Source organism: Rosa chinensis, chromosome 7 (assembly GCF_002994745.2).
Source record: "Rosa chinensis cultivar Old Blush chromosome 7, RchiOBHm-V2, whole genome shotgun sequence".
Lineage (NCBI taxonomy): Eukaryota > Viridiplantae > Streptophyta > Magnoliopsida > Rosales > Rosaceae > Rosa > Rosa chinensis.
Window position 1 is genome coordinate 42,558,744 of NC_037094.1, and position 72,089 is coordinate 42,630,832.

A 72,089-nucleotide genomic window follows, 5' to 3' on the forward strand; every position below is an offset into this window, starting at 1 on the left:
TCCCTTCCTCCACTACCCGCAAAACACCGTCCATAGAATGGTAACCCAACAGAGACCCAAACTTGGAAAAAGCCACAGTCATATCACCCACATTAGTATCATTTTCCACTCGCCGCGCTTCCCATTTAGAACTATCACCACCAACATTAGCTCCATTCACCCTTCGCGCCTTTACTCCATACCCATCACTAACATTAGCCCCATTTTCCCTTTGCCCATTCAACTCTTTCCCAACACCCAAATCAGCCCCTTTTGTCAATGGCACCTCCACCCCAGTCCAAATCAGACCCATGACCAACCTTAGTATCACTCTCTATTTGCACCTCCGGTTTAGACCCATCACCCTCATTATCCCCATTGACCTCCAATTTGGAACCATCATCCAAATCAGCCCCATTTGCTACCTGTACCTCCAGTTCATTCCCATTCACCATCACCTACATTACCATCACCCTCACCTAAACTTTCCTCAACCATATGAAATCTAACGGCCCAATTAAGAAAAGGAGGACCAATCACAGCCCAAGCATACTTCCCAACCAATCTCAGCGCATCATTTCTAGTATTCATCCTCGCTAGCTTTTTCGACACATTCCTATCCCAAATCGCAGCCTCCACCTCATATTTTCTCTCTTTCAACTCCGCCAAAACCAGCTCGCTCCCCTCACTCTCCTCCAAAACCCTAACCCTAACCCTACCTCTCCAAATCCGATCCACAGCCTCAAAGTACTTCCGTCCGAAGCAAACCAAGAACTTGACCGTGCACTCCGTCGCGACGGCGCAGTACGCCGCCCTCATGGCCTCCGTGGTCTGAAACCCTTGGCCGCGGTCCAAAGCCTCGATGGACTCCAGGGCTTCGAGGATCGCTTCGGTGACTGAAGCGTCGTCGTAGATTGCGGACTCGATTGTTCGGAGGAGGACGGTCTTCTTCAACCGCCAGTCGTGGCGGTTCTGGAGCGGCGCGACGGCAAGGAGTCGCTTGGCGATGGTCTCGTTGTGGCGGTCACGGAGGAGAAACTCCTGGACCCACCACGAAATGTCGACGTCTAAGTCCATTACGGCACCGGAATCGGAGAATTGGGGTTTCAGTGAGGGTATTTGCGAGACGTTAAGAGGGTTTTGAATTTTGGGGACGACAATGATGTGGTTTCCAATGGAAAGTTCTCCGCTTTGAATTTGGAGGCAATGAGCTTGAGAGTTTTGGCCCACGCACGTGAGTTGCACGAGTCCTTTTCTCACCTGTAATTGGGTGGGCGATTTTATGCCCACACCGCACCCAACCGCATAAAAGCGGTTCGGTTGCTGTTCCAAGTCATAAACCGCCCGATTTAAACCGACCCACACCAAATTTATTTTATTTCTCTATTGATGGAACTGTTTGTTTTTAATATATAAGAAACCCATTTTTGTTTAGATTTGCAGTTTGCAAGTTGCTATGTTTGCTTGATAATTGATATATATATATATATATATATATATATATATATATATATATATATATATACAGATCCTATCCAGAGCGAGGCATCGCTTTGAAATTTCAGAGCGAGGTTAGGGTTTAGGGTCACTTTTCGGTCGCATATCCACATCTCAACCGTTCAGTTTCTAGGTACTAATGTATAGATCATCTCTGCAAAATTTCAGCCAAATTGATGGTCGTTAAGGCATTGATAACTGCCTTAAACCTAGTACGGTTCAGGTTGGACAGATTCAGTTCGTCCATTGGTTTAAGAGAGTTAGATACCTTAAAGACCATCAATTTCGTTGAAATTTTGCAGAGATGATCTATACATTAGTACCTAAAAACTGAACGGTTGAGATGTGGATATGCGACCGAAAAGTGACCCTAAACTCTAACCTCGCTCTGAAATTTCAAAGCGATGCCTCGCTCTGGATAGGATCTGTATATATATATATATATATATATATATATATATATATATATAGTGTGTGTGTGTGTGTGTGTGTGTGTGATGCAGAACGGATGGCAGCCCAATTCGAAGAACAGTTGGATCGTGCTAAAGGAGGAAAACAAAAAGTGACTAGTAGACACGAAACAGCTCGGTGTCCGATTGGGACGTACCTTCCCTTTCCGGAAAGGGAATCGCGCTAGAAAGAAGACTCATAGCTTAGCTATGAGCTATGGCCTTTTTCGGGCTTTCGGGGTCGTTTAGGACCTCAAAACTGCATTTTTCTATTTTCAAAGTTTTGGTTTTTTCTAGTTATTTTTGGGTTGTTTTCGTTTTTACCCATGGGCTTTAGGGTTTCATTGTTAGTCGCCCTAGGGTTACTTTCCTCTTATTTAAACAGCCGCTTGCGGCTGCAGAACCTATCTTTCATCTTATTATCAATCAAAATTGAGAGTTTTCTCTTTTATCTCTGGTGGACTCCAGAATCTTTATTTTAGGTTTATTGCTTGTAAACCTAGTTTATCTTTCCGACTGCGTCAGGTGGTATCAAAGGCAGGTCTTCCCTGTCTCTTTTATTTGCCTTAGTAGCAATGGGCGAAGTTACGAAATCAGATATTGAAGCTCTTACAACAGCGTTTACCGCTGCCATCAATTCCATGAATAGTCAGATTGGAGAAATTCGTGGATTGTTGGGTGAGAGGAACAACAACAACAAATCGGAAGAGAGGCGGGGAAGGAGGCCAGCGAGTTAGGGCTCCATGTGGTGAAGTTGTTGTTAATACTTCAGAGTTTAAGTCTGAAGAAGAAATTGTGCAACATGAACACCAAGGACAAGCTGACCAGGATTACAAAGTCAAGGCCGAGATTCCTTTCTTTTCAGGCAACTTGGGTGTAGAAGATTATCTGGATTGGCAGTTTCAGGTGGACAGATTCTTTGAGATTATGGAAGTGCCTGAACATAGGCAGGTTAAGCATGTTGCCTGAAGATTGAAGAGTACTGCTGCAGTTTGGTGGGATAAATTGTAGAACACTCGAAAGAAGCAAAGGATGGTGTTAGAACATGGCGAAGAATGAAGCAGTTGATGATGGAGAGATTCTTGCCAGATGATTATGAGCAGATTCTGTACAGGTTGTATATTGAATGCGTCCAGGGAACTAGGACAGTGGCTGAGTACACCGCTGAGTTCCTATGCTACTCAGAGCGTAATGAGTTAGGAGAAACTGAAGGCCAGAAGGTGCCAGTGGGCTGAAGCCTTTCATTCAGGAGAAAATTGGGTTAGTCACTATGTGGACTGTGGCAGAAGATTCAAACCTAGCATTGAAGGCGGAGTTGTTAGAGAAGCCTTCACGAGCTTCTTCTTTTCAGAGATATAACTACCAAAGGAGCACAGATTTGGTTAACTCCTCAATTGACAAGGGTAAAACCACACTGGAAAAAACAGAAAAATGCAGTTTTGAGGCCCTAAACGACCCCGAAAACCAGAAAAATACCACAGCTCATAGCTATGCTATGAGTCTTGTTTCTAGCGCGATTCCCTTTCCGGAAAGGTAAAGCACGTCCCAATGGAACACCGAGCTGTTTCGTGTCTACTAGTCACTTTTCGTTTTCCTCCTTTAGCACGATCCAACTGTTCTTCGAATTGGGTTGCCATCCGTTCTGCATCAGTGTGTGTGGGTTTGTTAAGTGTTCAAATATGGTTTTTCTGCTAGTTGCTTGATATTTGGGTGACATTTGCAGATTTATTGTGTGGTCAAATACGGTCTTTCTACAGGCTGTAATGGACTAAAATTAAGCACCCACACAATCTAAAATGGAACCACTGCATAAATCTACATTTGGGAGCTCGTGCTCTCTGTCCTTTCCTTGTTAGTGTTCTTTACAAGAAAACAGAATAAGAAACTAGGCCAAAACCGTTCTCAATGAAAAATAAGAACAAATCAATGCATTAAATAAAAGAGAGCAAGTTGATACTCTGAAAGTACTAGGATGGATATCGTTTAAGCCTAGAGGAGGGTGAATAGGCTTAGATGAAAATTAAGCTCAATTTTAACTTGAATAAAATTACCAAACTGCAGTAAGGGGATTGCAGATGCCTATCAATCCTTGTGACCCAGGTTTTGTGTTTTCAAAATTAATCGTGAAGAGAGCAACACACAATTAAGAAGGCACAGCAGAAATAAATAACTTAAAAAAAAAAATTTTAATAGAGGATTAGGCGATATTAGTTCCTCTGCGACAGCTGATTTGGGGTGACTGGCACCCACCCGCAATCTCGAAAGAAAGGGGGCCATCGCAACTGATACGCTCAAAGCAAGCGCATAATTTAACCCTAAAAATATCATTAGTAGTATAAGCAAGTAGGGATCGTTCTATTCCGGGGATTGAGGGTACACCTGTCATTGTGGGACAAATAAAGAATTAAAATAAGAACAGAGTAAATTATTTACAAGAATAAAATAAAGTATATACATAATTACGAAATTAAGGAGGGATTTAGGTTTTGGTTTTCGGAAATAAACTAAGTAAAGAAAACAAAGAAAACTAAAAACATAATTACGCGAATGGAATGAGAGAACAAAGATCAAAACCGAAATTATAATCAAATTCGATTCAACCCTAATATTGTTCATCTAAGTCATGAGAAAGGAGTTGATCATGTGAAATATTCGAAAGCAAATAATTTCCCATTTTTTACTTTTCAATGCTAATTAACCTAAGTGAAAGCACAAAGATTAATCCTATCAAACATGTAATCAAGCCCTAGAAAGCTAGTCAATCATGACACGTTTAACGCATGAAACACATAGAAAGGCTATCAACTCAAGTGTGCAACTTAGTATGAAAAAGTCCACCTAATTGCAATCCTCTTTAATTAAATTCGGTTTTTGTCCAAAACCTTTACTACTTCGATTCAAGTTACACAAAACAAAAAGTTGATTTCATGTTCTTAAATCTAGCACCATTCATATCAAAACCCTAAGTGTTTCAAACCACATAAGATTAAAATACAAAAGATATCTATAAAGCAAATTTAATTAAACAAACTCACATAAGCAACTCTCGAATTACAATAACAGAATCTGAAAATTTCATTCAATCATATAAAATTTCAGAATTGAAAATTTTGTTCAAACATAAACGTCAACTAGTACATAACCAACGAATTCGAAACAAGGTTTACAAAGGAGAGGTCGAATTACACCGTGGATGGAAGATGAAGATGGATGATTAACGTTATGGTCTCTTGAAACTCGAAAGCAAGCTTCAAGGATGGGGATGGATGGTGGTGCTCACGGCTTCTTCTTCTTCCTTTGGCCTTGCTTGATCCCGTGGAGATGACTAGAGGATGGAGAGAGGAAGAGAAAAGCTCACGGCTATGCTAGGTATTTTCTGAATTTTTCTAAAGTGTAAAACGTAAAGGAGAGGACCCCCTCAACGTCAAAGAGGGGAGTATATATAGGAGCACGGCTAGGGTTCACAAAGCAATCAGAAATTTCCACATAGCTTCCACCAATGAGAATTCGCCAAGTAAGCTTTGTGATGTGGTCCAACCAATCATATAATGCCAAGTAAGCCTTGTGATGTGTTCCAACCAATCAAAATTCTTTAAAATACCTCCCTAATATTTAATTGTCGAATTTCCTTGAAATTATTCTGATTTTCTTCATGAATTTCGGCCAACATTCCTTTAGGGAATTTAGGGATGAATCTAGATGCCTTTTTAGCTTTTCCTTGGTGCACACATATTTTCCTTCCATAAATACCTCCCTTGAATCTCTCTTGGCGGCATCTCCTTGATTATTTCTGATTTTCACGTTGGCAATCACACCAAATTATTCCTCCAACAATATTTCTTTCCATAAAAGTCTCCCAAGAAAATCTCTCCTTGAAATCCTCAATCAATCATCTTTAATTCCCACGTTGTCACCTTGTTTTTCCTTAAGTATTACACAGCAAATTTAATCCCCAAGGAAAATATATTTTCCTTTTTAAAAACTCTTCCTTGATTTCCTCTTGCTTTGGACGGCAAAACTCTTAAGTCTCCACATTTTTCTCTTGACGTCACAAAAACCCTAGCTCACATGGGCCTTCCTCCATTTTTGCCGAAAATCCAAGCCTCTTGATAATTCTTGGGCTTCTTGCGTCACCTTCTTGCCATGTCATCTTCTAGAGTCTTCAAGAAGCTTCTCTCATGCCATGTCACTTAATTAATTCGATTTCCATTCTTGGTTGGCTCAAGAGTCTTGTTTTGGCAGGCTTTCCTTTTCTGGACAGGGTTTCCTGGTTGAAACAGGAAAGCTTCTTTTCTTCATTTCAGCTCATTTATGCAGCCCTTAGTGGCTTGTCTTTACTCCCTCCAACGTTGGCTAGCTTCTCTTTCCATTTATGAGCTCATTTCAGCTCATTTATTCCAAAGTCCTGAAAATAGAAACTGTTACCAAAAATAGAAACTTTCCTAAAATGAAAAACGGAAACTTTCCTAAACTAAAATGGGAAACTTTCTAAAAAATGAGAAATAGAAACTACAAAACGGAAACTTTCTACAATTAGGAACTTTCCCAATCAAAGAATGGAAACTTTCCTAAACAGGGTTTTAATAAGGAAATAACGCAAGAAATGTAGGGAAAAGCAAGTAAAACGTCGCATTAAAATGCTCCTATCTGCAACCGGAAACCCACCGCAATCTTGAAATAAATAACTCAAACACAAAAGATTTGCTGATGCAGTAAAACCCTCAAATCGAGGTAACAACTGCGGGCCTTAATTCCTGAAGGCCAACTGTAAAGCCACTCACCAAGTGAATATGAACAAGCAAATATGAACTTACAACCAACGCGAATAGCTTTGACCTCGGCTATTTATGACTAGACTCCTCTAGATGGTTGAACGAACACCACCTTATTTTTCTCCACCTTCAGAACTGCTTCCACTAGTCTCTTTAACCTTGACACATGAACTATGCACGACATGCACTTCCTCCCAACTGATCTTGTGGGGTTCTCAGATATGCAGATGATTTGAATGATATGAAGGTGTTTTATTGACTTATCAACTCACTTCAACATGGAACAAGTGAATTCATAGTTCTTAATAAAGCTCATGAGTTTTTTTATGAATGAAAAAAACTCTCTCAACTAATAATGGACGCACAATATAATCTTCACAAGCGTCAGAGAAAGAAAATACTTTTCTCCTATATGTATGCGCGCAGCAAACATCCCAAGACATCTAGACCTAATTGACTTCTATTAGGAAAGAAATATTCCTAAAAAATATCTAAGTAATAAAAACTTATTTTTATCCCTAAATGAAATGTTATGCATAACTAATCAAATCAATCAAATAAAGGATTGAATCAAACATATGATTGATTTCAATTGAAACTCGTCCATAATTGCAAACTAATTAATCACGCACATTTACCTTTCAGACTACTTTGAGATTGAAACATAGTCTTCAATCTCTTCATGCAATCACGTAAGAAACAAACACGCTATATGAGATGCAATGAATGAATTACCTTTTCAAAGAATCATTTAGGATCAGTTGGGGTCTTGATCTTCATCTTGTGATTCAATCACTTTAGTCTTTACTTCAGTACTCACACAGTTCTAACCTAGGCCTATGACTCATTATTTTGTATAGGGAATGCCAATACACAGAATTCTTATACTAACATACTTTAATGTTGGAGCGTGACATAGGTACATGTTAAAGAGAATCAATAAGAAACTCTTGATGAAAAATCATGATCAAGATTTAAATAAGAATTTGCCTCTCTAACGATAACGCCATATTTAGCTCACGTGCATAACATTTTTTTTTTGAGAATGTGGGACTTAAACACATTCTTTTGATTTATAGCATAGAGGGAATTTTCCAATTAACTCTTGCACACGTTTTGAGTTTGAAAGTAACTAAGAGCATCTTTAGCAATTTTAGCCATTTTTTAGTTAAATTTTAGCCAAAATAGCTTAAAAGTCATTTTAGTTAGAGCATCTTTAGCAGACTCTCTATTTTGGCTCCTTAGTTATTTTGGAGAGCATGTTTAGCTTTTTATCTATTTTAGCAGCTACACTAGACTCCTAAGTGGCTCTCCTTTATAACTTTTAGCCATCTCGCTCCTAAATATAGAGAGCGAGATGAGGCTCTCTATAATTTAAAACATTCCTTTTAAATTATTTTATGTAATTTATAGATACATTTAAACTATTTAGTCTTTATTTAAAAAATAATATAAATTCAAAACTAGCTAAAATAGAGAGTACTGATGTAGACATATTTCTAAAGTTGCTAGCTAAAATGACTTTTTAGCTACTTTGGCTAAAATTTGACTCAAAAATGGCTAGCATTGCTAAAGATGCTAGCCACTTTAGAAATAGGTTTGCATCAGTTCTCTCTCTTTTAGCTAGATTTAATTTTATATTATTTATTGAATGATGAAAAAAATAGTTGAAATATATTTATAAATTACGTACAATAATGACTTAAAAGGAATGTTTTAAATTAACGAAAATAATAAAGAGCCTTATCTCACTCTCTATATTTAGGAGCGAGATAGCTAAAAGTTAAAATGGAGAGCCACTTAGAGCATCTTTAGCAATGCTAGCCATTTTTGAGTCAAATTTTAACCAAAGTAGCTAAAAAGTCATTTTAGCTAACCACTTTAGAAATACGTGTGCATCAATGCTCTCTATTTTAGCTAGTTTTGAATTTATATTATTTTATAAATGAAGATTAAATTGTTTAAATGTACTTACAAATTACATAAAATGACTTAAAAAGAAGGATTAAATACTGCTTACTCCCTATACTTATAGGGTTTCATCATTTTAGTCCCTGACCTTCGAATTTCACCTAAAAAGTCCCTGAACTCTCAATTTCCTCCAAATTCGTCCATGCCGTCAATCCTCCGTCCAAGACTCCGTTATCTCGCTGACGTGGCGGTCATTTCCATGCTAAAAGTCTATTATACCCTCACTTACTCTTTTTTTTTTAATTAATTTTTTTCTCTCTCTCTTTTCTGTTTGTTTTTTTTTTTTTACCTCTTCTTCTTCCACATCTCTCCTCTCCTCTGTTTATCTCAGTCTATTATCTGGAAGCTCTCATCCTCCGGCATCTTTCTCGCTGGACTGAGAATGTGCATACCCATGACCAGAATCATCTGAAAATTACCATAACAACAAACAAACCACTTATCAACTCCAATCAACACCATTGGGATCAGAGATAATATCATAAATCCAACCTAATCACATATTCACTACTCAGTTCAATTATTGATTAAACCCAAACAAATCATAATCTCAACGAATCAAGAATCAGTTAAACTTGATAATTCAACAATTCATATACAATTCCACATTCACGCACAGCAAAATTCACAACCAGGACCCTTTTTTTGGCAAATCCAGTTACAACAAAAAACCGAGATCTAACCCAATCAGACGGGGAACTGAGCAACACCAAGCCTCAATTACTATCGGACCCGTCTTCTTCAAAGAAGATTTAAACATCGATTGCATTTATTTCATACAAAACACATCAACCCCTCTCAAGCAGATTTGAACTTCTAAAACATGAACATAGAATAGAGAAATCCAAGTAAAAGAGATACCATCATAGGTAGTGCCACACTGCAAGCAAACTTTGCCCCTCTCCTTGACATCATCATCGAAACAAGCCCTGCAGAAATTTAAAGGGACCCAAGTGAGCGATCTCTCTGAATTTAGAGACCCAGAAACACCAAAATGGCCAAGTGAGCAAAATCCGTAGCAAATGGAGCTCAAAGCATCAATCTTTTACCCAATGTCTCCAAACCAGTGGTTAATCCGTACTCAGAACTGTACCAGACTATTCATCGAGCTGCAGACCCGATGCTCAAAGACCACCACGACGTCTTCTCCTGTCGTCGTTCCTCTATGCAGACCACCGGCGCTCTGACCATCGATGTTCGACCCAAATTCCCACGATACCAGATCGGACCCGGCTTTTCCTGCGCCTGTGCTGACCCACCAGATCGAATCTTTTGACGTCGACAACTGCTAACATCGTTTCACACCGGAAAACCAAGAGCCGGCAAAAGTTGAAGAAGTAGAAGATGGAGAAGAAGACAGCAAAGGATTCATTTTAAAGTTGCCGATTGAATCCCATCGACGGCCTTGTTGTCGTCTTCGAGAAGCTGAAGCTAAGACTCCAAAGCCTTCTTGTTGAACTCGATGCCGCCGATTTGCAGCCGAGTGAAGAGGTCCCGGATAAAGAGGCTGAGATTCTCTTTATCCGACCCAAACCCAGAGGCGACAAAACGATGGAGGGACGCGGCGGATCTGAGCAGCCGTTGACCTTGGAGGGATTGGTGTTGTCTTTGACCTTGAAGAGGACGATGTGCTCGACGACGGGGAATGACGACATGGTAATGGTGGCGATTTTGGAGAAAGAGAGGTGGTGGTGTTTGGGAGGTGAGAGAGAGCGAGAGAATGGAAGAGGGAGTGGCCTTGAGACACAGAGTCGCCCGTCATGTCTAGAGAGAGAAATGAAATCGGGGGTTTTGAGTAGGTGAGGAAGAAGAGAAATGAAATCTGGGTGATGGAGGGCAGCTCCGATACTAGATTGGAGCTTTGTCAGAAGAGGATGTAAAGAGGAAAAAGAAAAAATAAATAAAAAAAGAGAGAATTTTTTTTTAAGTTAAAAAAAAAAAATTAAGTGAGGGTAAAATAGACATTTTGGCATAAAATGGGCTTCACGTCAGCAAATTAACGGATAATTTGGACAGAGCTTGACGACAGGGACGAATTGGGAGGAAATTGAGAGTTCAGGGACTTTTTAGGTGAAATTCGAAGGTCAGGGACTGAAACGATGAAACCCTATAAGTATAGGGAGTAAACAGTAATTAACTCTAAAAAAAATGTTTTAAATTATAAAGAGTCTCATCTCGCTCTCTATATTTAGAAGCGACATAGCTAAAAGTTATAATAGAGAGCCACTTAAGAGTCTAGTGCAGCTGCTAAAATTGATAAAAGGTTAAACATGCTCTCCAAAATAGCTAAGAAGCTAAGATAGAGAGTTTACTAAAGATACTTTAACCACAAGCATCGAATCCATTTCGAGCCATAGATGGCACCAACCCTACAAAAGGTTATTTTGATGGGTTCAATTGCTGCCAACAGGTCCACATCAATAGCGTAATTGACACGTACCTTGTAAGAGTAAGAGCATTTCCACCAACGACCTAGCTACCCTGTTGCCAGCTGGGTTTAGTTCTGGGGCTAAAAATAAATAAATAAAAATTTGAAAACCCAAGTCCAGTGGTAAATCTGTTCTATGTCTCATCTAGAGCATGGCCAAATTGCCATGTTGGCCCAAGACGAAGGCCACTAATCTCAGCTGAAGCAAGGGGTTGGTTGACGTACTAAACTATACACCTGATGGTGTGATGAGCTGTAACGGCTTGATGACATGGCCGGTGACCATTGGTGGCCTGAAACCATTGGTAACCATTGGTGGCTTGATGACATGACCGTCGGCAATCTCGGCCATTAGGTCTGTTTTATTTTCAAAATAGACGGCCTGCATTTTTCAAAACCCCAATGGTAAGAAATTAATTAAAAAATTCTTTAAAATGATCAGAAAAAAATTTCTATAATTGGTGGCATTCAAAGGGCCAGAGATAGACATGAAAATCCTTTTTTGATTAATCTGGAAGCTGATCTTATTCAGGAATATGAGACCATCAGAGATCAAGAGAACATTTTCTGGAGACAAAAATCCAGAGACAAATGGCTGCAAGGTGGAGATAGAAATACTAGGTTCTTCCATCTAACCACTCTTGTTAGAAGAAGGAAAAATAAAATTGAGGGCTTATTTGATAAGAATGGTAACTGGTTCACTGATTCTGCCACTATGAAAAAAAATCTCTGTTGATTTTTTTGTTGATCTATTCTCTCTTAAAGATATTGATGATATCAGATTTATCACTCCTTGGTTGTTCCCTACTATCGATCAGGTCACCTTCGATAACATCTGTAAGCCTATTACTTTGTTGGAGGTCAAAGAGTCTTTGTTTGCTATTGGTGGCCTCAAAGCTCCTGGCCATGATGGTTTTCCTGCCATCTTTTATCAGAATCATTGGCAAACCTATTCTAGTGAAATTTTTCAAGTTGTTCATGATGCTTTTAGTTCCTGTAAAATCCCCCTGGCCTGAATCATACTATCATTTCTCTCATTCCTAAAATTGATGGCCCTCAGCATATGGCTAACTTTAGACCCATCAGCTTGTGCACTACCATCTATAAAGTCATCTCCAAGATCATTGTTGCTCGTATAAGGCCCTTGATGCAGCACTTAATCAGCCCTAATCAAGTAAGTTATGTTCCTGGCAAGCACATTTCTGATAATGTTATGATTGCTCAAGAAATGCTTTTTAAATTCAGAAGATCTTCTGGAAATTTGGGCTTTTTTGCTTGGAAGGTTGATTTATCTAAAGCTTATGATAGATTGAGATGGGACTTCATTGAGATGGTTTTATATGAAGCTCAATTTCCTCAGTCTCTTGTTAAACTCATTATGCACTACATTACATCAACTAGTTTTCAGATTTGTTTTAATGGAGAGTTGACTTGCTCTTTTGAAGCTCAAAGAGGCATTAGGCAAGGTGACCCTCTCTCACCTTATATTTTTATTCTTTGTATGGAAAAGCTCTCACATCTTATTCAATCTTGTGTGGACATTGGAAATTGGAAACTTGTTAGAGCTTCTAAATTTGGACCTAAGATTTCGCATCTTTTCTTTACTGATGATTTAATGCTATTTGCTGAGGCTTCTTCTTATCAGGCTAGTATTCTTAAAAATTGTCTTGATCTGTTTTGTTCCCTCTTTGGACAAGCTGTCAGCTTTGAAAAATCCTTGATATATTGCTCCCCAAATACTTGTAAGGAGACTGCTGTTGAAGTAAGTAAAATTTGTGGGTCTTCTTTGACAAATGATCTTGGCAAATATTTAGGTATGCCCCTCATCCATTCCAGAGTCCATAAACACACCTATGCTGGTATTTTTGACAAGATCCAATGTAGACTTTCTAGTTGGAAAAGCAAGGTTTTGAGTATGGCTGGCAGGTTGGTTTTGGTGCAATCTGTCACCTCTGCTATCCCTAACTATGCCATGCAAACTGCTATGCTGCTCATAAGTCTATGTGACAAAATTGACAAGATTAATAGAGACTTTATCTGGGGTGACACTATTGAGAAGAAGAAGGTCCACTTAGTAAATTGGGACACTATCTGCCAGCCAAAACAGTTGGGGGGGTCTTGGAATAAAAAAGACAGCTGAGATGAATCAAGCCATGCTTGCTAAGGCTAGCTGGAGGATCTTTCAAAAGGATACTGGACTTTGGGCCTCTATGTATGCTGCAAAGTATTTGCAAGGCTCCAATATTACTGATGAAAGCTATAAACCTCCTCCTGATTGTTCCAGTACTTGGAGAAGCATCTCTCATGGTGCTATGTTGTTGAGAAAATGTTTAAAATGGCGTATTGGGGAGGGCAATTCTATTAGGTTTTGGCTGGATCTTTGGCTTCTCCCTACACTTCTTATAAATTTGGCTCTTCCTTCAGCTGATATAAATATCAATGCAACCATCAATGACTTTTGGACTGAGTCAGGCTGGAACTTGGATCTTCTCTCCTCCATGGTCCCATGTGATATTGTCCATCATATTATTAATGTCCCTACTGGGTTTGGAAATTGTGGTAATGATTCTTTAATTTGGGGAGCCACTTCCAATGGTTGCTTCACTGTCAAGTCTGCATATAATTCGAATTTTGATTTTCTCAATCTCCAAAATCCTCAATGGATTGCTTCTTGGAAATGTGATATTCCTCCTAAGTTGAAAACTTTTCTCTGGACTATTCTCCATAGGAAGCTTTTAACTAATGTTCAAAGAACCAGAAGAGGCTTTACCTTGACATCCACATGTCCTATTTGCAATGTTGCTGATGAAACTCTTCTTCACTTGCTCAGAGACTGTCCTAGATCTCTTGCTATCTGGAAAGCTTTTCTTAAGCCTGGTACTATCCTCAACTCTTTCTCTCTTGACTGGAATGGTTGGATTGCTGCTCAATTGCATTGCCAAACTTTGATTTAAAAATAATTAAATGGTGCAATCTCTTTGTCTTTATCTGGAAATGGAGGAATAAGTCTGTCTTTGATCCCAGTTTTACCATGTCTTTCTGTCCGGATAAAGTGATTTGGAATGCTGAGGAGTGGATTGGGACTAATCTCAAAATGAATGCTGATACAATTTATAGATACACTTTTTTGGCTTGGAAAAGACCTATGGAAAATTTTTGCAAGTTAAACATTGATGGGACTAGAACCTCTTCTACTGGGAAAATCAGTGCTGGGGGTGTTATAAGAGATCATCTTGGCAATTGGATTACTGGTTTCCAAATCAACTTAGGATCTGGGGAAATTTTAGATGCTGAGGCCTGGGGCTTATTCTATGGGCTCAGACTTGCTCTAAGCTGTCACATCTCTACGCTTGAAGTGGAATCTGACTCTGCTATCCTTGTGCAGCTGATGCAGAAAGCTGATTTCTCTCTTCACCCCCTTGGTTCCCTTCTCAAGGGCTGCTCTAATATGATGATGACTATGCAGAATGCACACCTAACCCATATCTTCAGGGAATGCAATATGACGGCTGATTCTTTAGCGAAAGATAGCATTAATCACGAGCTTGGCCTTATCACTTTTGAGAATCCACCTATCCATGTTGCTCAGGCATATCTTGATGATATTTCTGCTGTTTCTAGAGCCAGGAGAAGCTCTTGCTTTAGCTCCTAGTTTGTTTGTTGTTTTCGTTTGGGTCTCTTAGGCCCCCCGATTGTAACCCAAAAAAAAAAAAGGTTTCTATAAATATCTACCATCTATTTGACCTTCCACACTAAAAAAGTTTCATTGCGAGTTTTCTTATGACAACCAAAATTTATATAGGTTTGATTCAAGTTCGTATATGGAAAACGCAATTGTACAAAGTCAACCCAAACTCAAACAATGTTTTACTTAGTATTTCATCTACTTTCGTCACTTTTCGTTACGTCTTACATCTGACAACTTTCTAGTCTACAAAATCGATATTTCTCTATAAGAAATGATATTATGACAACCACTGAGTTTAAATATTTTTACATGGTTGAAAAGAACTAGCCGAGAGGAGGGTGTGACTGCGAGTGACAAGCAAACTAGAGTAATGGCGATGAGGTTATGGGCGTTTTAATGTTAGGGGGTAGTTCAGTAACTATGATTCACCGAGCAGATCGAGGTCGAAACATGCTCATTTTTTTTGGCATAGACAACTTACCTCACGATAATGATATCTAATGGTCGGACTGCCCAAATTCATTTTCTATCACAATGCTTGTTTCATAGATACTTGTTTTCATTGTAATCAATGAACAAATTAGACATAAGTAGTAGACACATGGAAATTTGGAGAGGATTGTATATTAAAGTCAAAATTTCACACAATCTTGAAAGCCAAAATTTTTAAATTTTCGATTCAAGTTTGTATATTAAAGTAATATGTATAGTGGTTAAAAAAAATTAGACAATTTTATTGTCGTTTCGGCGTTGGTCAATGTGGTCAACCTGGTCAATGCGGTCAACCCAAACTCAAACAATGTTTTACTTGGTGAGGTGGTGTTTCGTCAAATTTCATCACGTATGATGCTCCTGCCACTTAATTATATTAAACTCCTAAATCTTGATCATAGTATATTAGACATTGTGTAGATTGATGAGTATTGTTTCAGAAGTACAGGCAGTCTTTGGTGCATTTCAACCTTTCAACCAGATGGTGTCATTTGATCTCTACAGATTTCTCCTTTCCTCTTTTATGTATTTTCAAGTAATTTTTACTGATGGGAAGGAGCAATTTGAATTAGGAACCTCTTATGTAGAGGAGAGGTATGACTACCAAGTACCAACTGAACCATACTTCTGCCATCTTTCTTTAACTTAGTTTGATTTTATCAAAGTGGCATGCTGGTAATGTGATCTTGGAAGATTTAAGATAGATTGTCATATGTGCCTCGTGATGTTTTACTATATTTCTTAGTAAGAATGTATTGGACATCTATCATTCTCATAGATCGGTCAGCACATTATTTATGTCTGTTGCATCAATGCTGCTCACTTTTACTTTAATTGGGGGACTGTAACCCGGAATGACTAGGTTTCTTTCAAATACCTGATACTATACCAGGAATGAAGCTAGGTTGAACTGTTTATCATATATGCTCTCGTTTGAAGTTGCAGACGATGCAGTTAGTTTTAGAAGTCGTATTCTTACCTGAGAAATCACTTCTATCACCAGTTTTAACAACCGTGTGTCTATCTCACACATCCCGTCACGTAGCACTTGATGAAAGAGATTGTACATAATAATTTCTCTGAGTTACTAGAGTTCATGGTCTTGGCTGCTGACAATAAAGTTCAAAAAGGCTGCATCGAGTAAACATTAACTGGAAACTTATGCTCATGCATGTCCTCAACTGTTAAACGGTAATATTAATATGCAAACGAGTCTTTTGGTAAATATGCCTCCCTTTCTATATTCAACCCCTCCAGAAATGTTGCCTAAAATGGCAAAGATGTGCATTTTAATTTGTGGTGTGAATCATCACATCAAATGCCCGCCGTAAATGTTGTTTTAAAATATAAAAAACTATATATATTATATAAAAAATCCAAAATTTACATCGATATATATAATCAAAACCAACATTTTATAGCAATACAACTGTACTCGTGCACGCCTTAGGCAAAGGTTTAGGAAGCAAAGAACGCTGAGAACAAGAGACTTTAATAGAACTTCGAACAAATTTGAAGCCATCTAATAACTACATGAGAGGGATTTAAAGTAGTTTAGTTTTTTTCTTGAACCATACCTGCCTCTGCTTTGGAGAAACCATGCTTTAAGCTCTTCTCTGCTAGTTGTATCCTCAACTCTAGGACTGTGTTTTATAACACTACAGTTCCAGACGATATCACTGCTAGTAGATTGATTACGAGTAAGATTCTATACCTATAGGCTTTGGCACTAGTGCTGGTTGATTCCTCTCCCAATGTTTTGGTCCAAATATGCATAGGGGTTTGGGTTGTGTTTCAGACTTCTCTAATTGCGTCGCATAAACATCTGTAGGTGAGTTATACGCTTTACTATTTTGGTCTTGGTCAAAGTAACGTACAGATCAAGTCGTGCCACAGTGCTAAGCATTAGTGCAATTTGAAGCTGGTAAAAGAGGGTTTCCCTTGGGTTGATTAATGCAAATCAGCTATTAAAGCAAACTCCATAGTATAGCTCAGTGAGAGCTAGCCGTATACTGATTTGATCAAAAGAAATGCATGGAAATAGTCTAAATTACCGCATTGATGCAATAACGTCCATCTAAAAATGAGACCCTCTTATTTAGTCTCAAAAATATTTAAGTTTACAAAATTTGCTGTACTCTTGATAGAAATGACCATATGAGATCAATTTACTCCAAAGTTCTGTTCTAGGTTCATCTTCGGCCTAATAAGCATGAACTAGTCTAGTAGCTAAAGAGCAATACAATGAAGTGCCCAGAAAGGATATAACTTAATTTGAAAACCACATTTCGACCTGGACGGTAGTCTCATGCTCTTGCTGCCAACAAAGATGAGCCAAAATCTCGTTTAGAATACAGGATCAGTGTATAAAGGCAGTCACCTTGAGCCCTTGAGGTCAAATCATGTTAAAGTGTACCCTGCTACCCTAGGTCTTTTCAATAATTGCTCTATTTTAATTGACGCACACTGTAGGCTATTAAATATTCACAACTCTGCCTTAGATTCCAGGTCTGGTGGGCTGTCCATCACTGATCCTGATTGATTAGGATCTGGTGGAGGTTCTTGGATTGCGACCTCATCACCTAAGATTTTCGCAGTGAACTGCCTAGCCTCCAAATCAAGATCTGGCCACTCAGAAACTATTCTTCTGGCACCCTGCATCAAAACAAGACACAACATTCGACATTAAAAAATGGAAAAAGAAAAGGACAATGAAAATAAGGCAGGTCAGTTTACTCAGTATGACGGTTGCTCTTTTTTTATTTTTATGTCAAAGCAGAAATAACCGCCTTAAGTATGACGGATGCATTTACTCAGTGACACAAAAATAAAAGTACAAATAATAATGAAACACAAACCAAAGGAAGCCAGATCTACCTGGAGCTTGGGTTCCTTTGTCATTGGGTTGTTGCAAAGATCTATGGTTTTTGCTTTGGCTTTTGTGGCATTACCACACCATGACTCACACCACAGCCATTCTTGTGGTAATGAAAATATGGGCACTGTATGTTGAGCATAGTTTGGAAGATCCTGAAACACAAATCATGGCATTTAGCATAATGCATGATGAAATAGAAGTGTGCATGTAAAAAGAATACGCCTTGGACACCAGTCATTGGATCAGCACAAAACCTGGAAAATAATGACTCGTAGCATGAATTCCCCAAAGGAAAATAGGTTTCTCATTGCCTTCTCAAGGGGGGATAAAAAAATTATTAAAAAAAAAAAAAATATATATATATATATATATATATATATATATCCTATTTTTTTTCTGTTTGAAAAGTTTCTCCAGAACCCACACTTCTCCATGCAGCACCCAACTTCTGGTTGCCTCTAATTCTGATTGCCTAACAGCCCACCCCACATGAATGCTATCATAGGATAACATACTCACCTTGCGAAATTGATCTATTGCTTTACAATGCAAAGAAAATAGAATTCATTGACTAGACAAAGACCTACAGAAGTAAACTGACTCTAGTTTCACATAATTATTGCCTCATAAATGCAAAGAAAAATAGAACGCATGACGCATCCCTCATACAAACATACTGATTCTAGTTTCATGTGCATCATAAGAGTAATTAAATGCATCACATTGCAATCATAGTAATTGGGCATCATGAGCTTAACTACTTGCCTGATCCAAATTTGATAGACTATTTGGGTCCTTGCTAAGAGTCTCATAGAAAACTCTCAGATTATCTCCTGCTGCAGTCTCTCGAAATTTCTTCAAATCAACGACATACAAAGCACTGCAAAAGATCAACCAATCAACTTCACAGGTTTAGCCCCCACTTAGGATATATAGAATAATGTTTCAGTTACGGAACTATATGCTTTTGTGCAGATTGATGAAAGTAGTACAATTTATCATGGTAGATTAGGTTAGAAGTTTATAATTGCAAACTCCCAATACAATCAGATTTCCAAATGTTGAGCCTTCTGGTGTTAAGATTGCGGAAGGAATGAATAGCAAAACAAAAAAGTGCAGATTTAATTGATTAAAAAATGATACAATATAAGAACTGACCAAGTGGTCGAGAATAAAGGAAAGCACCAGAAAAATCAACTTGAATCAGCAACTAGGGCTCATACTTCACAATACCCACCATAAGAAAACAATACCACCAATATGTCTTATTTTGAATAGTCTCAATGAAAGCACAACTGACCTTATATGATAAGATCTCCCCCGTAAATGTTCTTTCCAGAAACCCTGTTCCAACAAAAAAATTGACATAAAAAACAAGCAAGAACAATGAATCATAAGCAAGGAAAACTAATTATGTACAAACAATGGATATGTTGTGGGACAATGCATAAAAGTTGATGAAATGAAGAAAGGAAGAAAAAGCCTTTATCGGTAAGTACTTGTCTCCAAAACCGATATCCATCCATATCCTTGTTGTTGTCACAGAAAGGAGTATATGCCAGAGGTCTTCCTTTTATATCCATGTCATAGAGTTCTCCCATGTCTGCCCTGACGATCTGATCTGCATCAACAAAGATGACCTGCATGTATTTGCACATGTCAATTATCAATCATATCACATATAGATGAAAAAGCAACAAAGCTGACAAACTATAAAATTCTAATACCTTTTCTAACGAAAGGGGGAATATAACATCAAGGAACAAAATTTTATAGGCCCAAATAATTCGTTGCTTTTCTTTTTGCTTGTGCAACCATGTAGGCCACTTGTAGGTGATCAGCTGATACTCAAAGCCATATTCATAAGCCATATGTGGAATCACATCCTGTACCATTTTAATGACCAAACTTCCATGTTAAGCAATCTCATTTCTTCTCGATAAATAATAGAAAATCATGATAAATGTACAACTTAAAAACTTCCTACCTTGAACTGAGGAGAGAGATAGTTCTTTATGAACCAGAATTTAACTGGACGACGGGTGTTCTTCAAGACACTTAAAATCATGATTTTCAAAAACCGTTCGTATCTGGCAAAATATAGCATAATAAAGATATGATAAGGTTCCGTACATCATGATAAGATTTGCATACATGTTTTTTTTTATAAAAAAAAGGTTTTGAAATGAGGCAGAAGAAACTATCAGACCATAAGGATGGAGATGAAGATTATGATCGTGAATATTCAATATTAAATTATTGTTAGACCAAAATAATTAATAAATATTTTACATACAATAATATTACTTAATTGTTTGGTCCAGGTAGTTTGGGTCATTTTCACTTTAGGTCCTGTAGTTTCAGTTATGACAATTTCAATGCTGTAGTTTGCTAAATCACACCATCAAACAACATCATTTAATGAAATTTAAAAGTTAGTGAGTTGAAGATATAGGATGAGATGATAATCTCTAGTCTCTTTCATCATGAAAGATGAGCATTGCGATATGATGATTCACATGCGCAACCAATTCTACACAATGATGATTCACAGGACATTTTCAGTATTGCTTAACTGGTAATGCAGATACCTGAACAAGAACATTCAGTGACTTAATTAATCCAGTAATATTCTCCACAACTATGACATTTAGACCATCTGTAGACTACTTTCAATTCTTTTTTTTTTTTTTTCTTAGTACAACTTATAACTGTACATAGCCATCTGTAAATTACTTAGTCCATAACTTAATATTAAATTTTGGGCACACTCCCCATTTTATAATCCACTCTCTTGTTCCATTTTTGGTTGTACTTCTTATAAAGGTACAAAATTTAAGTTACTAAATACAAATCTTCAAATTACGAAAAATGGAAAGAGGGAGTGTGGATTGTAAACTATGGAGTGTAAATTTCACTTCCCTAAATTTTCCATATCCACATATAACACAACTGTTTATAATCAAAACAATTATGTGAAAGTTACCATGGACTTTATTATGTACCACATCAAGTCTATAAAAGGAATGACTTTATTATGTACCACATCAAGTCAATAAAAGGAATGACAAGGAAGATAAGCAGATAAAAAGATAAATAACAAAGACTTACAGGTGTCCAGAAGCAATAGAAAAAATATTTATTGTTTTTCCATGGCGCCCACCTTTTCCTTTCTCCTAAGTAGGGAAAAATGCAAGGTTGTCATTATCCAAAATCAGATTCGATGAGCAGTCATAAAAAAAATAATAAATATATATATATATATATAAAATAAATAAATAAAACCCAGACTAATTCGAAGTATTCAACTAAAAGACAGTAGCTCACACAATAAATTAAACAATCACTAGACAATAGAGTGATGTAAAGTTATACAAACAATAGCACAAGAGTAAGATGAGAATTTGAGGAAACCATAACAAAATACACTTTGCTACATGACAGGATGAAAAGAATATTGACAATTAAAATATGATAATGCATTTTTTATTTCAAGAAGACAAATTCACAGTCCACTAAATCATATCTATATTTTTTAATTAAAGGCATGATCACGCACAAGTCAAATTGTGAATTTTTATAGTTCACTATAATCAATAGATCAGACAGAGGTGGAGAATATTTTGGGAGAGAAGAAAGGTATATTTTGGTAGATGTGCTGATCAATTTTTGGGTCGAGAAAAGCTAGGAGTGCTTTTGGTGATGTTAAGGGAGAACACGAGGATCATATTAGGGAAGGATGGAAAAGTATTGAGGGTATCTTCAGGATTTGGGACAGATCTTTCACTGCTATACTTTTAGATTGGAGCTTCAATGTCTTAAAGCTAGCTAGCTACAGGAAGCAAAACATAACAAAGGAGATTACAACAAATTAGGCTAAGAAAAGAGGTGAACCCTAGGCCAAAAGATAAACCTCAATTAAGAATTTTTCAATCCAAGCAATTAAACCAACTAAGAAATTATTTTGATTGGAAGACTTGAAAATCCATTTGAATTTGACCAACTGTCAATAACAGAACACTGTAATGGATTACAATTTATCCTAAAAGTCCCTTCTCAGCGTGTAAGCTTTATTAAACTGTAAGAGGAACCTTAAATCTAACACATGGTGAATTTCAGTTTGTCCACAAAATAGAAATTTTAACCATTTAAGCCTTGAAGGATGGACAAGTATACTATATACTATTACTACTCACCGATGAAGTACTATCACTGTTTTGAGTGCTCACTAACATAACAAAGGAGACTACAACAATTAGGCTAAGAAAAGAGGTGAACCCTAGGCCAAAAGATAAACCTCAACTAAGACTTTGTCCATCCAAGCATTTAAACCAACTAAAAATTTGTTTTGATTGGAAGACTTGAAAATCCATTTGAATTTGACCAACTGTCAATAACAGAATACTGTAATGGATTACAATTTATCCTAAAAGTCCCTTCTCAGCGTGTATGCTTTATTAAACTGTAAGAGGAAGCTTAAATCTAACACATGGTGAATTTCAGTTTGTCCACAAAATATAAATTTTAACCCTTATGTTAATTTAAGCCTTGAAGGATGGACAAGTATGCTATATACTATTACTACTCACCGATAAAGTACTTTCACTCTGTTTTGAGTGCTCACTGCCACCAATTAAACCAGAAGCCCATTTTATAAAGTTGGAGTTCCAGCTACTTCCCTACACAAGTATAGAGACACGCACTCACAGATAAATTTATCACTATGAAAGTAGGAACTAGAACAATAATTCTAATTTGATAATAAGCACTCACCTCGGTAGCATCCTGTGTCTTGTCATTAACATCAGAAAGCAGCAATTTTTCATGCTCCTTTCCCTTTTTCTTTACTACTTCCAGGTGAACTACTCTACCCCGCAGATCATTAATGGTGATGCGTTTTGATAATGTTTTGCTCTCACTTCCATCACCATCCTCTTTTAAAACATAAAGCTCAGAACTTCTTCCTGGAGCAAGTTGTAGGTACCAAACACCAGGAGAGACTTTCATTTGCCAATAACCCAGATTGGCCATCACAAGAGTATCAACCAAATGGGGTGCACTCTTGGTACCAATAATTAACTGAAGGCCTCTGGGCGGATCATGATCTTTCTCAGAACAATGACCTGGTTAAGATTTCGAGTCAGTACATATGACAACATAATAAGTAATTCCCCATCACTAATTGGAGGAAAAATTCACGGTAGTGGCAAGCTACAACTTCCTCCCAAGAAAGCAAAATCATACCCGTCAAAACAAGAGCTTCAAGTTCAAAAACAGCTTGTAATGTTCTTGTCTCACCAAGATTCTCAAGCAAAATATTATCCAAGTCATGCCTGTGTATTAGAAAAGAATTCAGAAAAGCGCAAGTGAAAAAAATGAAGTCCAAAACATGATTTGGATCAAGGATAAAAAAATTACACTGCAATAACAGGCTCAACAAGCCATGGATCAGGAACATCAAGATTCATAGTGAGGGTTTTGGACAGTGGCATGTTTGCAAAAAAGGCTTTTGGCCCATTTACTGTGTAGTCAGTGCTGCTGAAGTCATCCTGCAAATATGACACAACTGAGAGTCTGAGATGAGGAGCAGATTAATGGAGACAATATTTTTGCTTGTAAGAATTAGTCATCTGGCATACCACTGTCGGTACTACATATCTGTAGTAATTCTTCAGAGGAAGATCAACAAGAGAACTCTGCAGAATACAAATGTTAGGTCACTGAGGATATTTACAGTACTGTATTAGGAAGAGCAACATATTATTAAACCAAATCTGAACAACAACAACAACAACAAAAACAGTATCAGTTGTAAAAATTAAATGATGCCAGAAGCCAAGTTTAAATTACATTTAATGAGTTCATCCAATTACTAAGCACAACATAATTAAGATGTAGCATCAAACTCACATTTGGATAATTATTAATGGCATCGTCAATCTATTATGATTCATTAATATCTGTTTGGTACATCAACTCGAATATCGGTTTCTAGTCATATTTCGCAGATGACGTGGATGTTGACCCTACTAGTTAGGAAGCCTAAACCATCTATAACACTGATTCAGATTAAAGTGGTGATTGTTGGTGGTGAGACTGGTAACATAAATTTGAATCCCTAAATCTTTACCCATACCAGACATATACAGCATATCAGACATGCAGGCATCTATGTTTGGACGCAAAAAGTTGAAAAATAGAAAGAATAATCTAACAAGGCAAAAAAATCTGCCGTAAGGAAATTTGTGTTGTCCTTGTAGAAAACTTGATTTGTGACTAGATAGCAATAAAGAATTTGAAAAGAACAATAGCAGAGATTGTAGAAATAAAACAAATACATAATTTAGAGACATATATAAATGGAAAAGACTACGGAGCATTCTGCCTCACCAACGGATTTAATACAATTCTCATGCTAGGCTGAACATATTTCCATAGAACCCGAAGAATTGATGATAGCTTCTGGCCAGATGGACTTAAAGGATCAATAACTGCATCTATATGGATACTAGAATTTTCATTGTTCAGAACGATGGCACTGAAAAAGAAAATGAAAACAAGGAGTGCAAGTTAAAACAGATTATAACACTATGATTCATGTATTGAAAATGCATTACATTTGTACCCTACACAAAGTATAATACTAGAAATGAAATAAACAGGTATGGAGCAGTAACAATTGGATGCTTCATTAGATTTCTGGTTTCAAAACAATTTTTTATTTGTTAGAAAGTACAATAACAGGACATCTTTTAAGTTTTTTCATTAGTAAAGATTTCACAGTTCATTAAAATAATTTTACCAACGATTTTTCCTCTAGGACATAATTTTTTTTTATGACTTTAGGATATAATTTGATAGACAAAAAAAAAATATCCATTAGTTTATAAGGTATCCAACAGATAAAAATGTGCAATTATAATTGATTGCATTAAATAATTGTACCTAATCTGTACCCAAAAAAAAAATCCAATTATCAGGGAACAGACAAGTCAACAAACAGTAATATTGATTTATGATAATTGATAAGCAAACAGATAACATATATATATATACACACACACACACACATATACACACACAGCTTTAAGAATAAAAAGTCAAATTATATTTCAAAATGTTTACAGAATTCTGGAAACAATACTATAATGGAGCTGTATAGTTGTTATTCGCCTGTAAATAAATCTCCTTAAAAGAAAAAAGTCAAAATACCCACTGTTTACCTATATTCTGCATTCAAAACCTCAAAGCGTGCACCTTCAGAACTTCGATCCCGCATAGCCATTGAAGAAGACACAAACATGATAGTATCACTAATGAATTTGCTGTAAACACCATTGTAAAAGTCACCATTAGTCATAAAAAAAATAAAGAAAACTTTTTGGATGGGAACATACTTATACAATCACATAAAATCAAAGCCAGAATAATATGATAAATCACAATTATAATTCTATATCATATGTTTAGCGAGAATATACTAAAATTGTTTTGTAGGAGCCAATACTGGAGAACTTGGGCCTGGAGTTCAGAAAATCTAGCCCAATACTTGTGTAGTTTTTATTACAGGCCAATTTTTACCACTTATTTTTCTTCATATATTTGTCTACAATTTTCCAAAAAAAAAGGCATTAGCTTCAGATGATGGAATGAAGATAGTGGAAAGATATAAGCAAAACAGCTATCCCTTCTGTTCATACTATCATTATGACAGAGGAAAAATTCTCACTAAGCACAAGTAACTTTGCAATTAGAAACATTATCAGTCACCCCTAGAGACCCTAGTTAGTCCCACTGACTGGTAATTTTGAATTCATGTAATTGCAATTTTGCATCAGACAAAATTCAAGGACAAAGACAAATTGAAGACGCCCTGTACTGACATTTAACACCTCATACTGAGTCCATATAATATTCAGCCCTAACTAGATTATGAACCCAAACCCAGGGGCACAATCCAAATGCACAGAAATCAAGTAGAAAACCATTGTAGATGTACGACTCATTTTCCACAGTTATAAAGTTGACTATATTAAAAACTTAAAACGTACAGCTGTTTTAAGATGTCAGTAGAGCAAAACTCTACACCTAAAGAAAATAACTTTTTCATGGCAGAAACTAAGCTAATAACATTAACAAACCTTGTCAGTGTGTCTGGATCCACATGCTGCCACTTCACTTCTTCTATTATTTCAACAATATGCTTTATTCTCTGTGTAAACTCCAGAGACTCAAGAAGATTTAAATCATGGCTCAACAGTGTGCTCTCCTCATTTACAACCGTTACCTGCCGGACAAATAGGCAGAGAAATATATTATCATGTAAACAGATACCAAATCTATCTTCTTAGTATATATAGAGATAAATAAATTAATAAGATTTCAACTGAGTATGAAGTTCATAGATAAGGCTCACCCGTCCGTTAGTAATGACTGCATTAACACCAGAATCAAGGCCAAGTTGCCTATATAAAAACTGTGCCACCTGAAGGCCACCATAAACAGTCATAAGAACATTTTCGCTAAGATCAGCAATACCAATGTCAGCATTGAAAGAGTAATATGATCAATTATTAATTAAGAACTCACAGGGCACAAGCCTTATGTCCTCCCCGTTATATCTTTCTATGACTATTAATAATAATCTCATGCGTGGGGATGAACCTCCCAGCTAGGCTGGGTTCCAAACCCCTTTCAAAAAAAAAAAAAAAAAAAAAAACTTGCAATTTCTGACAAGACAAAAAATAGAATTTTAATAAAAAATACACACGCACAAGAAATAGAAAGAAAACCAATCACAAGACACAAATAAAAGTATGCTCTAGATTGCTAAGATAAAAAAAACAGAGCACAAATATAATGAAATTTTACCTTATTCAACTGTTTTCTCAATTTGTCAGCAGAAAAGTCCGAAAGAGCTGATTTATATGCCTTTGATGATAATCCATTTGTCTCAGCCAATTCAGAAACTTTATCTATGAATGCTTGAGTGCTCTCCGCACCTTCAGACGGTGCAAGCATGTGATTATGTTCAACCAAGGAGCACACCTGATCCAAGAAAAGTAACACATCCTTCTTGTGGCTGCATAACAGCACTTCAAATCAGCATATATGCAGTCATTGACGTATAACCCATAAAGCTTTCATAAACATACACACCTGTGCAATGATGCAGTGATTTGAAATACTTCAACAAAAAGGAGACTAGAAAGATCAGCACCCTGATTGACACCGAAAAGCACTCCTACTCGAGCCCTATTAGACCCTTCAATCTACAGTAAAGTGGATTTCAATAAACACAACAAAAATAACAATATGAGGATGGTGCATATGGGAAAATGATGATAGAAAAGAATTGATATTTAATTTAACCGAGTACTAGATCAGTATCACAATCCAAAACTTACCAAATAGTGTAAGGCTTCATGAAGCAGCTTCATCCCTTTCTTTGATGCAACATCAACCACTAGAAGATGAGTCACAGGCTTCAAATCATCCACAGCTGGGAGGAATCAAATACATCACATGTCAGGATTACCTGAGGGAACTTGTGGAATAAACTAGGGTTAAAACCAGCTTACTTTCGGGGGAATGCAAATAACCAATATCATTGAAGACACCTTCCCCTCCAAGAACAGATGTGCACAGAGATGTGAACCTTGGTTTTCCACCGGCAATAATCTATAGGGAAGAACACATGTTAACCCAGAAAGATGTACCATCATGACACTAACCAAAGCCGTCTCCTGATGAAAACATTCACCTGTGGATTATAGCGAGTGGTACCACTTTCTGACAAAAACTTGTCAAGAACATTTGTTTGAGAATTTATATGGCCATAGTATACTTGCTCCTGTATTCTGGGCATCTCATCGTTCATGGAATTTATAAGAGCCTCCTAATCAATGTAAACCAGAGAGGCTTTTAGTTTATGAAACTACACGCTAAATAATGACTACATTCTAACTGACTAAAAACAATATGGAGTGCAATGTCTGATATTAAACAAAAAATTTAAACTAAATGTGAAGAAATTTAAGATCTTAGGTACATTTCATTTTAAGTTTGTTCCTTTAAAGTCTAAATCATGAAATCTTATATCCCATATCACAAGAGATTACTGTGTCCAATATATCTATCAGAAATTCAGATGAGCTCAGTAATCATCTAAGCCTCATGATCTATTGTCTGATGCAGTTCCAGGAGCCAATTCATGGGACCACTTATAGATCTTCCCTCCCAGGACAATCCCCTCATTCGGACCAAGTTTGGGTGATGATCATTCTACTTCAAATCCTTACATAGGGGGAAAAAATGACAATATAAACTAAAAATATCTGAAAAAACACCTCACTAGAATCCAACACGAGTCCATTCATCAGCAAACTGCACTGCAGCTTAGCCAAGCCCAGCTTAAAGACAAACATGGTGCTTTCATGTGCAAGTTCCTTGTAAGTTTGCTCCTTCTGCAGCTTCAGCAGTATGCCTTGAGGCGGAGATTTTACCTTTGGTCTACAAAAGGAGAACAACAACATATTTCAGCTCAGCTAGAAATAACAATGACGAATACATATAGTATATATTATAGGAAATCCTCACAAACGTACATGTACAGCCATAATATATTTTTCAATAAACACTTACAATACTGTTTCTACAAATGCTCCTTCTACATAGTGCATTTCAAGATCATCAGCCGAACCATCAGACTCAACCCGCAATTTATTTATCTGCCATGCGTAAAGAGTCAACTAGAGTGATCTCATTTAGACAAAAATTAAGACTTATAAATGAGTCTAAATTACCATGGAAATATGCCACTGTACAACCGGCAGCATTATTTTACAATAACATCACTAGAGAAATATAACCACCTGAAATCATCTATATTACACGAACCTCAAGAAATGTTTATGTGGCACTTACTAATATTAAGTTCTCTCTCCAAATGAGTAACATGAGGCTTATATATATTTTTTTTAGAAGACACAGCTTTTTATTAAAAAAGCAAAAATCGAGATACAGGGAGGAGGCGGACAAGGAGTCCGCTTTAATGATCTAAAGAGGGCAGCCAGGGCTATAGGCCTAGCATCTCATCTAATAATACTAATCAAGGCATAGGGGCTTATACTACAGCTGCTTGCCAGTTAAGTATAATGGAAGAGAGATTACAATCCTTGAATTCCTTAGAAATAGAAACCCAGAAGGATGCCCAGAACTTGACTCTCTCCCACAGGTCTTCCTTCTCCACCCCTCCATAGTTTTCAAATAATCTTTTATTTCTTTCCATCCAGACCACCCAAACTACAGCTAGCACCCCACAACCCCAAAGGGTTCTGGCCTTTTTACCTTTACCAAACGCTATGGGGTTTTCTCTTAGCAAGTCACTTCTCTCTAATGGAGTCGTCCAGTCCACTCTTGCCTCCCTAAATAATTTTTTCCATAAGAAATTAGCCACTTCACAATGCACGAAGACATGATCAGCACTTTCCCCTTGAGCTTTGCATAAAATGCACCAGTGAGGAGAAAAACAACTTCCCGGTCTTCCCCTTTGAAGAACATCACATGTATTCGTCTTCCCCAGTACCACAAGCCATCCCAAAATCTTCACCTTAGTAGGGACCTTGACCTTCCAAATAAACTTTGCAGGAGCAAAAACTGGATCTGATCCACCACTAATTAAGAAACTATGGAAAGATTTGCAAGAGAATTTCCCATTAGGCTCAAGCTTCCACTTCCTTTCATCTGGTTTGGACTCCACTAATCGGACATTTTTTAGCTTAACCATCAGCGAGGCAAACTCCTCAATCTCTTGATCATTTAAGTTTCTTCTGAACCCAAAGTCCCAGCTCATCGGAAAAATGAGAGGGATAGCTAACCTTTCCACTGAATAATTGGTGTGTCTGGATAGTCTGAACAACCTTGGAAAGTAGAATTTTAAGGGTTGATCCTCCAGCCAAGAGTCTTCCCAGAACCTCACTCTTTTTCCATTGCCTACAATTAGTTTATGAGAGAGAGAATATTGGCTTATTCCTGCTGAAATATCCTTCCAAGGACTTCTACTTGATCCACCCAAAATTGGCTTTATGTGCCACCCATTCACATCATATCCATATTTGCTCCTTAATACAGCATGCCATAAGGACTCTCTCTCCAAAGGAAATCTCCAAAGGCATTTCCCTAGGAAAGACTTACTTTTTGCTATTAGATTCCCGATTCCCAGCCCTCCTCTTTCTTTGCTTTTCAACACTATCTCCCAACGAACTAGATGGTTCTTCTTACCCTCTCCGACTCCATCCCAGAAAAAAAAATTCAGAAGAGATTCTAATCTCTTTGCCACTCCCACCGGAATGTGGAATAGAGATAAATAGTATGTTGGGAGGCTGCTTAGAACTGCTTGAATCAATGTCAGCCTACTGCCTCTCGACAAAAAAGCTTTTTTCCAACCCTCTAGTCTCTTCTCAATTTTCTCTACAACTGGGTTCCAAAATGAAGCTTGCTTTGGGTTACCACCTAAGGGAAGGCCCAGGTATTTCATAGGCCAAACTCCAATCTCACAGCCTTGTACATCAGCCATCCTTTCTAATCTCCCAGCCTCAGTATTTATTCCAACTACGGAGCATTTTGATTTATTGATTTTCAGCCCTGAAAACAAACAGAAACTTTCTAGGACCATGTTTAAATTATTCCAATTCTGGTCATCATCCCTCAAAAAGAAAATTGTATCATCAGCGAATTGCAGATGGGTGATTTCAACCTCTTCCCTCCCGACTACCAGGCCTTCAATTAGTCTACATTCTCTTGCTCTCTCCATAAGTCTATCCAGGACATCCACCACTAGGGTAAAAAGAAAAGGTGATAAGGGGTCACATGAAGCTTATATATTTTGACTATCATTACTTCCCAGCTACTGCTTTTCTTTCACTTCGCTACTTTCAATATACTTTCTACCTTATATTACACTTGATTGCATTATTGTGTATGACAATTCTGTGTCTGCGAGCAAAACTTTCTTAGGGATTACTTTACTTTATAACTTTGTACTTAATTGATCATATTTCAAAGCATGTCATTGAGTACTTTTCAACGTAATCATGGATTGTCTCCTGCCAACTTTTCTACCTTTTTTCTGTTCATCCATTTAGGTTTGATTAAAGAAAGACCTTTATCTATTGTAGCATACTTGAAGGTACATCATCATGAGGAAAAGGAACACATTGTCCTTGACGTGAACTCTTTGAGACATTCTTGTTATTACTAAATAATAACTTTTTGATCTTGATATATATCAGCTTCATTTCAGGTGCAATTATTACTTTTATTTTCAATTTTTGGACATAACAAATTTTGTTGATCACAAACAATGGTACAATAAAAGAGGAAAAGAGGTCCCCAACAGATAAACAGCAAAAGACAAAAAGCTGCACCAAATGCAATTTTTTGGGTGTACATAATAATATTCTGGCGGTAAATATGACTGAAGCAAGGGACACACTTACATTGCTCAAAAATTGGAAAGCTGTTTGAATTCCATGATTTTCCTTGATATAAATAAAGAGGCGTATTATCTGCAAAAGAAAGTTTATGTTTACAATTCATTTACAACTTTGCCGACAGTATTTTGAAGAAGCTGCTGCATGACATTCTGTATGATGAGTTAACAAATGGAAATAGAGAAGGTGGCTGATGTGTTATATGAAATTAAGAATGTAAAACAATTGTTGGTGGACGTCCTAACAGTTAAGCTTTTGGGACTGTTAAAAACCAATAAACTTTATCACTATATAAAAGCAGGATATCCTTTTCAAATCTCCGCAATTGCATCAGCCCATTATAAGTTGAATTTCAAATGTCAGGCTCAACCAACAGAGAAAGACCAGAATACAAAATAATTACTGGCCCAAATCCTAATAGCTACAGCTTTCAGTGAAGAATGTACAGCAGCAAAATTTATCAAACTGCATATAATATAGAATGAAAAATAACAAGAGGATTAAGGAAGAAAATTACCAGGTTGGATATATCCTCCTCAATTTTACTATCATCACTGCTAGTTTCAATTTGCTTGATCAACTTCGAAGAGTACAGTACAACCCCAAATCTCATGGGAAAGTTATTCTCATACAAAGAAATAAGCATATCAATAGACTGCAAGATTTTAACAACATAAAACCATCAGAACAAGTATCAGTAGCAAGATAATATGAAACAGGAAAACTAGCTCAAATAATTGTTGGCAAAGAAACTCAAAGGCTATAACTTGCCTCAAGACCACAAACAGTTGATGGATCAATAACAGAAACAGCATGGAAAAGGTTTTTGCGTATATAACGTAGCTGTCCAGGGAACACTGGCATCAAAATCTACAAAAGAAACAAATAGAATAAGTAGAAATCAAGAAATCATCGACATATGATGCAATCCAAATAATAGATGTATACATATTATTTAGATATGATTCAGATTTCCTTACACAGAAGGCCAGTGTGTGTAAAGAAAGTGAGAGACAGAAGCAGAGAGAGAGAGAGAGAGACAGAGACAGAGATAAACAATATACCCACCTCATTAAGATTGCTCCTCCAACGCTTATACATAGCATCTTCTTCCAAGTTATTTAAATAATGAACATGATTTGAGCGAAAATCTACACGCAACATATTAGATTCTGGAGGAGGCAGAGTTGACAGGAGTTTCCGTACAGTGCTATGAGGTATCTGCAATAGTTGATGGTATCAATCTTTACACGCAACCAATTTATGATAGAATATATTGAATAAATTTGATTAAAGCTTTATATATCGAATTCAAAAGTAGGCTTCGATTGAATAGATGACAGTTGATGACACTATCGGGTGAAATCCTTGATTCAATATTCTAATAAGAGCGGGAATAATCACAGCCCTATAGCTACAACGTTTTCAAGCAAAATACTTAGGTTTCAACAACACCAAAAAACTAAGAAAGAAGGGATCCGTGGCAAAACAATTAACAACAAAATATACCTAAACAATGGAGACAAGTGAAAAAAGAATCAGGAGAGTTAATGACCGTGTCTGGTGAAATTCTTAATTGAACACCTTAATTTAGATCTGCCGGTGAACGCACTTAATCAGAGCCCTAGAGCTACAACCTCTCTATTCAGTTAGTTAAAGGAATGAAAAAGAACAGAAAAACGAAGGAAACTTTTTTAACAAAGAAATGGTGGCCAAGCAGAAAATAAAGTACCCCAAAGAAATAGGGAATTTTTTTTTTCTTTAAGAAAGATGTCTAATCCTCATTCCTCACAAAAGAAGTTTATGCCGTTATATTGAGTTTTATCCCAAATATCAAGACAACGTGCAAAAGTACTCGTGACAGCATTTCATTTGATGGAAACGAACAGAGGAATGTCATAGCTTGTCCACATATTAACCTATCATCTATTATATTCAAGCTGAACATAGCTAAGAGTGAAAGACATTCACCTTCAACTTTGAAAAGTGATCAGCCAATAATAAATCCTGATGGACCAAGTCAACCAACCTATAAAAATATTAAAGAAATGTACTGTTAGAACTTGAACAGATTAAGTTGAGCATTATACTTGCAGTAACTCAATGATCATTGAATGATAAATAAAATGTGACAGAAGTAAAGCCAGACACGTAAATCACAACTGAAGCGCACTCTTCCAGATAAGTCAAACTTAAAACCATTTTCAATCAAGCATTGGCAGCAAAAGTGATAAACGATATTCAATTTTACAAGAATGGATCGCTTTCTCAAGATGTTTGACAATTTATAGCAAACAATTGTAAAAGGAACAACAGTATTAGCAACAAGAATATCAAAATACAGCCAAGCCAATTATCCTAAAAGATAGCAGCCTCCGGATGCAAGTTTAGAGGGAAGAAAGAGAAGTCTCTGAATGATAACACCAATAAGTACAAAGGGAGCCCAAAGTTTAGCCTTATCCCACAGGAAATCCATTATATCCCCATAACTACCTATAAAGATTCAACTTTTCCTATCTGACCAGAAAACAGACAACAGAGAACCTCTACAATACGCCTTCAACTCCAACTTCAAAGGCACAAAACTCTATAAGAAATAAAGAAAAACAAGACGATGGCATTACCCAACTCAATCCAGCAACCTAAAGACAGCTTACTTTTAACCGTCCAAATATTGTCATTGGTAAGAATCCTCGAAGTAGAACCTTTGAAACCAAACATAGAATCTCATAACATTCTAGAAATAGCACAAGAAAAAATATATATATCGTCCAGCATTGGGGTTATCTTTGTTGCACTGCGATTCCCAATCTCCTAAGTGAAAAGTATTTCTGACCAAGCGGCTTTACCTTCTTTACACTAAAAGGCATTATAGTCTATCATCTATTATGTTAGATTGAAAAGCAATCGTAGTCTAGGGTCTTTGTCTAGGCTAATTGCTAGCTTAATTTTCCGTGGACTCATCTATTATGTTAGATTGAAAAGCAATCGTAGTCTAGGGTCTTTGTCTAGGCTAATTGCTAGCTTAATTTGCCGTGGACTCCTTCCTTGTCCACCTTGCTGATAGGCTTTTCTTGTAATAAAAGCTGTTTCTTTCCCAAATATATATATATATATATATATAACCACATGATTCCATAAAAGATTACATAACTTTACGCATTTTGTATTTGCATGTACATAAATACAAAATCATTTTTGCCTAAAATACTCGAATATTTTGTTAGTTTTCCAACTCAATAAAGAACTAACACTAATTTCATATATCAGCTTAATATATTTATGTATACATGTATCTAATCTAATATTTCAAACAGATTTATTTAATTAATAATTGTGCCCTCACTTGATTACTATTTTATTGTCATATTCATCAACTGTACAAGGAATTTCTTATTGAGGAGATATTTGAAATGGAAACCCGACATGAGAAAAGTGCCTTAAGATCAGCAGACGAATGAATGACAAATTCAAGTAAAACAAAACCACCGGATACCATTCTTGAACAAGCACATACGATGAGGCATTACGTGAAATTAATGTGATAAGATTGCAGATGAAGGTACGTGTTTTAATATACTAAGATAAACAAATAAAGCAACTGAATAAATCTATCATTTAATTAGTAAAGCCAGAAATATTGGTCAAGATGAGAAATCCTAGGAAAATTGGTAATGACGAGAAGTATCAACATAGGTAAGAATGTGTGAGATTTAAACTACAACAACCTCCCATGTTCTACAGTGAAAGAATGAAAAGAAATTCAGTAAGAGAAAAGGTATTACAGATAAAGGTCAATATCTTCAATATTGACTAAAGCACCATTCAGAGCCATCAAGGACTTTCCAGGTGGAATCATTCTCTGGTTTGCAGTAATTTCATCTTTAACTGAATCATTGAGCTGCCAAGCATAAGGTCAGTTAATTCAAGACAACAGAAAAGAAACTCCTTACAGTAAAACAGACTTACAGGAAATGAGGAAAAAACAGCTAGTTTCCACTTCATATCAAATTCAAATTGTACAAAGATACTTTACCTTCATGCGAGATAAGGAAGAGACAACACTGGGAAAGTTTTGATTAATTTCTTGCATTGACTGCAGAGGATCAGTGGCATGCACTATCCTCTGTGCAGTTTGATGTCCTAAATCTGTGGAAAAGTCTATATTTAGCCTTCTGTAGTTTAGTAAGCATTGAAAGTATAAATAGCAAAGTCTATCATTTACCCGTCTATAATTCATTAATCATTAAAATTGTCAATAGTAAAGTTTTAAATTGCAGATACCTTTTAGTTCCCAAACATCAAGTGTATCAGATACTGTTGATGACAAAAGATAATCCCTAAAAGCCATTATCTCTGATGTGAGTTCAGGTTTACGCTCCTGCAGGTGGAAAGACGGATACTATCATCATTTAGGTACGGTGACAAACTGGAAGTTCTGACCTTCAGAAACAATCATTGCAAGTGTTACCAAATTTCATTGACTACCATCGACATAGATAATAATAGCATCAGATCACGAGAAGCGGGTTGGCACAACTCAGAAGGATCAAATCAACTCAACAAAATTTCAACGCTTGCAAATACAAGCGTCTTCCATTAACCCTTCAGTTTGTCTAATATACAATCTTCATAGGACAACAGAACCAACTTTGATAGCCTTCAGAATTTTCTAAAGGTACCTAGCTCCTAACATTTTTGTTGTATTACTTCTGACTACTCTGTAATATAACATAATTTTATTTAAGGGTACAATGCTTTTATAACAGAACTAATTTTCTTGCTGAAGTATGCCAATTGAATGAATCTGTTTACTATGGTAGAAGGCATGTGACATCCCATTATCTTCACTCACACTACAAAGTGTTTCAAAAGAGTTTTTATAACTGATTTTCTAGGAATGACCAAGTTCTTTTTCACTCCCTTTTTGTACTTCTGTTGACCACACCACAAGGGATTCAGTAAGGGAAAATAAAAAGAAGTATGCTCAAAATTGATTTGACTAAAGTTATCCCTTCCCTTGATATAAAGTCCAAGGCTTTATTCCAACCCACCAACCTCCTTTCCACCTTTCTAACACAGGATCTCAAAAGCTTACTGCCCAAGGATTACCTCCAAGAGGCATTCCCAAATAATTCCATGGCCAACTCCCGAACTTACATCCACAAAATAGATGACAACCCCTCCATTCTACCTTCCTTCAGAGTCCATACCCCAGCCACACAACACTGCACTTGGGCTAACTGGTTTTCAGCAGTACTCTAATGAAAATCTCAGTGTGCCATATGAAAAGAATCATGTGCTGTACTTTTTCGGAGAAAAAAGTATCATGTTCTGTATTTCGTCCATATCTTTTAGCAAAAATCAAAATTTAAGCCGTGGCATTTCTAGTTCATTTTCATTGGGACACAAACGAGAACTATACCCACCCACCCAGAAAATCTAAGAGACAAGCTAGTGACCATATATCCAATTAAAGAAACACAAAGGAATCAGTAAGATAGAAAAATAGACTATCTTTTTTTTATAAGAAACAAATTTTACTGATGAAAATGAGATTACTAAGAAGTGGGGCTAGACTTCCACAGAGAAGAACTTCTAGATACACCAACAAAATCAACACACACAGAAGGAAGAGACACCAAGCAGAAGTTCAAGAGAATTAATAAATTGTTGCACTCCAATCAAAATGAATGGCAGTAAAGGAGCCCATAGAGTGGACACTGCTAGTTAAGATGTCAAACTCATCCCCCCTCACATTCTCAAATATTCTTTTGCTGCACTCCATCCACATGATACAAAACACTGCCATTATAGCACATCTCCCAATAATAAAACCAGAGTTCAGAGTAAAAACACCACAAAAGGAACGGATAATAAAACCTGAATATTATAAAACTATTCCATATGTACCAGCCTATTAATCAGAACCAAATATAGAGCCCTGCTCCCTTAATAATTTGTTGCACTTCAATCGAATTGAATAGCAAAACAGTAGCTATTCCTAAAAACCAAGAGATTGAAGCCCATAAAGCTGCCCATAAACAGACACTACCCAATAAGAAGTCAAATTCATCTTCCCTGAGCCCGACAGTCTCAAAAAAAAAAAAAATCTTTTCTCTCCATTATAAGGATCCAAGATACCACCATCAGCAAAGCTCCCAAGAATAAAATAAGAGTTTGGAGTAAACACAAGACCAAAAAAAACATAGAATTAAGCTCGAATATTATAATGCCATGCATTTCAACTAGTGGCAGCCTATTAATCAGAAACCAAATAAATAATCCTACCTCCTTACGTTCAATCCACAAATGGTATTATAGAATCCATGAATAACTGCTGCATTTATATTTGTACACAAAGACATAATGTAAACTATGTATTAAGGATGACAAACCAGAATTTTAGAGAATATAAACCCTCTGACTTCTTGGCTAAGATCTTCAGTCCGAGGATCTTCTAACGTGACACCTGCAACTCAAACCTCACACATATGAGAGGACTTTTCGTTTCTGGCAATACAAAAACAGGATAACATGAAGATAGGGGAAGAGAAAAATAATATACAAGTAAGGCATACTTAGTACTGAATTCAAACACTTCTAGCCTAAACCTGAATCTTTTCATTTGACTCAAGTTCATTCCAGGCATTTGGAGTCCTAGTTGATGAGCCAGCTATACAAGATATACGATTACTTCAAGCTACATTGTGGAACCGAGCTTGCTGTAATGTGTAATGTGTAATGTGTTCCCTACGTTTGTTTTTGCATTGTCCATACGCATGGGAATTATTGTGGCAATTAAATTAAGCTGTTGGAAATTTTTTTAATGCAAATGGGTTCTCTTCTTAGAGAATTTTTTTTTTTTTTTTCTTTTTGGCTTGTTTCAATCCTACGCTATTACAATCCAAGGATTCACATTTCCCGACATAGACCCAAAAGATGCTGTGATCCATTTTTCTTTTCCTCAAAGACTTTTGGATCCTAATAAAAAGCTAGGATTTAAATTGGGTTAAATTCATTTCACCTCCCTGAACTTTACATCTAAAATTGTTTGTGACCCCAAACTTCTAATTTGATCAGATATGCCCTTATACTCTCCAATTTGGTTAATTACAGCCACTAATTTGACAATTACTCAATGAATTGCTGACGTGGCGATTCCAATAAGACCAAATTAGCCTAGGCCATGTAAATGGTGTGTTTCTTGCATGACCCAATGCCAAAAACTAGTTTGTGTGGGCTCGCCACGTCAACAACTCATGAAGAAGTTGGCGGCTTAGATTTATAATTGATCAAATCTGAGAGTACAAGTGATCAAATTAGAAGCCAAGGGAGGGCAAACAGTTTAGGTGTAAAGTACAACGACGTGAAATGATTACAAAATTCAAGCAAACATACACATTCAACCAGCAACACATCTAGATCCTTTTTCAATATAGCCAATTCATCCACTCTAGACTAGTTGTGAAATTCTCAAAGCAGAATACTTTGTTCTCTGTAAAAGTTCAAGAACCTTGCACAACTGTACTAACAGTACTGACAAAAATAGACATTTATTGAGAATAAAACTGAGATTTTATTAAAAATAATAAGCCACAGGATATCAAGGACAAGAAATCCCCGACAACCTAAAAGAACTCAAGACTAACAGGAACTTATCATGACACTACAGCTTTCCTGAGAAAAAAATAACGTATAACTAAGGTTTCCCTAAGCTGAACTAAGACACTCGTCCAATAAAATAAGTCTGACAGAAATTTCATACAGAAATAGAGATAGAAAGACGAAGACCATTTTCACGGTTGCAAAAGATCGGAACCAACTTCAAAAACAGAATGCAAACTTTGACTAAGGTTTGAGCAAAAATTTGTAATTAAAGCCACAGCTAGAATCATCCATCTTACCTTTCTTTATTGCACTATCATCCATGGCCTTATATTCCATGTTCTTCAAAGCAAGTTCAACTCCATAACCACCCAAGTTTAACGAATCTTTTGTACCAACAGCACCACAACGGTCAATCTCTGCTTCGCAGCCAGAAGGTAATACTTGCCTAACCACATACTTAACATTACCCTAGAAATTTTTAGGACAATATATTAGCAAATATTTGTATAAATAAATTAAACAATTTAAGAAACAAAATAACATATGTATGACATAGGGTAAATCCTGCATGCAACTCTCACCCCATAAACATATATTTCAAAAAAAAAAAAAGCATATACCAAAACATTTGGATATAAAACAAAACAGGAGAACAGAAAAGACAGAACCGGTACGGAGCAGATAAACATAACAACATGCTGCGAACTAGGTGATATCAGCAGTACATCACACTTTTAACTATCCTATAAAGAAGGAAAAGATACAGTAGAGCATATCTACACATATCACCCCCATGTTTACCACCTGTATCTAGGCATTATGTATTTCAAATGAGTATCATATGACTAACAGATATAAATCTTAAACTGAAAAAGTTTGTTCAAGAAAAGTAAATTCAGTCATGCATGTGTATAATGTGTTACTCCTATAATGGCATCACTTCTGAAATCTGCAATATGCTTGAGAGCATAAATGAATGGTCCAAACATAAAAAGAGAGCTAATAAGGATTGCACACATATAAACTAAACAATATATGCAGCTTGACATAGAGGAAAACTTCCTAAAGCATCCAGGATAACTTTCACTTCAAAATGCCTAGAAACTAATGGCCACCCACTCTACCTCCACTAGTGTATTCCTGTCTTATAATATGATTGATTCCCATTCCTAGACTTCTAGCATCCATTGTTTCAATTCAAAGACAAATGAATTATAATATATTATGATTGTTCACTCGAGCGCCTAGGAGGGGATAAAGTATCTAAGATGGTGTACCTCTTTTGCAGCTTCAACTAGGGTGACATGAAACTCCCTAAAGCACTCAGTTCCAAGAGCTCCATAAAGAACAGCAACTGGACTTCCAACAATTGAATCAAAGTGGATGTGGTCAAATTCGAAGAGTTCAGGCTGCTGAAATGAATCCCTAGAACTGAAAACCAAGAAATATAAATTTAAGGAGATGTAGAAGTATGGAAATTCAGAGAGAGAGAGAGAATAAGACAAAAGGAAAGAGCAAATTCTTACGAATCTCTAGGACTGTTAAGCCAACTTTTTAAGTCTACAGCATCAAAGAACAGAGCGTCTCCAGTATCCACCCAACAACATTTTCCATTAGGACTTCTTGGGTTTAGACCAACATTCAAAGGATCTGACTTTTGACTTTCCAAGTGGTCATTTGTTTCTGAATTTCCGCTGGTATTTCTTGAATTAGTTTCATCAACTGGTGGGAAAGATGAAAGAGACTCTTCAGCTAATTGCCGGTAAAGCACCAATCTTGGGGATGCAGATCTCAATGTAAGAGAGAATTCAAATAAAGAAGCCAATGGTTCACTCAAAATAGAGAGCCCATGTTTCAAAATTTTTTTTAGGCAACCCTTAGCATTATAAGAATCAAGATCATCCTTATCAGTATGATGCCAGATGTCAACGAATTCCCAAAAATGATCTTTCTGTTCTCTAGATAGCAATTCACTGCATAAGAAAAGAAAAAAGAAATGGAAACATGATAGCTTGTTAGAAGCCAATATATAATATGAAAATAATTAAAAACACTACAGGAAACGAGTTTCCTGTTTTCAAGTAGGCACTCCAACTCCAGATTCAAGCTTATCTGTAGTACAGTGATCTATGTCTTTGTCTTTTTTTTTTTTTTTTTTTAGTTACAGGGAGGCCTAAAAAGGCCAAAAACCAAAAGACAGAAAAAAAAATAGCCAAGAAGGCTCCGGGAACCCTTCTGAATCTAGAGATATCGTCTAAATCATCCAGACAAGCCTGAGTAGCATAACTAGGAGGGTCTTCCATGAGATGAACACCATAATCAACTACAATGATCTATGTCTTTCTCATGCACAAATAAAGCCTTTGTATATCTAATGGATGTGAGTCTGTTCTAAACAATCACAATAACAATGATATAGACAGATTTTGGGGGAGAAGGCCCTACCAAGCCTTCAAGTGATAGCCAATTTTTACATCATCGGTCCTACAAATTGTGACAGTTTAGGGTGTTGGGGTGTGATTGTCTAGATAATGGAAAGTTGGCTACAGTTCAGTCCAAAATGGCACCTGTGTGTGCGACTTTCGCAAGAAGCAGACTCAGCTATGATAAAATGATATCTCTAAACTCAAAAACCAAGCTCAAAGTTATGCCTCTTATGTAGATATGGACACCGAAAGGGAATTATCATCCGTATTATGTTGCAGTGATTTTGCATATGGTTATGAAAAACAAAATCTGATGGAGCTAAGAGCAGAGAGCCAATGCTAGTTTCTCATCACAAACAAATTCACGTAAGAAAAGAAAATGAAGCTCCGCAATCAAGAAATAGTATAAGAGTTAATTGAAAGAGAGATGCATATCATACATACCCAGCTTCTAGGAGCAATGGAGTGGGGGACCACTTGGCCCGAACGGCGACCTGCACATTCTTGGGCCTCCGATTCAGAGCTGAAACCGAGACCGAAAGCGAGCCAACCAAACAAATCAAGATGATAATACCACAAAACGCACGGCTCCCCATTTCAGTTTGAGATTCGGATCCTTCAGAGATCCAACATGGTGCCTGCGTATCTATTTAGGTTTTGGGGTGAGAGAGATGAGAGCGATGACTGAACTGAAGAAGACGAAGACGGGAGAGAGAGAGAGAGTGTGGGAGGGAGACTGGTTTCTATTGGTCTTCGCCGTGTAGAGTGCTCAGTTCCAATTTTTATTTTCTTTTTCTTTTTCGTTTTCTTTTTTTTTTTTTTGGTTACAATAGGAGCCCACAAAGGCTCAAACAACAAGAAAGAAAAAAAACTAAGGAATAGCAGTATTCCCAGTCTTTCTAAGTCTAGAAACCCCCTCAAGATCATCCAGGAAGGCATGCACAGCATGAACAGGAGGATCCTCAAATGTGATAAGACCAGGAGCATGCTCAATACTCATTTTGGCTAAGGCATCAGCTGTCATGTTGCACTCTCTAAAGATATGACTGATTCTAGAATTGTCCAAGGTTGAAAAGAAATGATGACAGCCATCAATGAGAGAACCAAGGGGGTGCAGAGATAAGTCAGACCTTTGCAAAAGATTGATAAGAATGGTAGAATCAGACTCAATTTCCAGATTGGAGATGAGCAGATTCCTAGCAATCTTGAGACCATAGTACAGCCCCCAAGCTTCCGCGTCTAGAATAGCACCAATACCAAGATTAATCTGGAAGCCAATAATCCAATTGCCAATATGGTCTCTAATGACACCACCAGCACCAATCATACCAGAAGAAGCAATTCTTGTGCCATCAACATTAAGCTTATAGAAGCCTTCAGGAGGCCTTGTCCAAGAGAACAAACTACAATCACAATTACTGGACACATTGGTTTTGAAAGCAGCCATTTTCCATTCAACAGCAGAGTCAAGAATAACTTTCCCAGGATTGATAGGGAGAATAAAGGTTGGGTCAAAGATCTGTTTATTCCTCCATTTCCAGATAAACCAACAAACACCAACAAATAAGTTGCACCATTTAATGCCTTTATGAGTCAGAGACTTACAATGCAGTTGAGCAGTGATCCAACCATGCCAGTCAAGTAAAAACGAATTAGAAATGGAGGTGGCCTTAGGATTTAGGAATATTAGACCAAATGTGTCTAGCTCTGGGACAATCTCTGAAGAGGTGAAGAAGAGTCTCATCGGCAGAATTGCAAATAGAACAAGTGCTGCTATTGGTGAAACCACGCCTAGCTCTCTGAACATTGGTCAACAATTTTTTGTGGAGAATCACCCATATAAAAGTCTTTTGTTTAGGAGGGATATCAAAACTCCATATAATTTTCCAATGAGGATCAGCAGGGTTTGAGTAATCAAAAATGGAGTTATATGCAGACTTGACAGTAAAGCAGCCATTGGAGGTAGTAGCCCAAATCTTAATATCATCACCACATCCCTCAAACCCGGTGGGAGTGTTTATAGCCAAGTCAACAAGATGAATAGGAAGAACAGAAGAGAGCATCTCTATATTCCAGCCAAAATCATCCCAGAACTCACAAATAGTAGCATTGTGATTAATAACAGCATTGGGGAGAGCATGAGTAATAAGAGCAGTAGGAATCAGCCAGAAATCATACCAGAATTTAATTGTCCTACCATCACCCACACGCCATTTGAGACCTTTTCTAAGGAGTTCAGCACCATGAGAGATACTCCTCCAGGTACTAGAGCAATCTAGGGGAGGTTTGTAGTCATTATCAGTTAAACAGCCATTCTTCAGATATTTTTCCTTATAAATGGCAGCCCAAAGACCAGAATCAGCCTGCCATATTCTCCAACTGGCTTTTGCAAGCATAGCTTTGTTCATCTCATAGGTTCTCTTGATACCAAGGCCCCCAAGCTGCTTAGGTTGGCAGATTGCATCCCAACTAACTAAATGGACTTTCTTTTTGTCATCAGTATCACCCCAGGTGAAGTCACGATTGAGCTTATCCAGTTTATCACAAAGGCTAACAGGCAATCTAGCAGTCTGCATAGCGTAGATTGGGATGGCAGAAGAAACAGATTGAATGAGAGTAAGTCTACCAGCCATACTCAAAACCTTGCTTTTCCAACTAGAAAGCCTGCTTTGAGCTTTATCAAAAATTCCAGCATAAGTATGTTTGTTAACCCTAGTATGGATCAGAGGCATACCAAGATACTTACCAAGGTCACTGGTAAGAGGAGAGCCACAAATGCTGCTGATGCTGGAAGCAACAGAACTACAGGTATTTGGGGAGCAAAAGATAAGTGACTTCTCATAGCTCACAGCTTGACCAGAAAGAGAGCAAAAGGCATCAAGGCACTTTTTCAAGACTCTGGCTTGATAAGAAGATGCTTCAGCAAAGAGCATTAGATCATCAGCGAAAAATAAGTGAGAAACTAGGGGTCCAGACTGGGAGGCTCTGACAGGTTTCCAGCTCCCAAACTCAACTGTAGACTGTATAAGATGAGACAACTTTTCCATGCATAAGACAAAAATGTAGGGAGACAAGGGATCACCTTGTCTGATACCTCTTTGGCCGTGAAAAGACTCAGTAAGCTCACCGTTGAAGCAAATTTGAAAGCTCACAGATCTAATGCAATGCATAATTAGTTTGACCAAACTGTGAGGGAATTGGGCTTCATAGAGGACCATTTCAATGAAATTCCAACTTAGCCTATCATATGCTTTTGAGAGATCAACTTTCCAAGCAAAAAAACCCAACTGACCTCGAGATTTCTTGAATTTGAAAAGCAGCTCCTGAGCAATCATTACATTATCTGAAATATGCCTACCAGGCACATAGCTGACTTGGTTGGGGCTAATCAAACTCTTCATTAAAGGTCTGATCCGAGCAACAATGATTTTAGAGATAACTTTGTAAACAGTAGTACAAAGGCTAATGGGTCTGAAGTTTACCATATGTTGAGGTCCCTCAATCTTAGGAATCAAAGCAATGATAGTGTGATTTAAGCCTGGAGGAATGGTGCAAGTTAGAAAGGCAGCTTGAACAACTTGGAAGATATCATTAGCACAGAGCTGCCAATGGTGCTGAAAGAATAATGCAGGGAAACCATCATGGCCAGGGGCTTTGAGTCCTCCAATTGAGAAAAGGGATTGCTTGACTTCAGGTAGAGTAATAGGGCTACAGAGAGTCTCGAGAGAGTTCTGATCAATTTCAGGAAAGAGCCAAGGGATAGTAAACCTGATGTCCTCAACACAACCAATAGAAAAGAGATTAGTGAAAAAATCAACAGCAATTCTTTTCATAACAATGGAATCAGTGGACCAAACACCCTGGGAATCATAGAGGCCCTCAATCTTGTTTCTTCTTCTTCTAATCAAAGTGGTCAAATGAAAAAATTTAGTGTTCCTATCCCCATCTTTGAGCCATTTATCTCTTGATTTCTGCCTCCAGAAAAGATTTTCCTGCTCACATATAATATCATATTCATGAATAAGCTCAGCTTCAAGTTTGATCAAGAAAGGGTTCTCAGATCTGTCCCTAGCTTTTTGAATACCCCCAATTCTAGCAAGGATGTGTTTTTTCTTGTAGAACAAGTGACCAAAGACCTCCTTGTTCCATTTAGAAAGAGCCGAAGAGAGTTGAGTGACTTTATTAGGAAAATTACCCTCAAAGGAGTCCCAAGAGTTGGAAACAAAATCAGCATAAGTGTTGTGGTTGAGCCACATAGCTTGAAATCTAAAGGGAGTGGCATTTCTGTTGATAGTATTGTTGGAGGCAAGCTGGAGGAGAATGGGGCAATGATCAGATCTCGTTTTTGGCAAATGCCTAATAAAAGCCTCAGCAAATAAAGCTCTCCAAGCTGAGCAACAGAAACCCCTGTCAAGCCTCTCTTTCACTCTATTGTTGCTCCAAGTGTAGCAAGAACCTTGGAAACCCATATCAATCATACCATTTTTGTTTATCCAATCTCTAAGACCACCAAATCTGCCAGAGAGAGAGCCACAACTTTTATCAGCTCCAGAAACAAGCTCATTAAAGTCTCCCATGAGCATACAAGGCAAGTTGACAGTATTTGCAAGGCTTTCTAGATAATTCCATAATGAGGCTCGAATAACACGAGTAGGACTAGCATAGACAGCAGTAAATAACCAGGGTTGCTTGCCAGGAATGGAGATTTTCACAGATATGGATTGAGAGTTCTCATCCACGAAATCAACATGAGTTCTATTTTTATCCCAAAGCAACCAAATACCACCAGAAAAGCCCCTAGCTTCAACAATTCTAGAATCAGGGAAACCAAGAGAATTAAGAGCACTGCTAACTCTCTTGAATTGGACCCTTGGCTCACAAATGGCCAAAATATCAACAGAATGCAATTTAACAAGATCTGCAATAGCAGTTTTAAAGTTCTCACTTCCAGCCCCTCTCGAATTCCAAAATAGAGCTTTAAACATTGAGAAAGCATAGAAGGAGAGGCCAAAGGCCTGATTAGGCATCAACCATGCCTTCCAAAGAGTTGGAAGGCAGGCAATCATCATAAGTTAATAGGCTATTAGCAGCAAAAGTCATATCAACAAACTTGTCAGAATCATTTTCCATTGGAGTTGAAGTACCCACAACATTGTCACTAGTCTGATTCATATGAGCACGCAAATCACATTCCTCAGTATTTTCCTCAGGAGGACAGTGGCCAAATATGGCTGAAATCCCATTACCACACACATTAACCTCATTATTTTCAAAAGAAAGTTTTTTGAAGATATGAGATTGGTGTTTGGCAGCAGGAGGGGTAAGGCCCTTAGATTTTCTTTGATATTGGAAAGTGGATTTCCCACCACTACTGCAGCCAATATTATTGGAGACATCTTTCATTGGAATTCTTGACTCAGTTGTTGTTGTTCCAGGGTTGGGGCCTACCACTATTTTGGCATTCTGTAAGGCACTTCCACTCAGTGAAGCAGAAACAGAGGTTTTTGCATCTGTCACAGTACCAGACTTAGCAGAGATAGCTTTAGAGAATTTCTTTTTCTTGTCGTGGAAACTTGTCCAGAGCTTCACAATAGTGGGGGTGGGAGTTTTAGTAATATTGTCAACTATGGTCGCAGTTTCATTTGAAACATTGGCATCTTCCTCTTGTAGTACAGCAAATCTAGAGCCCTTACTGACACTTTTCTTTGTTCCACCAACATCATTCTTCTTCTTATTCCTGTAATTCATAAGCATCCAAGGTCCCATGTCTTCTTTGATCACAGAAGAAGCAGTTTGAGGTGTATCCATATCTTGCATGACATAATTCTCAGTAGAAGCCAAGCTTGGATTCTTATCAGCACATTCTGGACCATCATCATGTGGGGGAGCAGCAGGCACAGTAAACACAGTAGGACATTTGTCTTTGGAATGGCCAAAGCATCCACACTCAAAACAGATTAAAGAGATTCCTTCATAAACAACATTATAAGCCACAGATTCAACTTCAACATAAGGGCGCAAAGGTTTACTCAAATCAACTTCAATGCAAACCCGTGCAAATTTTCCTCTAGCTTGTCCAATGGTGACCTGATCAACCTTGACTACATCCCCCAAAATTTTACCAATCCTAGCAACAGTATAATCCTTAAAGTACTTAACAGGCAAACCACAAATCCTGACCCATAGAGCCATCTTGCCAATTACGTCATGCATAGGGTCAAAATCAGGGCTCCATTTTCTCACAATCAAGGTTTGGCCAGCCAAAATCCAAGGTCCACCACACAGGACAGAATTCATATCATCTTCCAGGTTAAATTTGACAATGAAAAAGTCATTCGGCAAATCAATAAGATGCCAGCCACCTTTAGTTTTCCATTTACGCCTTAAACCTTTCAGGATGAAATCGAAAGTGCTAGTGGAATTTGGCTTACCCATCAGTTTGACAACAACCGCACAGCGCTAATCGAAGTCCAGTTTGTTGTGAACTTTCTCCGAGAACGAGACATTCTGTCCATGCTTGCCTTGGGTGTAGGTGCAATCAGCATCGGTGAATTCAAAATCCTCAGTCATGGTTGTACGGTAGCGATCGATCGGGTTTTTCAGCATGTTGGCGTAGCTCAGAGCAGGCTGAGGGAGAGATGAGGGCTGGATGGTGGAGTCGAGATCCTCCATACGAAGGGCTTTGAGGTCAGTAGAAATGTCATTCCCATTTTTTGTACGTTTTCGTTGTATCATCGGAGATGCAGAGGCTCCGCCGCTTCCCGGTGGAAGGGCGGAGAAGATGAAGGCCGGCGTCGCCACCAATGCTACGAAAATATCAGAGCAGATGCCGGGGCCTGGCAGATCAGTGGGCCAGTCGGTGTAGCAGTTGGGTAACGGCGAGGGGAATTTGGGGAAGGCGCGTGAGGCGCGTTCCAAAGGGCGCAGTATGGTAAGGTTCAATTCTGTTTTTTTTCACTCTTTTTCGTTTTCTTTTGCAAATCAAATCTAGTGGCATGCATGCCAAAAAAAAAATATTTCTTTTTTTTTTTTTAGGATACGTGACTACTTATCCAATTTTAACCAAAAAATTGTCCACTTGCTCCACTAAGAGTTTTTTACTCCCATTTACCCAATTTAAATACAAGTGACATTTTTACCCCCAATCTAATTAATAAATTACAAACTTCTCTCTCTATCTCTCTCTCCCCCTCATCGATTTCTCTGTCCCTGTCGACTTGGGTCTCTCCTCCATCCCTCAAATCTTTATCCAGCCACCTGAAACCTTACAGTAGTTGCAGCCCACGACCCGACCCGACGCCCAACCAATCCCCACCATCGACCTCTCCGACCTCCACTCTGATCGCCGCTCTACTATCGTCGACCAAGTCAGCGGCGCGTGCCGCAACACCTTCTACAAACAGATGTAGCTGGCTTTCTGGACTGGGAGACTGTCCCTCGGTTTCGCAGAGCCAACCTCCTCTGACGTTTCCCGATGCTTGGTGCTTATGGCAATCGGCTCCTGGCGGTAAGTGTATTCTACATTTCTCGTGTTCATTCAATCGACTCTACATACCTCTATCATGAATTAATTAAACTCTCTCTCTCTCCCTCTCTCTCACATCATCTGCAGCGTTTATTGAGCTACTCTCCAGTAGAAAGGTTGTCCGCTACTGCCGCGATTGGGCATGATATTTTCCAGGAATTGCGCCCTTAATCATATGCAGAATAATACCCGAGTCTTTTAGTTATTTTTTTGTTCTTCGGTCTCTTAGTTTTTCTGAGTCGGTTGCTTTTTTATTGTTTTTCAATCACATCATATCCCAAAACTCACAACAATTAACTTTGCATATATACATGCTATGTTTTTGACCCAATCTCTATGGAGAAGCAATCAATTAATTACATGGCTGATTTCGATCTTGTGAACCAATATGCTGAAGCATTAGGCCTCAAATTTCACTGGAATCATGCATTAGATTTCTGCGGTTGATTTCAAATACTAGACGTCGAGATCTTGACTAGCTATCACATAGTACGTACGTACTGGTGAAAATGAGTTCAAGCATAATGGTTTTGAATGGTTTTGGTCGTGAGTGACACGGTATCTATTAGGTAATCTCAACCCACATTATTGGAGGGTAATAATATGATTATTGGGGGCAATAATATGATTATTAGGAGACAATAATATGATTATTGAGGGGCAATAATATGTTTATTTGGGGGTAATAATATGATTACTGGCCATTATTACTTATTAGGGGGCAATAAAATCAGACACCGGAATCCGGTCACCATTCCGGTACAATAATATGATTATTAGGGGGCAATAATATGTTTATTGGGGGGCAATAATATGATTACTGAGCATTGTTAGGGGGCAATAAAATCAGACGTCGGAATCCGGTCACCAGTCCGGTAGCCGGATTCGGGATTCCGGCGATCGGTTGCCAGATTCCAATGATCGGTTGCCGGAATCCGGTCATCGGTCGCCAGAGTCCAGTCACCGGAGTCCACGGCCGGCCACTGGTCACCGGAGCATAGCAAGGTGGAGGATGACTTCTCTCTCTAAGTGAGAAAGAAGGAGAGGGTAAAAACCCAAAAATAAATAAAAAGAATAAAAAAAGAATTAATTGGGTATTAGGGAAATAATCTCTTAGAGTGTTTTGGGTAAATGGGGTTAAAAAACTGTTAGTGGAGCAAGTGGGCAATTTTTAAGCTGAAATTGGGTAAATGATCATTTCCTCTTTTTTTAACCGTGATTGTCATTCGTTTTACGGTACATATGCTAGAATTTGGTTTATGATGAACCAAAATTGCTCAACAAAAACACGTGTACACCACGCGCCAACCATTACAGGGTTGAGAGTTGAGACTAAGTCAACAGCAAGCAACAAAAAAAATCCGTTACAGGGAAACATCAACAGCAAGCAAAAAAAATAAATAAAATCCAAACGACAAAATAATGGGTGGGTCTATTCAGACCTCCTAATTTACTATTTAGACTAGGGATGGCAAAAATCCCCAACGGGGCGGAGCTCCATTGAATACCCGCCCCTAATGGGGGGAGAATTCGGAGACAAATGGGGATGGGGATCCCCAATCTCCGCTATCTAAGATTGGGGATGGGGCGGGGATGGTATTGTGATCCTCATCCCCAAACTCGCCCCAATAATATATACATATATTTAACTTATATATATATATATATATATATACACTACTTTACTTTAATAGCTACAGTTTTACTTTATTGGTGTTTTGACTTTTGCACTTACTGAATTATGATTTATGAATTTAATCATATTTTAAATTTATTTGTTGTAGATTTTGATTTTTAAAAAGGCAATATGAGAAAAAATTATTTTATTTATTAAATTCTTATTGGGGATTTGGGACGGGTTTGGAGGCTTAGTCCCCAATGGGGATGGGGACGGGGAATCCCCAATATAAATATTATTGGGGATTGGAGCGGGGATGGGGGTAGAAAATGACCCCGGGGAAAGGGATGGTATTGTGATCCTCATCCCCAACCCGCCCCATTGCCATCCCTAATTTGGACATCTCTTCATTTTTTTGGCACTGAACTTCCTGATTTACCCCTATTTTTATCTATTTACACCTCTATTATATATGCGATGTTCCAATAATAAAAGGAAAAGAAAAATTTGCACCTCCAAACTCCAATTAGCTTTCATGATCAACTAGGAGCACACCCAAAAAAAAAAAAAAAATCTTTTAAGATTAACAATTTCTCTGTTTTTGGTAATTACGATCAACTAATTTGAACTCTCAATTTCAAACCCCATTTTGTGTTCTTCTTCAAACAATTTGGCATTACTTGATGCAGTTGAAGTTAGATTTCCATTGGAGCAATTTAAAGAACCTTATAATTCTTGATTGCCCAGCTAGGTTTGATGAATCTTGGTCAATCCTTTTTGGGTTGAGAGAAAAGTCAGTAAAAGTAAGTCTTGACCCTGTTTTTGTTTTCTGATTTCAAATCTATATTGACATTGAAATTTTTGTTTTCTGATTTCAAAGTATTAATGTCTAAAGTTCAGCGGTAGCTAAACCTTGGTTAACGCTGGTCCGATGGGCGGACCGCTACTTGCGATATGATCGATACTCCCTCTACCTGTCAAGTAAAATACAAAGAGGCGTCAAAGGGAGACCGCACTGGGCGGTCTTCTCTTCTCCGATGTCTAAGTTAGTCAATGTATTTATGTTGACAACGTAACAGTAGGTAAGTAGTAAATACGTAATTAATGAGAAGAGAGGAGAGAACCTTTTATAGGTTGGGAAGAAGCCGACCTCTTCCTTGTTTTGGATGTGGGACTGACATGCTTCAGTTCTCAACTTCTGGAGCTTCTGATGCTATCTTGGTGCTGTGCATGGCGGCGCGTCAGCGGTGATCTGGGGGTGAGCCGGGGCTCAAGCGGTAGCCTGCTTGGCTGCGTTTCCGTAGGTCACACCGTTGGTGGTAGTTGGTACCGCTAGCGGTAGCATGAGCGTGGCTCATTCTAGCTAATAATGCTTGGCAAATGCTCTTGTAAGTACAAGTCCCCCAAGTCCCCAGTCAAGGAGGGCAATCTTGGTTGGGGAGTTGCCTAGCGGTTTGAAGCGTTACTTCTGCTAGACTTGCAAGAGCATAATTAGCGTCAGTGCATTGTCAACCATGGACTTACTGAGCAAACGCTTTATACCCTTTCGGGTGGACCCCTGCTAGGCCCCCAGGGAGTCCCCACTCCCCGGCTAGGATAGACCTCCGTTTGGTCAGTGTATTGTTTGTTGAGGGGAGCTGCGCGGAGCATAGGGTGTTAGGTAGCGAGCCCAATCTTTGATACCCGAGTGGAGGGGTCAACATGCTTGATCAGGGCCATCGTAGACTGTTGACAAGTCCCCCTGTCCCGTATGGACGTAGCTTTTGTAAAGCCGCGTGGCGGTTGTCGTAGAATGAGGCGTTACCTCGGGAATCGCCTTTGGCAGAAGTCTCTCCGCTGATAGTAACCGTTGAGTCGTTGTTTTGTTTTGTATTTTTGTTTTGCTAAGGGACTAGCAAAAGCTAAGTGTGGGGTAGTTGATAGGAGCAAAAAAGTGTGACAATATTATTAATTATGTGCCTCATTTTAGCCTTATTTCTCCCTTAGTTTAGTGTTTTGAGTCATTTAGTCATTTTGAAAGTCTTGTTGAGTGTTTGGAGTGAAATAGGCGGAAAAAGTAAAATTCATGAAAAATCCTAGCTGGATCAGGATTCCTAACTGTCAACTATTTTTGCGGTCTTTACATTTTAATTTCCCTTTATTTTCTTTAGAAAATTCTGATATTCTCTTGCTTGTTGTAGGAAACGTTGCCTGGTTGAACTCTTGGAAACAGCAATGATGGAGTCATAAAATAAAGCATTAAGATATTTGACCAAGCAATGAAGAAGGGAAATAAAGGAGAAAAGATGTTTTCAGTTGAGGAATAAAAGAGAAAGACGTTTCAGCTGGAAAATAAATAAGAGAAAGACGTTTTCAGTTGAGGAATAAAAGAAAAAGATGTTTCAGCTGGAAAAATAAATAAGAGAAAGACGTTTCAGCTTGGAAATTAAAGGAATTGCCCCATTATGAGAGGAGTTAAGGCCATAAAGAAGACGTTTCAGTTGGGAAAGCCAACCAATGCTCCCCTATAAATAGGCAACGTCCAGAACTGAATTTGCATCACTTCCCAGCCAAGATCACTTCCCAGCCAAGATAATTCATTGCCTATCCCTTCCTGGCCAAAAACTTTTTCGAGACTCTGCCCAATTCACTCCTTAAATCTCCATCTCCTACAAGACCGTGACACCATCCATCCATCAATCTACAAAGCTCTTAGGCGCTGAGTCAAGGACGCTCCACCACCAAAGCAGAGACGAGTTCATCACCTTGTTGCTAAGCCGCTGAGGAAAGCTTCAAAGTGTAACTATGACTCTACTTATAATTTTTGTTTCGGTTTTGTTTGTTTCAATTTGCGAGTTGTGTAATTGGAGATATGAAATTTTCAGAATATTTTTATTAATATTTTTGAGATTTTCTATTTATTATTGAGTTAATTTCGAGAATTCTTTTATGATGCATGTTACAATCTTGTGCCCTTTTACGTGTTTAGGTAATTTTCAGAGTTAGGTTAATAAGTTTGCATACTAGAATAACGGTGAGAGTTCTTGTGTGTTTGCTTAATTTGCCAAGAGTAATTGTTATTTGTTAAGACGCTGAGTTAAACAAGTAGTAATTAGTTCTAACGGGTGGTAAAAATCATGCTTTAATGATTAAATGATTCTGGAAATTACGTGTTAAATTCTATGTGTAATGGTTAATTTGCACGTGTGAGTTGATTCGAGGGTTAGATAATACTACTAGTTAAGAGAATTACGCTGAGTGTTTTCGAAATTTGTAGTATTAGGCTTGGTAAGGACTTTTCCGATCCAAGCCTACATTATAACGAATCAGATAAATGGATTGATCTGCTGAGGCTTTTCATTTGAGCTCTTATCCAGCATTTAAGATGGGCACGTTTTTGTAGCATGTTGAAATGGATTTTCTGTTTTTACACTTAGTAATTTCCGAGTGGTATTGGTCTAGGTTAGGGAAGTCGATCATTGTATATAGGTTTATTTGTTTTGTTTTTAATTTAAGTAGATTAGGAACCAAATTTCAAAACCCCCCATTTTATTCTTTTATTTGTTAATTGACCTTTTTGTGTAGGTGTACCCTACAATCCCCGGACTGAACGATCCCTGCTTATCCTATACTGACAACTACATTTTGCAGGGTTAAATTGTGAGGCTATTTTAGCCGCATCAGCGGCAAGACGTGTCGCGGGGACCTGGCTGGTTGCCGTTCAACGGACTGTCGCTTGCAAGATGGAGGGAGAAGTTCCACTAGCGGTGTTACGCTTAGAGGAGACTCTTGTTTGCAAGATGAGGGAGAAGTTCCGCTAGCAGTGTTGCGCTTAGCGAAGACTCTCGCTTGACGGTTGGTATACCTACTTTGTGGACAGTTACTTCGGATAGATGCTTCATCTGACGGCGCCCGACACGTGGCCATCCTGTATTGGGTTAGCGTGTGGGATAACGTCTCCTCAGCACGCCAGCATCCTCGCCATTAATGCGAGTAATTATGGATTTTGTAACCGAGGCGAATCCGGAGAGTAAGTGTGATCGTCGGGCACTTGTACGGCTGTCGTGCGATGTCGTTTTGCAGCGGACGGCCTAGATTGGTTTGATGTTGACATAAAAGAGAGGGAAACTAAGTGGTTCAACACTTTGCACCTTGAACCAGTATCGTCGTCTTCAAGCTTCGCTCTGAGATCCGAGAAGAAAGTTCTGCAATTTGCGTGAAGTTGCCGATCTTTGGAGGACAGAGACCTTCTGAAGCGAAGACGAGCATTATCAAGCGCACCAGATTTCTCATCTTTACAGGTTTGTGATCTGAACCTTGTTCTTGTTTCATTGTTTCTGTCAGTTTCTGCCTTTGCGATTTGAAGTGATCTCTATCATTCCCCGGTCTGTTTTGAGGGTCTAGGATGACTTTTGGGGATGGGTTTAGGTGTTTGATAGAGAGTTGAGGTTTATGGAGTTTCTAGATGGTTGAATCTGGGTTTTTGGATGTATATGCGCTGTGTTCTTGTTTTGGCACTTTCTGGGTTTTCTGGGTATGGTTGTTCTTGATGTTCTTGGCTAGAATCTGACATAGGGATGGTTTAGATCTTGTTGGAACTGACTGGTTTGGGTTTTAGGGTTTGTGATGGCTAGCGTCATAAAGATCTCAAGCAGTGAGGATTCCAGGTCTGACGCTTCGTTCAGTGTGGCGGATAGGATATTTATTGAATCGTTGTGTCCATCTGCCCATGCAGGAACCTCACTGTCTGATCCGCTAGATATCGAGCCACTATAGACCATACCCTGGGAAGTGGCAATGGGTCGTACCGAGCGTCCAGAGAGTTCTAGGGTAGGGGAGGAAGTTGTCGTCCGCAATAGGCGTGAGGAGCGGTTAGTGAGCAATAGCGCTGCTAGTGGTTTTGTTGATGGGGGAGAGACTGGCGGGGAGGAAATTGAGTCAGCCTGGGTCCTCCGCAACCGTACTCCTATTGATTAGAGGAGGGAGGAGCGATGACTGTTGCCGCCGTGAACCGGTTAAAGCGGGTGTTTCGGCTACCTGGGGTTGTGAAGCTGTGACTGCCGATGAAGGATGAGAGGGCATCGATTTTGCCAGCGGGGCATGCTGCCATGCATGAGGCGATCTTCCTCCTGGGAGTGACGTTTCCCCTTCTGCCAAATCTCCAAATTTTGGTTTGCTAGTTCAACCTCGTGTTTGGGCAGATTTGTCCCAACATGTGGCGGTTGTTGATGGCGATGAACTCGCTCTGGCGTTTGTCGGGATGTGAAGGGCCGACCGTGGCGGAAGTACTTCACTTCTACGAGCTTGTGTACGTGAAGCGCCAAGGTTGCAGCAAGCAAGTGAACTTGAGGGGGCGCCCAAGCTAGTCGAGAATCTGAAGGATTCCATGTCTCCTTGGTGGGGGACCTTCTGTATTGCGACCGTGGGATGAGAATATCAAGCGGGGTCGAATGATGGGGCACCGACATTCAAGATGAAGTCAGAGTTCCAACCTATCTGAGGTTGTGGCTAGCTTCCGCTGATCGGAGTTGCTAGTTTTGCTTATGATAATTCTTCTATTTTGTTCTAACCATTACCTCGTTTTTTTTCTGTGTAGCGGGCTTGCGTTTTAACCTGACGCACGAGGAAGAGTGCCGCGTGGCAAGGATTAAAGGCTGTTGGCGAAATCGCAACCTGCTTGACCTTCGTTTGCTCACCGGTTGGGAGTTGCTGGTTGATCAACAGTTGATGCGCGCCCTTGGGAAGGAACTTCCGCTGGTCCGAACCCTAGCTAACTCGTTGTGTTTGTTGTAGATTCTCCGCCTGGTAACAAAGCTAGCCGCGACGCCTTTGCCAAATCCATGAATCGCACAGAGATTAACAATTATTTGGAGAGTATGTATGTCGCTGGGCAGGCGGCGCAACAGACTGTCGTTGATCCACAAACACTGGCGGTGAGCCAGTCTGAAACTCCTGTGGTGATGTCAATGCCTCACCACTCACATCTTCCTCTCGCTGACCAGACTGTGGCGTCAGTCGAGGGTGGTGACAAGCAAAGGGCTACTGAAGGGAGCAAGGCCCCTGCTGCACTTGTGCAACCGACATAGAGAGCGCCCGCCAATCAGCATGGGCCCCAAAGGGAGAGGGAGGTGCCCTCGAAGGAACCAAGTTCCATTGCGGGGTTGGAGCCGCAGATGACATCAAGGCCTATTGCCGTTGGTGCGACACGAGCAATTCTGCAGAGGAAGTGGCGACAAAATGACGCCGATGAAAAGGCAGAGGCCGCTAATGAGACCATTGGGGCCCGCCAGTAGAAGAAGGCAAGACAGGCTTTGCCAAAGGCGACCGTGGTCGTTGGTGGGGAAGTGAATGCAAGAGGTCTGGATTCTTTCACCGCATACGCAGAATTTCTGACCTTTGTGAGCGGCTGGGGTTCGGCGGACTAGAAGGGATTGTGCGCTCGACCGTTGTTGACCAATCGCCATTCAGTTCGGCCTTTAGGCATCTGTCGGTAGGGTTACATGAGATGTTCCTGGCGGCATCGAGCCAACCTCAGATGGAGCGGCAGCTAAGGGAGGAGGTCAAGGGTCTCCAGAGGGAATTAGAGGAGGCCAAGGATAAGCTGGCGGATGTTGAGCGGCGCTGACCGCGGCAGAATGCTACTCTCTGGATTCTCGCGGCAAGCTGAATGTCGCCATTAAGCGGGTCCTTGAGCGGAACGACCACGTATCCCAGCTGGATCAAGACATAGGCCTGCTGAAGGACCAACTAGTGGTGAAGGCTAAGAAAGTTGAGATCCTTCAGTGGGACTCTGCCCCCAAGGCCGCGAAGGTGAAACAGTTGGGGGACGAGGTTGCTCGGCTGGAAGCTGAGAAGAGTCGCACGGAGGCCGCCGCCGTAGAGTCGCTCAAGTAGTCTGCAGTGTACAAGCAGACAATGATGGAGGCGGCAAAGGCGGGTGCCGCTGCCAACCTGGACCTGCTGAACCAAAAGGGCGCCATTGACTGGGTAAAAGCATCTCAGTCTCCCAGCACATCAAGCCAGCCGCCGGTGCCAGTGAGTGGGTCTGCTGCTGGCCATACTGGGGGTGTGCGCTCTGGCAGTGGTGAGAGTGACCACGATCTCGAGGATGATAGTCAGCGGACTCCCATGTCAACCCAGTCTGAAGTGTCCCGTGCCGAGTTTATGGCAGCCAACACTAGGGAAGATGGCACTATGGTGACGCCGAGCCCCACCACTAGTGGCTCGGACCAGACGAGTCGCCTGGTCAACCCACAACCGCCGGTGGTCGAAGAGAATGCCGCTGCTACGCCCAGCAATCCGTGAAGACTGCATCGTAGCTTTTTGTAATGCCGCTGAGGCCTCTTGTTTTTGTAATTTTGACAGTACCTTTTGGGCGGGTAGTCCCGACCCTAGATATATGAAACGTTGTTTCTCTAAAATTTTCTAAGTGTGGGATTGTTTCTAATGATTGCGTTGTTTGCATGTTGACATACCGCTAGAGTTTTGACTTAGGCTTTTGTCAATCAACGAAATATTAAAGGAATTAAAATTGTTCCAAGTGCACGATGTAGCAGACGTGGTCCGCCGAATATTGTTGGCGTTGCCAGTTAATTCTTATGCTTGGACTTGGTGACAATGGTTTGAATAATTCCTCGTTTCATTGATAGCTGACAGGTCAGCGTTTACAAAAGCAGGCTTGTACCTGTTGGGTAGCTTCCCTTAGCTAAATATAGAACAAAAATTTAGCTAAGTCAAGATGCTCTTGGATAGCGGTACGACTATTTGTAATAATACCGAAGGTGTTTGGTATTCCAAGGGTGGGTCATTGTGACGCCATCCTTGTCCATTAAGTAGAAGGTGTCGGGGCTAACGACTTCCACAATTTTTTATGGTCCTTCCCAGGTTGGTCGGAGTGCCGTTGGAGGTGGAATGACTTCCTTCATTACCCAGTCCCCCAGTTGGAGGTTCCGAGCTTTGACTTTGGCATTGTAGAAACGAGATATCTGCTGCTTGTTTTGCAAGTTGTGTAAATGGGCCTTGTGTCGTTTCTCCTCGAGGAGGTCCTTGTTAAGGCTAACGCCCTCCCCATTGGTCTCGGAGCAGTAGCCCTCGACCCTAGCGGTAGGTTGGGTGACCTCAATGGGTAGGACGGCCTCAGTACCGTACATCATACAAAATGGTGTTTCACTAGTGGTGGAAGTTGGGGTAGTTATGATGGCCCACAGAACTTCCGGGAGTTTCTCCGCCCATAAACCCTTGGCGTTGTCGAGTTTCTTTTAGCAGCTTCTTGATTATCTTGTTTGCTGCTTCGACCTGGCCGTTGGTTTAGGGGTGAGCGACAGATGCAAAGCTCATCTTGGTGCCCAGGTTAGCGGTGAAAGATATGAGTTCCTTGTTGTTGAACTGCGTGTCATTGTCTGCGATGATGGTATGGGGGACGCCATAGCGGCAGTAGATATTCTTCCAGAGGAAGTGAGTTACCTTGGCCGTAGTTATTGCTGTCAGCGATTCTGCTTCGATCCACTTGCTGTTGTAGTCTATGGCGACAATGATGTACTTGAACTAACCGTTGGCGGTTGGAAATTTGCCGAGCAAGTCTAGGCTCCACTTAGAGTGAATCCATGGACCAATGATGATTGACAAAGGTTCCGCCGATGCATGGGGGAGGTCAGCTTACTGTTGGCATTGTGGCAAGACCTGGAAACCTGCCTGGCTTCTTCGCTGAGCACGGGCCAGAAGTAGCCCTGTCGCATTGTGCGGTTGGCCAGAGATCTGGCGCCGGAGTGGTTTCCGCATTCTCCTGCGTGTATCATTGCCAGAACAGCCCTTCCCTCCTCTGGGGTCAGACATCGGAGGTTAGGATGGGTGAGTCCCTGGCAGTACAGCTTGCCATTCTAGATGTTGTAGCGGGTTGCTCTCCGCTTAAGCTGCCTTGCTTCGACCTTGTCGATAGGCAGTGTTCCATTGCGCTTGTACTCGATGATTTCATCCATCTAGCTGGGATTGACTTCAATGCTGAAAATTTCCGCCAGGGTTTTTGTGATACTTTGGCTTGTCAAGGCATTCCACCCTTGTGTCCGCTGGACTTTGGTGAGGTTGGGCGGTTGCTAGTCTTGCCAGTGAATCAGCCTTGACGTTCTTTTCCCTAGGGATCTGTGTGATGGTGTGAAATTTGATTTTTTTTTAGAAGCGTCTTAAAGTACCCCAAGTACGCCGCTAACTGCTGGTCTTTGGCCTGGAAGCTGTCGTTGACCCGGTTAACGACTAGTTGGGAGTCGTTGAATATGTTGACGCTATCAGCCCCTAAGTCGATGGTAAGGAGTAAGCCTGTAATGAGCGCCTTATACTTCGCCATGTTGTTTGAGACTGTGAAATTGAACTTTAACGTGTATTCCACGTTTAGTCCCCCCGGTCCTGTCAAGATGACTCCAGCGCCGCAGGCCTTGGCGCAAGCAGAGCCGTCCACATGGAGGTCCAGTCTGACTGCTGTGGGGCTGGTTCTTCAGCAGTTACCATTTCTGTGCTGGCCTCTACCCTTGGGTTAGGTTCATCCTGATGTTCTGTGAGCTCAGTGATGAAATCTGCCACCACCTGGCCTTTCATGGCGGTCCTTGGGTCAATGGCCCACTTTTTAAGGCGCCCAGAGTGTTCAGGGGTCTGCATTACCTACCTTAGCAGTTGATTTGTTAAGACATGAATTGTGTGGGCCTGAAAGTACTGGCAGAGGCGTCTAGCAGCGACAATGAGTGCGAGGGCTAGCTGCTCCAGGGGGTATACCTTGTTTCTGCCCCATTGATGCCTCTGCCGGCGTAGAATACTGGGAGCTCTTCCTGACCCTCCCGTCGAACAATGGCGCAGCTTATCGCTGATAGGGATACCGCTACGTAAATGTACAGTACCTCACCTTGTATAGGAATGGAAAGAAGTGGGACTGCCGCCAAGTATTCTTTTAGGCTCTGGAATGCTGCCTCGTAGTCTGGGGTCTAGTCAATTTCTTTCTTGTGGGTCCTCTTCAGAACTTTGAAAAATGGGAGGCACCTGTCAGTGAGTCTGGAGATAAATCGAGATAGGGCGATTAGCTTTCCCTGTAGGCTCTGAACGTGCACCTTGTATTCTGGGGCTTTCATGTTGAGGATGGCCTGCACCTTGTCGGGGTTAGCCTCTATGCCCCGCTTGCTGATGATGTAGCCCATAAATTTGGTGGCGGTGACGCCGAAGAAACATTTTTCTGGGTTGAGGCGCATGCCATAGGCCAAGAGAATGACGAATATGATGTGGAGGTTCGCCACGTGTCTGCTGGCTTTGATACTCTTGACCAACATGTCGTCCACGTAGACCTCAATTATTTTGCCAAGGTGCTCCGCGAACATGGCGTTCATCAACCGCTGTTATGTTGCCCCAGCGTTCTTCAAACCGAAAGGCATGACATTGTAGCAGTATAGGCCCTTGTCGGTTGTGAAGGTGGTGCATTCTTGGTAGCTGGGGTGCATCTTGATCTGATTATAGCAGGAGAAGGCGTCCATCATGCTGAGCAGCTCGTGTCCAACGGTTGCATCGACCAGTTGATCAATGCAGGGTAGCGGGAATGACAAGACCCGTCCCGAATTTCACCCTGAAATCCGAGGTGGCCCTGTGGGGCCCACCTTAGGGATAGCTCTACCAAAAATTCGGCATAGTCACCCTTAAAATGGACTACTCAAAAACCTATAAAACACACAAAAACACTTCTAGCAAACCAAACTTATACTCCTGGAGCCACCCTGCTCCCAATTACCAACAACACCACTTGCACAAAACACAAAACTCAACAATACTAATCCCAAAGGTTATCAGAGCAATACTACTATACACAGGGATATAAAAAGAAGATTAAAGGATCAAGAGATCCTACACTGCGGAAGTAGTGACAACTATGCCTCAAATGCCATGTACGCCCGACCTCCACTAATTCGCCTGTAAACTGGGCATTAGAAACCGAAAGGCCCAGGGGAAAGTAGACGAAAAGGTTAGCGTGAGTGGACAAAAATAAACAATTTTAAGGAAAAAGGATTTCATACTTTCCCACATTTATTCTCTTTAATAACCGATGCATGCAACAATTAGAAAACACATTTAGCTTTAAATCCAAGAATTTCAAAACGGTAAACTAACTAGCCTCGCTGGTCACAACATTCGAAAAATAGATCGTAAAACCGAAATCTCTTTTCTCAAAAAGATAAGACCAGCCCTGTTGGCTATAGTGAAAATCGGACTAGCCCCGCTACTCAAGCAACGATAAGATATGGGGAAGGAGTATCACCATACGAAAGAAGGGAGCCTCCCAGGCTCGGGTCGGAGTGTCCCACACTCTGGAGCATCCCATGCTCTGCTCTACTCACCCACGAACACATAGTAAGTAGAGGCGAGCTTGCCGGTGCCCGGATTCCATCGTGGGGTGGCCGGAGGAGGAAGAAATCGGAGGAAGAAGAAATCGAGCCGAAGAAGAGAAAGGATCGGGGGAGATGAGAGAGAAAAGCTGGGTAAGTTTTCCAAAAATGGAAACTTACCATAGTAACTTGGCTATTTATAGAAACTTACCACATGAACAGTAACTTTAGTATTTCTCTTATAACTTTCACATACGAACTCCGATTTTTACGTACCACATATGCACGCGCTCGGTTTAACGTCCTCTACAACTCTCATGAAGAACATTTTCTCAAATTTTGACCCAAACAAAAAGTCAACTTTTAGGGCCACTAAAAGTATCAAAACAGAGTAAAAAGTGAAAGTAATTGTCGTTTACCGTCCAAATGACTAGTAAACCGATAGATTTAGGTTCGGGACGCAAAACAAACTTTAAGTACATATCAACTTCAAATGCCCACTCTTGTTCATCTCCCTACTCGTTACCATCCCATACTCAGGAAGACAAAACTATAAGTTGTGGTATCAAAATCAATTTCTTTTATTCCGAGTAAAACTATGCTAATACACCTTGGTTAAGTCAACGACCCAAATCGACAATTTTAAAAAAAATTCTCATTCTACTTACAATTCTCATTTACTGTTATCACTTCCCACTTATCAACATCAGTGACCATAGCCACTTGAAAACACAGCCTCTAGACATAACAACCCAGAACATCTCATCAATTTTCTCTATTGTCTACCGGAGAGTGATGCGTACATGACGCTGACATAAGGTGTCCAGTTGGGATACATTCCAATGTGGATTCTCTATGAATGATTTCCAATATTGAGATTCACAAAGAATCTCCATCGAATTCCAGTAATATTCCTCATGTCGCTTACAGGGCCGATCGTATCAAGTAACACATTCTCCAAAACTCAATTCAAGGTCAGAACCATCATTATTACTAATTTCAATTCTCCAAAACCGGATTCTGAAACAGTTATAATACTCAGAGACAGCCCAAAACAATGGTCGCTCATCTCTAACCATCGAGTACAAAATAAAACTCCGGTCTCGCACCTTAACCATGCCCCAACAACTTGTCAGCATCGAGGAAGGGATAACCATAACATTTCCTCGAATCATATTTCATAGTACAACTCGAATCTGTAGAGTAACCTTACTCTACCATTACCAGGGAAAAGTGCATATGTAAGGAGACCAATACGTAGCGGAATCCCTAAGAGGTCGACGTACAAGAGGCATAGCCACTATGCCAGAAAAGCAATCAGACGACAGAGGAGATCTGTCGTCTGATTAAAAAAATTTCTGTTGTCTAGTACGGTGCCGTCTCTTGGGGCATCAGACGACAGATTTCCTCTGTCGTCTTATTTATCAGACGACAGAAATTTGTTAGGTCTTCTGTTGTCTGATGAAATCGAGATATGAGGCTAGTGAATTCAAACGACAGATAAATGTCGTGTGAACTAGAAACAAATAACAGTTCCTTATAATTTATGTGGTATGAATGGACTTATAATAACAGTTAAGTGTTATTTTATTCCAGTTCAATAACAGTTAACTGTGATTCTTATTCAGTTTAAAATACAATTATCTATCGTCTTTAGTCGCCTACGATAACATTTATATGTTGTTTTATATGCATTATAGTCACAGATAAGTGTACATTGAACTATGTTAATACTACATTTATTTACCGTTTGAGTTTAGTCACAGATGACAGTTAAATGACGTTTAAAGGGAATACAAATAACAGTTGTCTGTGGTTTTTATTAACTTATAGTAATAGTTATTTGTTGTGGCATATAACTTGGAATTACAATTAAGTGTGGTTTAAAAGTTGTTAAGGTTACATTTATCTATTGTTGTGGTTTATACTCTACAACAATTAACTGAAGGTTGAAGAGCACAGACAGGACAATTATTTGTTGCTTGAAGCTAATTTGAGCGACAGTTAAATGTTGTTTCATTTTCGACTCTGTCTTTGTTTTGACATGAAGACGACAATTATCTGTTGTTTGAGTGTCCAAATATGAACACATTTTTTCTTGTTTCTGTTGTTCTTTGACGCGTCCAACAACATCATTTTGTTGTTGCTTTCTATTCCAGATGTCATACTTGTATCCTTGTTGTGCCATAATCATGTACATCTGGGAACAACACAATGCATTCATCAAATATGAAATCCATTCACAAAAATACCAATATTTGATCAATCTGTTCCTGCAGCTATACATACATCCATCATGGAGCTAAACTTAATAAACATCAGTTCAATAACCCATAGCAGTTGGCATGATCAACAAATGTAACCCAAAAAACATTGATATCTCATACTACTGATCATAAACTGTACTTGCAGGCCAAAAATAGATACTTAGACCAACTGCATAACTAGTTAATATGGGTTATAGATGATGCGTGTCCAAAATTAGAATCTTCTTGACACACTAGCTTTGTTGAAATTGGCTGACATACTTTGCCCACTCGGCCCGGACCTGATCAATGTCTTTTTGTGTGTAGAAGTGATTTGCTTTCCTTTCCCACTGCAAGTATTAATAAAAAAAATACAAGTTAATGTGAATGGATATGTTTCACAACAGTAATCAGAATTGGAAGGAGTTGATATTTATATATATATATATACTAGAAATACTACCCTCGCTTTGCTGCGGAATTTGTTCTTGTGAGTAAATTAGAAAAATAACATACAAAAGGAAAATCATCACATTTCATTCAAATAGTGAAAACAGTTTTCATACATCTTAGATTTTAGCTGCAGTCTATTCGAAAGGAGATGATGCAAACATGCTAGCTTTGGCATATGATACCAACAGATCGAGAGAGAAAGAAATTGGTAAATAGGTAGCAAGTAAAAGAAGCGAAAATTAACAAAGTTTATATGCACACTCATAGTCAACAGCTTTAAGCACTTCATACATTGCTGTCTTTATTTATCACAAATAATCCTAAAGATACAACAAAAACTCTGGAGGCATGCTTTTAATTTGACCAAGTAAAAGTTATTATCAATTACCTGAAATAACTTGGGCAAAATCCATCCACTTTCAAGGTCAATCTCCAATATCTTCATGACCTCCATAACCTGTCAGAGAGAGACTTATAAGATACTTTGGAAAACAATAATGGAACATAAAGAGATTAATAGATTTGTTAAATGGTGAGAAGTAGAGACTGAAACCAGAGACCTAATAACAAACTCTACTGCATGTTTTATGAATTAAAAGAAAGAAAAAAATTAAAACTTCATCATTATAGTATACTAAAGAGCAGTTCATGAATCAAAAACGTATGTCATTATGAAAAACACATACCAGTATGATCATAAAACCAAAAAAAAAAAAATCAAAAGCTTGAAACTCAGATTAAGGAAACATTAAAATCAAATAAAAAAGATACAAAGATGAAATCAATGTTTAAAAACAGAGTAACACCTTTGAAAAGCAAACAATTATCCACATTATACATGAAAATCATCAGAGAAAAGCTATCACTTGGAAGAGCAAAAGTTATTACCTTTAATTAAAGAAAAGTTAACAATCATTTGCTTGTAGAACCATTCTAATACTATTCTGACATATCACCAATACACCAAATTCACCTTCCAATATACCAAGCCATTACGTTCTTTAACCATGTTTCAAAAAGAAAAATTACAGTGTTGAAACATTGATTTCTTATTCCTTAAGAAGCTAAAATGTAAGAATGTACATACATATAAGGATTGGAACTTCCAGTGCGGTTTCTCATCCTTGATGCCAATAAATCAGCCATCTGCTCTATCTCGGGAAGAAATTTAAGAGCGTGATAGTTCACCCCGCACCTCAGCCTGTTGATTTCTTGAGGAACATTGACATACCTGAAACAAAAATGGCATGATATTGTAAGGTTAAATATAGTTGAGTCATTCCCTAATAGCTTAAGCTTATATCTGGAAAAAATATTACAGCTTTACCAAATCAAAAATCAGATTTCATAATAGAAAAGCAGCATGTAAATCTTTTTTTTCTTTGAACCAAAATGCAGCTACAATAATACAAATAGATACTTTAGAAGAGATTAATAAATACTGTCACTATAATTTACTGAGATTTAAAGAGTGTTATTTAGGACTTCTATTTGCACAGAAGAAGTACAATGTAATGACAATTACAGATCATTATAGAGAGCTGCAAAACTAACTATAGAAGTAAAAAAGAAAAATGTACAAGATCAATCCTCAATCATCTATATTTAATGAAAAAACTATACAAGAGCTGCAAGTCATGCATTGAGATACGATGTTAAGAAAAACTTACTTGTAATTGCCTGACGATATGCCTGAACTACGACCTTGCTGGAATACCAGACCCTTCACAATGAAGTTAGCAACAATCTCAGCGACCTGTACAGATGTATCAAAACATTAGAGAAGCCACACAATGTAATTATCAAAGATAAAAGAAATATTAACATCATTTAATAATTGCATTAGGCGGCCAGAGACATGTAGTTGTCCAAGGTGTTTTCGATCAGATTGCTAGCTAGTAAACTCTTTGGAACATTGACTAAAGTTAATGAATGTTGTTTTATTATCTGTAGCTACATGATTGCTTTATGCAAGTAAAAGATTACAGAGAAAGACTTAAAAGAAGTGAAGATAAACTTTGGGTTGGTGATTTTGTTCCTCTTGAGATTAATGTACAGGAAAAGATCAATTTGAGAGGGGAAAAAAAAAGGTATCATTTTAGAAAATGTAATGGTGAAGAATAATAATATATATATTTTTTTGTCTATCCACAAGCTGAAGTCAAAACTATCTAGAATTTTGGTCAACTTCTTTTGAACCGGCCAGTTTTGAGTATCAAGTTCTTTTGTACCTTAAAATGAACGCGGAGATCGCTGCCTCTGGCTTTGCAGGCTGATTCATCATTGCAAAACAATAAAAACCATTAGATTTTCAAAAACACTCAAACTCATACTAATAAGCCCACGAAACAAACACATTGGTTAAACTACAAATTACTTACACTTGGTATTGTTGTCCGGCTCTTGCAAATACTTCACCTGCAAAAAACCCAGTAACCCAATCTCATAAGAATTTGAATCCACCAACACAAAACCACATATTCAATGACCCATACATTTTGATTTCGGACTAAAAACATATAAAACATGCTTCATTTTCACTGCTTCTGAAACCCAGAAAACCAAAACTATCTAGAATTTTGGTCAACTTCTGAGTCAAAGAAGCTATCAAATTCCTGTTTCAGTAATAGAACAACTAGAGTTTATATTTGGTCATTTGGATGCCTAAAACACAAACATGCTATCAGATTGGTATCAATTATGCTATCCTAATTATGCTATCAGATTCACAGCAAAACACAAGCATCCTATCCTAATTGCAAACAACATTAAATCCTAATTGCAATTATATCATTTTGAGTCTTTTGATTGTCTGCAATTATACCATCAACATCAAATGCAAATCCGAAATCGAACCCATTACCCATTACCCATTTCAAGTTTTCAACTATACCATTATGGCATTACCTTAGTTAAAAACCAACAAGAATACAAGATCAAATGGAAATCGATTATTTACTGATTGAAAATTGATTATTTACAAGAATACAAGATTAGAAATCGATTATTTACAGATCAAGAGGTAAAGATGCATATAAAGAGCTAAACTTTAATTAGCCACAGTTTTGCTGCAATTGAACACTATGTGTTGATTTTTAGAATGGTTAAATACTGAAGCACAATAATTAACATCATAAGGCGTCTCTCAAAGTTCAACATGATTAGATCAGTTACTGACAAAAATTGTTCAGTCACTTTACCACTAGTGACTACCTATTTTTGGTTTAAAATTTTCCAGCCATGCTATGTGAATTTCTTTATAAATTAGTGTCGTTACTATGTATGGCCTTTTGGTTGCTGTTAATCAGTTGTTATCAAAGATTGGACCTTGTTGACTTAGATCTTAATTGTGATTCCCAATTACTTTGATGACATTGATTGCATCATTGTTCACTTCAAGCTTCCTGAAGTTTTCCCCAACTTCAAAACAAAGTCCTATTAACTGTGTTAAGGGCTTAGTTGGTTAAAACTGAGAGAAAGCTGAATACAAATTTATGGTAACAAATTTTGAAGACCCTGTAATTCATGTTCCTACCTAATACTATCAGTGAATCAAAAGAAATTAAAAAAGCTAGAAAAATGTCAAAATCGGACCCAAAATTACTTAATGATTATGATTGATCTAGAAAAATGACAAATAGAGCAATGTTCTAACTTGTTTTCAAATTATAATTTGCTTATCACAGAACTCCTTTGATCAAAAACCAAATAGTCCAAGGCATACAACAGAACCTACATTAGAAAAGAATCATATTTTAACAGACATAGATCAGACTAAAAACCAGATCTTTTTTTTATTTTCTTTAGTTTAGTTTTTGTATCTAACAGTACCAAAAGAGTTTGGTTCTTTGAACTATTCAAAAAGTAGAGGAAGGCTACAAAATCAGACTAAATTTCATATATAAATGATTGAATAATATGATAATTGAATCCCCTCATGTATTTGATTTGATTTTGTTCTTACTCTAAACATTTAATTAAGAAAACAAAAAAACAACAGAGGCTTTTGCTTTGAGATGTAATAAAAGTTCGGAAATTAAGTTCTATCAAGGGAAAAACATTCATTTTGTTATAATCAATGTTATCAATCAAAATCGTAATATCTACCTTTTACAAAGCAAACAAAGATTGATTTGTTCTGTTGTCCTGTATCTCAGTGGTTGGAGTTTTACAAACCCTGGAAAATGAAGAAAACTAATTGATCAGTCACTGTTAAGAAGATAATAATTGACAATGAATGTACTATACTTTGAGGCTGGATAATAGATCACTATATGTTGACAGAGGCTTCCCCAAGATGATGGATTAGCCGTTTTCTTATTCAAGTAATAGGATTTTGGTTCATTACCTGTGGTAGCATATAGTAAGTTGTAATGCATTTTCTTACAAAGTTGAGCCAAGGTTGTGAAAAATGGTAGAAAAGGTTGGTGAAGTTTGAAGCGTCAAAGCATAAGGACCTTAGAGATATCATCGGATGATGAATACATAATGAAATAACAAAAGCATCAATGAATAGGCAAAGATAATGAAAAGGTAGCAAGAGATTAGTTTGCATCGTGATTCCTGACATATAGATCTTATTGTTTCAAAGCAAATAGAATCCATTTATGTTAACCAAAGAAAGAGGTTTAGTATATGTGCTTTATTTATATATATATATAGAATCTATTTCCTACATTTCTATAGTACTTCAATTCCTGTCAAACATTAATTTGACATAGCGAGCTCATCGCTCAATCTCCTTGTTTCCAAGTCATTCCAACTCAATAGAAGAAACTCTCATCGAGCTTATTTGCTTTCTATTTTCCTCCGATTTAAAGAATAGAAGATTCATCAATAATCAGAAGACAAAACTTAAATACCTGATTCACAGCAGCACAACCAAGTAAAACCAACTAACAACACCAAAAGAACAACCCAAATACTCCTTTGCATAAAACCTACACAATAAGAACAAAATAATCATCACCATTCAAAGAACAAAACACCCAAACATCTATAAAAACTGACAATCCAAACCTCAACAAAAACCACCCACTGAAAACCACAAAACCATACCCAAACACATAGAAACCAAAATCATTACCTCAACAAAACATAAAAACCAAGATCAATTGAAACCCAACCACAACAAAATCCACCGATTCAAAACCACAAAACTACAAGCATCAATAAAACATCACCTCCGATGAAAAACCTCTTCTCCTCCGATGCTTTTCTCTTATCTATAGATTTGGCACGGTAAACATCTAAAAGTCATGGAACTTCTGGAAGGGTCAGTGGAGGCTAAAAATAGAGAAAGTACACGGGTGGGTTACGATTCTGTGCTCTACGGGTTTCTAAACTTTCTGTGGCAACCCGAAAAGAGATGTGTCGCTGCCCGTCATGCAACTGCCGTCAATCATCGATTCGTCAAGGAGATTAGGAGAGAAATCTGGGTGAGAGAGGACTGGGTTTCAGAAATTAGATTTGATTTGAGAGAGGGCCGATTTTTGAGAGGTATAGAGTTTCTGGTTGGCGCAAGAGAGTTTTAGACAGAGAGGGGGAATGAAAAACACGAAGCTGCTAGGTTTTGTGTTATGTCAAAATAGATCGACTTCAAATAAAAAAAGTCAAACACTCCTTATTCAAACAACAGAATTTCTTAGCTCTGTTGTCTGAATAGTTTTACATTCACTGGTCACCGATAGGGTTTGGGCAATTAGGAGGGAAAATAATTAATCTTGTTGGAGGGAAATCTAAACCTTTTGCTAAAAAAATTTTCATCTTTTCAGACGACATTTAAGTGTCGTCTGAGTCTGACCATATCTTCAAAATGAAACAAGCATGGTTTCTCATTGTATTCAGACAACACATTTAATTTATGTGTCGTCTGAGTTTAGTCTAAAACACTCAGACGACAGAAAATGAATATTCTGTCGTCTGAACTCTGTTGTCTGATAGCTTTTTTGGCATAGTGAGCACCAGAAGAAAACCAACTAGCTTTGTACCTTACACACTTGAGGAATACCACAGCACCGAAGAGTACATGATGGGGAACCGCTGCAGTCGGGCCATCACTCGAGAGGTACTGGGCAACACCAAGCATATAAGGTAACATAATAGAAATGAGTCTACAGAACCTAACAACCTAATGCTCTGATACCAGAGCTAGCCACAGTAACTTGGCTATTTATAGAAACTTACCACATGAACAGTAACTTTAGTATTTCTCTTATAACTGTCACATACAAACTCCGATTTTTACGTACCACATATGCACGCGCTCGGTTTAACGTCCTCTACAACTTTCATGAAGAACATTTTCTCAAATTTTGACCCGAACAAAAAGTCAACTTTTAGGGCCACTAAAAGTATCGAAACAGAGTAAAAAGTGAAAGTAATTGTCGTTTACCGTCCAAATGACTAGTAAACCGATAGATTTAGGTTCGGGACGTAACACAAGATTGGTTTCTTAACATCCTTTGAGCACTAGAGCTAAATGAAGCAAACAATCATCAAAAGAAGAACCAAAAACAGAGAAGTCGTCCATAAATACCTCAATAAATCGCTCCACCATGTCGGAGAAAATACTCATTATACACCATTGGAAGGTAGCCAATGCATTACACAATCCAAAAGGCATTCTCCGGTAAGCGAAAGTACCAAAAGGGCAAATAAATGTAGTCTCTTCTTGGTCCTCCGGTGCAATAAGAATTTGATTATACCCTGAATAGCCGTCAAGGAAACAATAATAACTATGACCCACCAAACGCTCAAGCATCTGATCAATGAAAGGTAATGGAAAGTGGTCTTTGCGTGTGGCAGTGTTGAGCTTTCGGTAATCAATACATACTCTCCAACCCGTAGTCATCCTTGTAGGCACTAATTCATCTTTTTCATTCTTCACAACAGTTATTCTTGACTTCTTAGGCACCACTTGAACTGGACTAACCCATTGGCTGTCTGAAATTGGATATATAACTCCAACATCAAAGAAGCTTCAAAATTTCAGCACGCACAACTTCTTTCATTGGTGGATTCAAACGCCGTTGTGCATCTGGTGTTGGCTTCACATTGTCTTCAAGATGGATTCGGTGCATACACATTGTAGGACTTACCTTTAATATCTGCAATTGCCCTCCAATTGCTGTTTTGTGAGCTGGAAGAACTTGCAGCAACTTCTTTTCATCTTCTTCACAAAGGTCCGAAACATTAATCACTGGAAGTGTCTCACATTCACCCAAAAATACATAT

General features: G+C 38.6%; 2 protein-coding genes and 1 long non-coding RNA gene across 7 annotated transcripts in view; all 3 read right to left on the minus strand.

The window, feature by feature from the left end:
* LOC112179418 overlaps nt 1-1,287 on the minus strand; it is a 2,817-nt gene extending 1,530 nt beyond the window's left edge. Inside the window, exon 1 of the mRNA XM_040510096.1 lies at nt 1-1,287. This exon is cut by the window's left edge and continues 832 nt beyond it. Within this exon, the coding sequence (XP_040366030.1) occupies nt 418-1,056 (639 nt within the window). The 5' untranslated portion in view covers nt 1,057-1,287 and the 3' untranslated portion in view covers nt 1-417.
* Nucleotides 1,288-17,334: 16,047 nt separating this feature from the next.
* Nucleotides 17,335-42,494, minus strand: LOC112175965 (UDP-glucose:glycoprotein glucosyltransferase). Of its 2 annotated transcripts, XR_002926724.2 has the most exons (38): nt 42,129-42,494; nt 40,785-41,231; nt 40,536-40,689; nt 39,555-39,726; nt 38,046-38,119; nt 35,932-36,028; nt 35,684-35,796; nt 35,433-35,548; nt 33,619-33,676; nt 32,716-32,868; nt 32,419-32,517; nt 32,165-32,302; nt 31,654-31,722; nt 28,799-28,884; nt 28,504-28,666; nt 27,918-28,052; nt 27,736-27,835; nt 27,562-27,656; nt 27,314-27,426; nt 27,026-27,236; nt 26,571-26,639; nt 26,296-26,441; nt 25,378-25,479; nt 24,545-24,692; nt 23,794-23,850; nt 23,573-23,703; nt 23,399-23,487; nt 22,928-23,277; nt 22,744-22,833; nt 21,266-21,330; nt 20,142-20,244; nt 19,882-20,040; nt 19,654-19,794; nt 19,455-19,498; nt 18,920-19,034; nt 18,154-18,306; nt 17,663-17,931; nt 17,335-17,626 (listed from the first exon to the last, which is right to left on the minus strand). XR_002926724.2 is itself a non-coding variant. In XM_024313707.2 (37 exons), the coding sequence occupies exons 1-37, from the start codon at nt 42,278-42,280 to the stop codon at nt 17,761-17,763; spliced, it is 4,878 nt and encodes a 1,625-aa protein (XP_024169475.1). In that variant the 5' UTR covers nt 42,281-42,494; the 3' UTR covers nt 17,335-17,760. The 2 variants fall into 2 exon arrangements, 1 of the variants encoding a protein (XP_024169475.1); XM_024313707.2 differs by having other exon boundaries at nt 17,335-17,931.
* Nucleotides 42,495-64,389: 21,895 nt separating this feature from the next.
* LOC112180135 lies at nt 64,390-70,116 on the minus strand. Of its 4 annotated transcripts, none has more exons than XR_005803039.1 (8): nt 69,716-70,116; nt 68,961-69,030; nt 67,235-67,271; nt 67,085-67,125; nt 66,524-66,609; nt 65,941-66,084; nt 65,242-65,310; nt 64,390-64,750 (listed from the first exon to the last, which is right to left on the minus strand). It is a non-coding gene; the product is annotated as an uncharacterized LOC112180135 (long non-coding RNA). The 4 variants fall into 4 exon arrangements; XR_005803041.1 differs by lacking the exon at nt 68,961-69,030 and having other exon boundaries at nt 69,716-69,793; nt 69,940-70,115; XR_005803040.1 differs by lacking the exon at nt 68,961-69,030 and having other exon boundaries at nt 69,716-69,793; nt 70,037-70,105.
* Nucleotides 70,117-72,089: the final 1,973 nt, after the last annotated feature.

Bases quoted from the DNA above. Each gene is read 5' to 3' on its own strand.
- LOC112175965 (XM_024313707.2), bottom strand. From the start codon at position 42,280: ATGGGGAGCCGTGCGTTTTGTGGTATTATCATCTTGATTTGTTTGGTT. The intron at 23,704-23,793 runs GTATGCCAGATG...TCATATTTGCAG, and splicing joins GATATGTAGTACCGACAGTG to GATGACTTCAGCAGCACTGA. The intron at 19,035-19,454 runs GTCAGTTGTGCT...GATCTTTTGCAG, and splicing joins GGGAGATCTTATCATATAAG to TGCTTTGTATGTCGTTGATT.